We start from the raw sequence: 72,089 nt of genomic DNA, 5'->3' as shown, positions 1-72,089 counted from the left end.
TTCTTTTGTTTTTTCTTCTATCTCGTTGGTTGTTCTTTCTCAGTCCCCTTAACTGTTTCTTTCCTGACCTCTTTACTAATGTGTGCCTGGGGCCTGTTCTTGGATCACTTCTATTTATATCTTTTCTCTTTGGGTGCCGTAATCTAGCCTCAGGGCTTTAAATAGCAGTTATATGTTGACAACTCCTAAATTTATACATCCAGCTGGCTCCTTTCCTTTGAACTTGAGACTCATATGTAGCCATCTACCTGCCATCTCTCTCAGGTATTGCATCAGTTAGGATCCAGTCAGAAGTGACAAGCCACTGCCACTTATGGGGGACAAGAGATTTGTCATAGGGATGAGAGTGAATGCAGTTATGGGAAATATTGAAGAAGTTATGGAAAGCGATTGGCTTGGAATCTGGTGGTGCCCTAAGGTTTTTTTTAAAGGCCCCTCCCACTGGCAATTAGAAAAAGAACAAATCTGAAGTTGAAAACACCAGGACAAAGTGGAATGCTCAATGACAAACTGGAGCCACACCTGTCTTTCACTGTCTTTCACTGCTCCCAACTTCAAGAGCATGATGATCTCTTCGCAGTGGGCTGCCTTTATACCTGCCCATGGAGGTAGCAAAGCCAAAAGAGGGGACAGGCTGGCAGAGCTCCAGGCAGTAAAGTGGGCCAGTCAGTCACCAACAACATAGGCACACTTCAACAGGGCATTAAACTTTATCTTTAGGATGTAATAGCTGTTGCTTTACTGTCACCTTCCAAACATGCTATAAAGGACTTTTCATGGCCTACACAACCCGGAATCATATAGGGGAGAGAATTATGGGAAATGTGGTTCTATCTTAGCTACATGGATCCAAATCAATATCAACACAGATGCTTAATGGACATCTCTAACTTAACATGTCCAACAATCTTCCCTAAATTTACAATATTTCTGCATTTACAATATTGCTTCACCAATAGCATCCTTCCAGAAAATTCAGGGTCATCCTTGATTTGTCTTTTTCTCTTTTGCAAACATTCAGGTCTTCAGGATGTCATCTCTGTCTACTTGCTCGAAACCACCATTATTTCCCACCTGGACTACTGCAGTTACTTCCCAGGTCCTCCCTCTGCTTCTCCACTTGCCTCCCTCCGTGTGTTCTCAGCCCAGCAGCCAGAATGACACCGAAGTGTCGGATCATATTCCTTTGCTGCCTAACATACTCCAGTGGCTCCTTCTTTCGTGTAGAGTAAAAATCAAAGTCCTGGAAATGAATGGCCTATCGGTCCCCATATCGTCTTACCTTCTTTGCCATTATCTCTCTGGCTGCATCTCTTCCTAATTGTGTTCCTTGCTGTTCCTCAAACTCACCAGGCACCTTCCTACCTTCAGATTTCCTACTAGCGGCATTATCTGCCTGGAACACATTTCATTCCCTGTTGATTGTCTTTCTTGTGGACTTCAAGTCTTGGCTTAAATGATATTTCAGTACAACCTATCTTGACCACTGTTATGGTTTATGTCTGTGTGTCCCCCCAAAACCTCTTGCGGCCATGGGGCAGGCTTTTAGAGTTTGAATATGGGTGTGAGAGCTGCACCCGCCCTGGAATGGATAGTTTGCATATGTAAAGGAGAGGAAAAGGGTGCTTGAGGCCATTCCTCCTCCATTCCGCCCTGGTGTGTGGTTGTTGCTTAGCTGTGTTCTGCGGCCCTGAGCTGTAGCTCTCTGCCATGTGCCAGTCTGCCTTGTAATCTGCCAAGTATGGACTGAAACCTCCATGACCTGTAAGCGAAATAAACCTTTCCTTCCTTAATTTTGGGCATCAGGTGTTTTGTCCCAGCAACGAGAGAAAAGTAACCAAGACAACCACTATGATTAATAATATTTTCCCCAACCCTATTACTGCCTGCTAGGGCTATTCCTAACAGGTTAGTATTATGTTGATGTCTTCCACCTCTAAATAAGAATGTTAGCCCAAGAAAGAAAGAATTTTGATGGTATCATTTTACTGATGTATCTGGAGTACCAGCCCCTGTTACAGGTGCTCCATAAATGTTTGCTTTGTGAACTGAATGTTACCTGTCTATGGTTCCCCACTGCATTTGTGGAAGAGGACTTTGAAAAAGTTCTGTTGTACATTCTCTGTGATAGGAAGCAGTCTTTCTATATTGTTCCAAGGAATGTCTACAAGAAAAACAACCCTCTCCGTTATTTACAGCCTTCACTCATAGCGTCTCTTCTTTTTACCTGACTAAATTTTAGTTGTGAAAGTTTACATCCCTTTCAGTCACCCTGAGAGCACAAATGTACCATGAACATGAAAAGATTTATTGAGCTGCACTGTCTCAGCATTCTAAGTGCTGCATTTTACCTTCCTTTAACTGAATCTGTAGTTTCTCTAGATTCCAACACTTGAGAGTGGTTTTAAAGCACGGAAAGGAAGTTGCCTGCAGGAGGAAGGTGTCTCGTTCTCTACATCTGCCAGCAGAGAGGTCTGAGGAAAGAGAAAACCAGTGTTTGCTGGTAGAGAAGCTTCCTAGAAAGTGAATCAGGTGCTAGAGATCCATAAATCCCAGAGACAGTATTCTTTGATGGTAGAATGAGAAATTTATTCAGGAAGCATTTGCAGTTGAATGTAAATGTTACTAAGCCTGCTAACAACATCATACATCTAGCACATGAGGTGTTGTACCTCACTCTAGTCTAGTGACTTGCTTGTGTGCCTGCCCCTTTACGTAGGCTAAGGGTTATTCCAGAGCTGGGGTGAGGTACTTCTCCTGCTTCCTTTTCCAGATGGTGACCCAGTACCAGGACCTGAAGGCAACTCAGTAAGTGTCTGTTGGGCCATCAGCAAATGCATAAAATATCTCCTTGGGTAGCATGAGGAAAGAATTGCCCATTACTGATGTGCTGTGGGAAAATGAAGGCATGTGGAGGGGACAGCAGCATCGTTTGGGGGCTTGCTAAGTTGTTTGTGTGAAGTAGCTTGCAGGGTGTTTCGTGTATGCCTGACACTCATTGTGTGATACCTGTTGTTCTTTCTCATTCAGTTCTTACCAGCTTCATAAGGTGAATGTTATGACTCCTCTTTTGACAAGTCAGGAAACTTTCACTCAGAAAGATGGTGCACGCTGAGTGGCATTTAACTAGTTAGTGTCAGAGCCAGGATTCAACACCAAGGGCGTGTACTTTGCCCAAACCAGCCACTCCACTGTGGGCTCCAGAAAGGCCAGCACATGGCAAATGTGCATATGAAACACACCAGGCAACATTCACTGTCAACATGGATAGAACATGCAAAACATCTCTGGTGCCTTTTAGCTTCTACTTAGAACTTAACTATTGGTTTGTTGGCCTTACTCCAGGACAACTATCCAGTGTCTCATGTTTCTAAATGTCATCAGCCTTGGCAATCATCATTCCATTACTCAGTCATTCTAAGATTTATTCCTGTTACCTGGAAAATGGAAATATTATTTTCTTCCTTCATGGAGTCATGGTGAAGATTATGAATAAAAGCTAATACTTCTTCATTTACCAAACACTGTTCTAAGCAAGGGATTAATCTATTTAATCCTCAAAGCAACCCTATGAGTAGGCAATCTGGTTTCATGGGTCATTATATTGTCTCATTGATGCTGTACTAAACTATTCTGTCTCTTAAAGATAGTCTCCAAAGGAAGACAGTAAGAAAAATAGATACCATTTACTAAGTGTCAACTTGTGCAAAACACTGTGCTGATTTCTCTGCACTGGTCTCACCAAGAGCTCTCAGCATCTCACAGAGTTCTAATAAAGGTGAAATGACATGAAAACTGCCCATATGTATTATAAGATTAATAAATACTATGTCTGGTTTCTACTCAGAGATATAAGTGTTAATACCTGTATATAGAAACTTCTGTAAGATGTTATATCTATCTACAAATAGGGAAATATGGGCTATATTCTATATCTTTTTTTTTTAACTTTCCAAAATACCACAAACATGTTTCCTTGTGAATACTCAGCAACAACCTGCATTCTCAGTGGGTTTGATATCATCCTCAAGCTTGCAAAAATTGATTCCTTAGGCTGATAAAACTTAGATAGTACACTGGTTTGTGGTCTTCCAAAGGGTCACAGTTAATAAACAGAAATGTATTTGCAGGCTTAAAATTTCATGAGAAGAAGCGAATAGTTGGGGGAAAGGGAAAAAAAGTCTAAGAACTCTCTTTAAAGGAGCAATAATGAAATAAAGTTTGGGAAACACTAATCTACATCAGTTCACATAAACAAGACAGTATTCCTTTGTAGGTACATACCGTGATTTATTTAACTATCTTCTGTTATGGAAAATTGAGGAAGTTTCCAATATTTGGCATTACAAGTGATATTACAATGTTTTTATGCTTTCAATTATTTCTTTAAAACAATTGCCAAGAGAGGAGAGAAAAGTCAAAGGATCTTTCAAGGGTTCTGATATATAGTTTCTACTTCAGTCAGTTTCTGGAGAAATATCCAATTACAATAATACATAAAACTAGAGGAGACAGAAGACATTTCTCAGACAACTAAGACTAATATATTCTTCATTACTCTGAGGCTGTATTTTTCAGAAGTCACTACAAATAGCTACCACTCAATATATCTTTTCTCTGGAATGTTCTAGAACATATGTTCACTTGAAACATTGCTAACTAAAGTCTATGTTAGACTCTTTCTACAAAAGTCCTTAGAGAAAAATCTCTTTTTGTAGCTAATATTTTGCAAACTGTCCAACTCCCATCTGTGGTTTCTCCCACCGACCAAAAAGAAAAAAATATGTGCCTGTGTCCAAGCACAGGTGCAAGGGAGCGTGTTCTCAACACAGTCTTGTCTTTTCCACTCTGCTTCACTCTGCCAGGCTGCCAAGTTACGCCTATGACCAGCTCTCACTGTGCTCCAACTAAAGCTCCACCTCTCCCAGGGCAGGTTGAAGTGGTGGAGGGGAAGCCCTATACACAGGAACTGGTTTCAAACAAATCCCCTCTCTTCCTGTTCCCCTTCAATCCTTTCACAGCTCCAGTTGACTGATGGGTTCAGCTTTACACAAAGAACATTTCCAGCTCTCACACCCCTTGCCTAGGTGGCCTGTGGAATTTGACAATATCTGGAGTTGATCATTTCTCAGTCTTTCAGGCAAACTAAAAACAAGTCACAGTCTAATACCTTGTTAAAATTAAAAATAAAAAACCACTAAAGAGAAAGAGAAAACATCTACTAAATTAAAAAAAGAATATGCTGAGACTCCAAAAGCTTTCAATAAAATCCACATAGCTGGACGTGGTGGCACATGCCTGCAATTCCAGCTTTTGGGAAGCTGAGGTAGGAGGATCACTGTGAGTACGAGGCCAGCCAGGGCTACATAATGAGCTCAAGGCAGCCTGAACTGCATAGTAAGACCCTACCTCAAACAAGCAAACAAGCAAACAAAAAAAAAAGAAGATGGAAACCACGTTAATCTTCTAAAAGGTGAGTCAGATCCTAAATTTTTTAATCAAATTAGAGCAGTAGTTATACCTTATTTGCTCAGTAATTTATACTGTATTTATGCCCACAAGTCAGCTAAGATATACCTTCTCTGTCAAGAATATATGACCCAGTATTTTCATAACTCATTACTACTTCAAGGCAAGAGTTTGGTGCTATTTTTAATATGATAAAGCAGTTGGTGATTATATCCATGGCTATGCTGTGGTACCTCACTATATAAAATAATAGAAATTAGGGTTTTAAAAACTTTTCTTCAAACCCCAACTTTCTTTAATGAATTTAATTGGTCTGTGAAGCTTAAGGAGGATTTTGTTTTGATTCACAAAATAACTTCTATCCAATGGTTCCTTCACCTTTTCTATTTAGAGCAAGGCTAACAACTGACAAAGATCTGAGAACAGTAGCTCCGATTTTATTCCTAGAGTGTTTGCTGGATTTCTTAATCCTTTTCCTGGTGCTGTAACTGAATACCTGAGACTGTAACTTAGAAAGGAAAGAAATTGTTTCTTGTCATTGTAAGGCTAGGAAGTCCAAGAGCCAGGTGCTGCTGGGTGACCAGGGACTTCGGGGCTTCCCAGTACAGCAGAATGCACACAATGGTGAAACAGAAAGTGTGAAAGCAAGAGCTCACTTTTATAACAAGGCCACTGACACAATTAATCCATAAAAGGATCCCCAAGTGTCGCACTTCTCAGCACTGCTGTGTTAGGAACACATTAAAATCTTAGTAGTGATATTATTTTCTTCTTATTAATTATTTTCAATTTGTAGTGTCTAGATGTTTTAAACCTAGTTTAAATTAATGAAATTATGAAAACCACATGAATAAAGGAAATGTTAGCTAGTAAACTCAGGCACTAGGTCTCACTGTAGCAAAATAGTACATAAAACAGCCAGATGCTTCTAAATTACAGATAACATTTATTAAATGAACTGTTAATAGTTAGAATAAGGAAGTAATAAAAACTTGACAGGTGAGGCAATGAGCTTTCTGGTCAAGCCAGATTATGTATATAGTTATACTTTAGTTCATGAACTTCATTCTTTCCACGGTTCTGGTGGCAATCCAAATTTGTCATGAACAGGATCAAATTAAATGGTTAGGTTTAATGTTGACCTTATGTGGAAATTTGATTCAGTTCATGACCAATTTGGTTTGTGACCAGAATCTTGGAAAAAACTAAATTCATGAACCGAGGTGCACGTGTGTAGTGAACTATAAAATCAGAAATACTAAACTTGAATTCTGGTTCATTCAGTATCAAAACATACCTGGGTGTTTGAATTTCTTCATCGCTTGCTTTGTATCAGCTTATGTTGGTTATGCAAGCATTAATATTTTCCTTTCTTAATACATTTTTAGAAAAGTATGATGGTCTGAATTATGACTAGGTGTACTACTTCTTACAGGGCAAGTGTTCACAGTTCATGTGTGTGTCTAAACTTTGAAACATCACCTTTAACTGGTGGCATCTTCCCTTGGGAATAGTGTTTTCGGCTTTTTTGCATATTCAAACTTTTTATGATAGCACACTTTCGAGGCTTACTATTTTATAAAGAATTATTATACTTGGTATCTACAAGGTAAACTGTTTTCCCATTTCTGCGAGAACTATGGTTTCTTAGAGCTTACTGTATTCTGGACCTCACAGGGAGTGGCCAGGAAATAGTGTGTATTACCTGCTATTCTCCCAAGGCTTGTTTATTTCCTTGAGCTCTTAGTATACTTCAATATTCTTTTCCTCTGTGTTGGCAGAAGCCAGAGTCTAGGAAGGTGGACATGCAGCACCTGAAGTGACACTCTGTTTTCCTCTTTTGAGCTAAGTATGCAGCTCAGGGACACCTAAGGTGAGGTCAGGATTGGGTTTCTCAACAATTCCAGGGAAGAGTCCAGGACTGAATGTCATTGCTACCTTCACTTGGGCTGATGTGGTTCGTGTCCCCTATGAGAAAACTATATCCCATGCTCTGATTTAAGGTCCCACTGTGGTTTCTCTTTCAGTGGTGTCATTGAATGTCACTTCTGCCTGAGCACCCCGCCCTTCTGGTTTTACTGCCACATGCCACCAGGACACATAGCAATTAGAGAATGATGTTTTAAATCATTATAAGTTATTATCTTTTTCTAAGCTTTCCCTAGAGAGCATCCTCGTCTCGAATTACTTCTATTCCATCTCCATTAGGTACCTGTACTGTGGGCAAATAATGTAGCTGCTGTGAGATATTTCTATGCCACAATTTCCTTCTTTTCTACTTCTAGAGTTATTCCTTTATCCTTTTCCTCCCACATCTTAGGAAAAATGAGCTTCTAATTTCTTTATAAATCATTTTTTCCTCTTCACCCATGATTTCTCCCTTTGCCTACTTTCCTACTTTCTGTGGGGATTTATTTTATTAACTTTTCTACTCTATTTCTCTTGCCTATTTATTCCTTCTCCCTGCCTATAATTGTATACAAATGTGACCCTTGCACACATATTTCCTCTAATGTCACCAGGTTCCTTTCCTTTCCTTTTCCTGGCTTTCCATGCCAAACTTTCTGGAGAGGGGACTATTCTCATTTATTTTTCAATCTCGTGAAACCTGATTTGAGTCCTCACTGCTTAAATGAAATCAGTAGCACCAAAGACATTCATGACCTCCTAAATGCCTAATCCAGTGTCCTTCTGAGTGGGCATCTCACCGGATTTCCCACTCGCTCTAGTTTTTCCCTCACCCTTAAATGTCACCAAATGCTCTCTCGGGGTTGTGGCTGAGGAGAGAGACTTGGCTGTGGCTTCTACCATATTTCCTTGGTGACACTGCTAAGCATAAGTCATCCTTTGGCTTCCAATTCTCCCTTTACCGTAGGTTATTAAAAAAATAAGTGTGATTCAAAATATCTGACACTCAAGGGCAGAAATCATCATTTTTGTTTCCCTTTATGCATTGCCCCAGCAAAAGAAGGAAGTGACTTTTGGTGATGAGTGCTTTGCTTACTCCCTTTGTCATGAGCCAGCTATTGGAATAGATCAGAACACAAGAGAATTTTAAGAGGACCTCTAAGAACCCGGGGCACTTCTTGCTCCTGGATCCTTAAACTCAAAATGAAAATTGGAGCGGGTGTTATGCTACACAGTGTCTATATGTCTCCATGGGCCCAGTTTCTCGCTGGAGGACAGGGTGACACATTCCACTCCAGTGAAGAGTCACTGAGGAAAATATTTTGAGGCACAAATACCATGTTTTCCTTTAATAAATTTGTGACACTGTTCACAAGGTACACAACAGTTTCTACTTGCCATGTCCTTGAGATGCATGTCTGGGAAATCACCCAAAGAAGATTTCCTGAGGTCTCTGTGTCCCCATTCAGCTCCTGTATGTCAGATGACTCCTTTATTCTGCAGATTTTGTGTGCACACTCTAATTACTGGCCTAGTTCTCATTTCAGAAAATGTTTTCTTCTTCTTCCTCTTCCTTTTCTTCCTCTTCTTATTGTGTGTTGTTTCATTTCAGGGTTTTTTTCCTTGCTTCTTGCTTATGGCACTATTTTCCTGGAAACTATTAATAGCCCTTGGAAAACTGCACTGTCAGTGCTCTTCCAAAGAACAAAAGATGGTTGAATAAATACTGAACTGAAAGGGACAAACTTATTGAAAAGCAGCAAGGCAGCCTGAAGTTACATGTAAGACCACGTATATCTCAGATGCCCAAGGGAGAAGGAAAACAGAAGACTTACCCAGGAAGCTCTAGTAACTCCAAAGGCATTGCAGCCCCATGACATCTGTAAATAAAGAAACCTAATGACCCCAGATAGGTAGCTGAGGGTTTTTAAACTCACTTCATTTTGCACTGGCTATATGTCTTGCTAAAGTTTATTTCAAGCATTCATTAAAGCCCAGTATCTTACTGTTATGGTTTATGTCTGTGTGTCCCCTCCAAAGCCTCATGCAAATATAGGGCAGGCTATTAGAGTTGAATGATTGTGGGTGTGAGAGCTACATGCCCCCCCTGGGGTGGATAGTTTGCATATGTAAGGGAGAGGAAAAGAGTGCTTGAGGACATTCCTCCCCCATTCCGCCCTGGTGTGTAGTTGTTGCTTAGCTGTGTTCTGCCATCCTGAGCTGCAGCTCTTTGCCATGTGCCACTGTGCCTTATAATCTGCCAAGTACGGATTGAAACTTCCACGAACTGTAAGTGAAATAAACCTTTCCTTCCTTAATTTTGGGCATCAGGTATTTTGTCCCAGCAGCGAGAAAAAAGTAACCAAGACACTTACTATCAGAGAAAGTAAATGGGCTGAAATGGTTCTTTGCCATTCTTTTTTATAGATTTGATTTTTAGAGAAACCTGAAGACTCTTGACAATTTTCTAAGTGGCACTTATTTCAGTCATGCTTTTAGGCTAGAGAAGAATTATTTGAAGAGTCTTCTCTTTTACCTTTATGTTTCTAGATTGTTTCAAAGATTTACACTGGCATAAAACACAACTCTAACTTAAAAAGGAGGTGCCTTGCATGGGAAGGGATTGGTCATGCTAATGTTGTTGTATACTGTTTATTCTTTCCTTCAGTCTCCTAAATATTTCCATCCTTTTATATACAAACAAAAATATGCTGTTTATCCCTCTGTGTTTAGCTTTGCTTCACATCTATATTTCAAGTCAGAGTACTAGCTAATTAATGTGGGAGTTTGAGTTACCCAGTCCAATCACCTGCCATCCGCCTGAAACTACAGAACACACATCCTTTAGAATAATCTACAATGTCAACAGCGCAGATGCAACATCCATTTCCTAGAAGCTATTGTTTAGTCAGATCTGGCAAACACTAGTGAATCTGTCCTTTCAGAGTTCTGTTTTAATGTGGTGACCTAGAATTTATGTTTTAGATGCCTGGGGCCACAGCAATTACAAAATCATCTGACTTGCTAGATAGCAGACAGAAGAGCACACAAAAGTATGAAATATGGTGGTTTCCTTTCACTTAATTTATAACGATGCTACTGGAATCAGTACTAAATAATGAGTGTTTTTCTCAAACTTTGCCTTTTACCAGAATCATCAGGAGGGCTTGTTAACATACAGGTTGCTGGACTTCACCTCAGGAGTGTCTGATTAGCTTGCTCCAGGAAACTCCAATGATTTGCATTTTAACAAGTTTCCAGGTGACACTGCTCCTACACACAGATTGTACTCTGAAAATCACTGTTCTAATTATAGAATTACAGTGTGATAATTACACAAGGTAATTTAAATCAGCTTCTATTTTTAGTCTGAGTTATGCAAAAGAAACTAGACAAATGTGGGAACTTATAATTTTGATGAACACATACTGAGGAATACTTTATTTTTAAAAATATAATAATATCTCCTGTGACTTCAAACATATAAAGCAACACATTTAAAATACCTGAGCCTAGGAAGCCACATTATCTTTTGTTTGGTGATAGGGTACTAGAAGATATCTCTCTGGTTTTGCCTTTGCAAATGGACTATCAGATTTGGTGTCAGGTGGCATTGTTGAGGCTGGAACCATTCATATACAAAGCCTGCCTAATCAGCAGCCCAGCTGCATCTTTCATTTGGATGTTCCTTTTAATATTGCAGTGGGTAATTAACTGTCACCCACCCAGGTGAAAGGATTGAATCAATACATTCCTCTACCGCCAAGACACAGGACATGAAATATCTTTCTCTAAAAAGGTTACCTTTGCAATTCAAAGCCAGCTGAGGTTCCCTGAATCTCTATTCGAAGAAATGCTACAAGTCATCTGGAATGTGTTTTTCTTGATTTGCCTCTACATTTTTCTTAAGTGTGAAGTATGTATGGTTTTTGAAGCATCCTTAAGGTACTAGCTTTTTCTTTTAGTAGTTTCCACACAGTGTTTCAGCTTTTTGTAAAGCTTTGAAAGATATGAGTGATCAAAGAGTGTTTCAAGCACAAGCTTGGACACTATAAAAAACAGACTTCACTGAAATTGAACCAGTGGGTGTGACTGTGGACATGGGCAGGTACAGACTCAAGAACTAGGTAAAAGAAGGCAGATGAGCCATGCAATACATATGTACTAAAGAAATTTGGGAACTGTTTTCTCTGGCACTTGCTCTACAAGGTTGACGAGGAACAATGAGATTGCTTTGAATATTAAATGCACACAGCAATAGGAGCACCTAAATGTTTTTCTCTCCCAAACGTTTTCCTGTCATAGCAGAGGTAGTGAAAGTCCTGGAGGACCTGGAATCCCTGCTATTTAGACCTGGCTCTATGTTAGCTGAGTAACCCAAGAGGAAACTTGGGAACACTAATCAACAATGTGACAGTACATTTGGTGGTGATCGTCAAGCCCTTGCCAGCCTCTATTGGATTATCTGTCCTGGATTTTCAAGAGAGAATTGAATGCAAAGGTAGCAACTGCCATCAGCAAGAGGCAAACGCTACCAGAGTCCTTTTAACTAACACGAACTTCTTTTCTTTTCACTTTTTTTGGGGGGGTCTATTTTATCCTATCTTCTAGTGCTCCACCTTACTCTTTCCTTCCTTTTTTAATATATAAAATGTCTGTAAAGTCTAAGCTACTCAAACCTCACATGAAGAACAATCCTATTTTACAGATTGGCTAGAAAAGATCTACTCTCAGTTATATTCTCCAGGTTATTTGGCTCTCTGTCTGTGTGTCTGTCTGTCTCTCTCTCTTTCTCTCTCTCTTTCAGCAACTGTGAAACTGGAGTCTTACTCAGTTGCCCAACAAATATCTATGTTACTTTCTTTTGGATCCAATTGTGTGTGCTCAGATAATGGAACTCCTATACTAGCCTCTCTCAAATATAGCAAAAGATAAATGATCTACAAACATCACTTGTAAAAGCCATTAAATGGATCTGATTTTTAAGATTATCTGTTGTTTTGGATTATGAGTGAATATTCTACATGATAATAGATGTTAGACTATACTGCCTCAAATTTTTAGTCAATGGTAAATTATTGATCAGCTGTCCCTTTCTCCTATTAGTTTCAAAATGCAAAACTTGAAAGCGTATATTTTTGTACTTGTTCCCAACCTAATAGCTTGTTTAGTATACCACATTATAGCAGAATTTCTTGAACTTGGCAAGGAATAAATGAGTTTTCCTTGTAGGCCCCCAAAGCTACAGTTTCATGGTAATTTAAATGAATGTCATTCATGGGTGCTAAAACTAAATACTAGGAGGCTGAAAACAGAATGATTCAATATGTTAATAAGTACTAATGAATAAGTAATTGCCACCAGCACACATGTATGTGTTTGAAGTAAAAAAAAAAAAGACCAGGAACTGTTTTTCTAAAGCATTTACTGTACTTTTGGAACCGCATAAACATCCTCTAACCAATTCAGTTTGTCTCAGCAAGGTTACAGCCCCTTTCTCACTTGACATCATGCCTACACGTGGTTCTGCAGAAACACTTATCAGTAAGGAAAGCATCACACACCTCCATCCAGTTCTGAAAATGAACCTGAGCAAACACTAACCTGCATATTTCACTCACATGCCAGCAAATGTCTGACTAATATCTTCTATAGTTAATAAAAAGTATGTATTTCTAGTCCAGCGCTCCACCAGGATGACACATTGCATTTAGTAGTTGTTTAATCTCTTTATTGTTCTAAATCTGCAACAGTTAAGTCAGTCCCTGTCTTTTCTTACCTCACTTAAAAATTTGTAGAACATTCATTTTTTTCTCAATGTCACTTCATTTAGGATTGCTGATGTTTACTTTTAATTAGATTCAGAATATGCGTTTTTAGCAGGACCATGCAAATAATATCATATCATCTCCAAAGTCATATTATTGTCTCTGTCACATTATTGGTGATAAACGTAATTGTACTATGGTTGTTAATGCTTGTTGGGTTAATTTGTCTTCAAGCAATAAACATCTCTTGGAGAAAATCTACTTCCACTTTCTTTTTACATTTTTAAGATAAATGGAGATGATGGAGATTAACATTTTAATTTTAGATAAATTCTTAAATTTGAAACTCAAATAGGCAATCATATTTATCAATATAAAACCCCAAGAAGTGCCCTAAAGGTGGTATACCATGCACAATAGAGGAGTGGGTTGAAGAGAAACCAGTGGGTGAGGAAAACAAAACAAGTTTTGCAGAAATCTTTTATAAATTCTGGTTGTGATAAACAGCAAAGTAATGGAATTAGGGCTGACTGAAAGTAGAAAATCAATAAAGAATTTTTTAATCTTGGGAAGTACATGGACATTACCATGTGCCGAGAGGAACGTTTCAGCTGAAAGGGGGAGGTGGACAAGGAAGAGGGGGGGACATATGTAGTGACATCTCTGAGGGCAGTTGCCCAGGAGTCTTCTGGGATCAGTCACCTGGCTTCCAACCCAAGCCCTGGCTCTGACAAGCAGTGTGACTTTTGGGAATGAATCAAACTCTTTGAAACACAGGATTGCTAAGGGGATCAATTTAGATGGTATTTAGAAAGAGGACAGCCCAGTCCCTGCCCACTGTAAATGCGCTCTGTGTATATGGAAAGTTAAATATGGTCTCTTGACACCATATTTAACTCAGGTCATGTGATACCATAGAATCAGTTTATCTCATTGAGTTGCATTCTGTGGAATTTCTAGGGCTTTCTTCTCTTTCGTTGATCTCGGATCTATTATAAACATAACCTATTTTTCTAATTTTGAATTGCAATAACTCCAGATTTCACTTTTCTTTCTGTTTCTCTCATATCCCAATCTTTTGTATGGTTTCTATTCCCTCTTCTTTAATTCTATAAAAGCAGTAATCATATAGGCCCCTTCTGCTCTTTCAGATGAGTGAGGGGCACACATTTTCCTGTATATTTACATCTGCTGACTTTTGCTTAGGGTGTGTGTGTGTGTGTGTGTGTGTGTGTGTGCTGTAAATTTTACTGTGAGCTCATCTTCACTGATGCTGTTTCTGTGAGTGTCCCATGAGCCTTGGTTGCTACAGATTTGTTTTCCATTTGAAAATGTCCCTACAGATTTGGTTTGCATTTTCTTTTGGAAAATGTTCCATGGATTTTATGGATCTGGGAACCACTGTTATGTTAATTTTAGTTATGATTCAATAAATTAAGACTCTACCCTTACAAGTGGCTCATTTGGAATTTCATTTCTTATAGGAAGACTTTTTGTTTATTTGATTTTTGATTTTAAGTCAGAGTCCTAACCAAAAACATGCTGGGATATAGGTTGTTTTCCACTTTAGTCCAGGAATTTTAGCTATTTCTCAGTTTTAGCTTCTTACTTTGCAGAGGCTTACAAACGTGGAAAGATCTGTGTCCTTTTCAAAGCATTAAAATCTTACCCTTTTGATCGTATATTAAGATTCGGGGTCCTCTTGGACCATCAGAGGCAGTTTATCAACTTACCACTTTCCCAAGTCTTGTCTCACTATTTCTGATATACAGAGACAGTCCACTTGTCCTTCCCAATTGGACTATGCTTTTACAATTTTCTGTTACATATGTTTGTAGAAGGTTTGGAGTCTGTTTTAATTCAAATGTCCATGTTACTGAAACTGAAGCTCTGCCACTTTATATAAGTAGATATGGATTCTGTATTCATTTTTTGTTTGTTTGTTTTTGTTTTCTTCCGGTACCGGGAATTGAACTGACGACCTTGCGCTTGCCAGGCAGGCACTGTGCCGCTGAGCTAAATCCCCAACCCAGATGTGGATTCCGTAAAGAGACCCAGTGTGGAGATTTTCCTGAAGAATATACTAACCAGCCTTCCTTTCTTCCTTTCCTTCCTCTCCCTCTCCTCCTCCTCCTCATCTTCTTTTCCTTCTCCTCCTCCCCTCCTTTTTCCCTCCCCTTTCCCCCTCTTACTCCCTTTCTTCTTGCCTCTCCTCCTTGTTGTTGCTTTTGTTTTTTGAGACATGGTCATGCTATGAAGTTTAGGCTGGCCTTGAGCTTGCTATGTAGTACAGGCTGTCCTCAAACTCATGGCAATCCTACTGCATCACCACCCCAAGTGCTAGGATTACAGGCATGGGCCACCATGCCCGACCATCCTCTTCTGTAGATTCCTCACTCTCCTCTCTTTGGCTAAGCTACATCAAGAATACATCTCATCAGGACCATGAAGGAATTGCTTTCCTGGGTTCCAGTTTGGCAGTTTGGCACAATATCTTTAGTTGATGTAGACAGATTTTCTATGAAATAGTCCTGTGAATCCTCTCGATATCTGTAAGAATGTTTTGGAAGATTGTATTACACTTTTCTATCAGGACTGCTTTGAGAAACTGGGTCATTCTTATTTTATGGAATCTCTAATTTTTTTGTGTGTGTGTACCGGGAATCGAATTCAGGACCTTGCAGCTGCCAGGCAGGTGCTGTGCCACTGAGCTATAACCCTGGCCCTGGAATCTGTAATTAAGTAATTACTAAAGTCCTCCTCCTTGAACGAACTGTCAGAAAGCTTAGGCCCCAGTTGTGGCCCACTTTGAGTAAGCATGTAGGATTCTCAGCATCTGTTATTGCAGTCTACCCTCACTTGTGATACTGTCTTATTTTACTATGCTTATGCTTTTTTTCCTTTAGTCACACATATTTTAAACGTGTGCTCTTTTTGTCATATTTTAATTATCTCTGTAAACTATTTAACATAGACAGTATGAGGTAGAAAATGTAGCTATGAATGAATAATATTAATGTACAAAGTCCTGAGCTCCTTGAATGGCATAGTAAATTGGCATACTCTTTTCATAAGGACAGAATATTTATAATACCAGTGCCACAGAATGATAAATACTACAGCATAGTAGGCAGCCACCAAAAAGTACATTCTCAAAGCATGTTTAAAGAAATGGAATACGTACAACAGCAGCAAACTACTTATATAATGCCCCTCTCTTCACATACACGGAGAGAGGATTTATAGCAAATCAACACTATTCATCTCCTTTTGGTAAGATTCTGGTTGTTGGGCCAGGGATATAGCTCAGTGGCACAAGCACCTGCCTAGCAAGTGCAAGGTCATGCGTTTGATTGCTGGTTTAAAAAAAAAGACTTTTTTTTTTCTGATGTGATTTTTATTTTCTGAAGTTTTCATCATAAATATACACAGATTGAGCATGCCTGATCTAAAAATGTGAAATACTCCAAAATCAGAAACAGTTTCAAACACAAAAATGACGTCACTAGTGTAAAATTCCATACCCAATCTCATCAGTGGGTCATGATCAAAATGCAGGTGTCTTATTAAAAGTATTGCCCCAGGGGCTGGGGATTTAGCTCAGCGGCAAAAGTGCCTGCCTGGCAAGCACAAGGTCGTGAGTTCAGTTCCCAGTACCAGAGAAAAACCAAAAAAAAAAAAAAAAAAAAATACTGCCCCAAATTAATTGCCTCCAGACTATGTGTATGAGGTACATAAAACCCAAATTGCATTTGTGTTTAAGCTTAAGTCCTATATCCAAAAACCAGCATTGTTTATATATAAATATTCAAAAAATATTTCAATATCTGAAATCTGAAATTTCTGATCCCTTGTACTTTAGATAAACCTATATTTATTTCTATTGTAAGTATACAATGAAGCAAAGAGTGAATATGGTATCTTTCAGAGTCCCAGGAGAAAAAATATATACACAGAATATTTCAGAGGAAGAGACCTGAACCCAGAAGTTGCTGGGTTAAAGGAATCCAGGTTGTTCAAGCTCCTACAGACTAAAACCCCAAGGAGCCATTAACACCCCTTGTTGCACTGACCAATCAGGAGAGAGGATAAGAGTAGGAGGCTGGAGTGGAAGTTGTGCTGCTGGAGCTATAGTCATAGATGAACACAGCCACATTCAGAGACACTGTGCTGAAGAAGGGAGACAGTGGGAAAGAACTTCTCAGGCATTTTCTCCTTCATCCTCTATGACACCTGATTTTTTCTGACAACTTGATGAGGCCCAGGTATTTGGTCAAATATTATTCTGTTTCACTGGGGGTATTTTTGGATGCAATCAACGTTTATAATGGTAACCAAATAAAGCAGAGAACCTACTCTATTACGTGGGTGGCCTCATCCAGTCAACTGAAGGTAGAAGAGAACAAAAGATTTGACCCTCCCACAAGAGAAAGTATATTCTTCCTGTCTGATGGCCGTGAACTGGATCATCCTTTTTTTTTTTTTTTTTTTCCCTCGTCCATTGACAAAATCTCAGTTCTCCTGGGTCTCCATCTCAGTGATTCACTCTGCAGTTCTTGGGACTTGTCAGCATCCGTAGTCACAGGAACCAATTCCTTATAATAAGTCTCTATCTGTTAGTTCTTTACTTCTTTGGAGAACCCTGACTCCGCACTCTCTGGTCCCTGCTGGTGCCTTCTAGCTAAACTCAGCCAGTGAGGTGACCTGATGATATCTACCTCTTGGGGTCAGGGGAAGAAGAAGAAGACAATGTTTTCAGGGCTGTCCGTATGGAAGGGAAGGGAAGGAAGTGCTACCGTGGTTCTGAGAAAGGAGATAGAGATACTGGAAACAATGCAGAAAATTTTATGTAAAGGCAGAGTTTAAGCTATTTTTCTTACAATCAAATAAGATTATAGTCTAAAGTTATTTAATACCTATATAGTTTTATAATGTCAGCTTGCATTCACAAATATAGGATGGAACTACTTGAAAAATAAAGTTATAATAATTGACAATTGTACTGAGCACTTAACCATCCACTAGGCATCATGATAAACACTGCATACAAGAAATGGGATATTTCCTTTTAAATAGCAGATAATGAGGCAGTAGAGTAGAACCCCTCACAAAGACCTAGGTGAATATGTGTAAGTACAGAAGCAGTTGGAGGTGTTGTTGCTCTTTGCTGATAAGTGTCTCCAGGATTGAGGAGACTGTGCCTCTGCACTGAAGTCCACGTTCATTTGATAAAAATTCCAGTTATTACTAGAGCAACACTGGCCTTGTGCTCAAGCCAAAGCCCCAGGCCCCCATATATAAAGAAAATAAATGCCTGTTCCCCTGCACCAGAAATGGTTCTGTCCTTGCGGAGGAGAGAAGCCTGGTGTTGTCAGTCTCATCCAACAGCCTACACATGATCTTCCTGCCTGCACCCATGAAAAGCGAGTAAAACAAAGAAGGAAGCTCAGAAGGGCATATGCTGGGAAGGAGATAGAGGCATTCAGCTTTCTGCTGATAGGAAATTCTGCTTCTCTGTGGTCTGTGCCTTGCTGAGACTTTGGGAGCCCAAACATGATTGCATCACACTGTTAGATTCCTTTGCATGACTTAATAGGAAGAGAGAAAAGTACAAGTGAAGAGCAGCCAGTGTAAAGAGGATTAGATTGTCCTCTGCAGTGACAGTGCCCACAGCAGGGTAGGGAAATTTCTTGCCATGCTCTGCTCTTTAATGGGAGGACCGTGTTCAAATTCAATGTGGGTATAGCCTGACTCTGGAACTTGAATTATATCTGCCTCTTAGCTGGCTCTCACCATGAGCAGACTAGCAAGGAATATTAGGACTGGGTCAGGATTCTCTAGACACAGTGGAGAAATCCAGTTTCATGGCTTACACGGTGAAGGACACCATGTTCCAGACTGAGCTTTGCAGAGGCACTTTAGGAGCCACCATTATTGCTGTCTCCTAGTTTATTCTTTTTTTTTTTCTTGTTTTTGGTTTTTCTCCGGTACTGGGAACTGAACTCATGACCTTGTGCTTGCCAGGCAGGCGCTTTGCCACTGAGCTAAATCCACAGCTCCGCTGTCTCCTAGTTTAAAGTCTCCAGTGAGCTAGTGGATCCTGAGGAATGAGAGAAGGCTGATCCCATTACACCAGAAAGAAACAAAAACAGAACCTGTTAATTCAGATGGACAACAGGTGAGAAACCAACAAATTCCTTATTCCAACATAGCTTTAAGACTAATCTCTCATGACTACTGGGAACAGGCGGTGCAGAGTGCAGACCCGGGAGGGGACAAGAACTTCTGCTCACAGGTCTGGGAGCCAGGAGTCTGGGACCTATCCTGACCCTGTCTTTAGATTGCCTTATGGTCACAGGTGGATAAAATTGCTTTTCTCATAGTTAGCATGGTATAGTTGTACAAAATAGTCTCTAAACGTGTTCCTTGAAGCCTGAGTAGTACAGTTCTGATTTATGAGCCTAATGGTTCATAGTCTCTATTGCCACAGGCATCTTTTAAATGAAGAGCAGAGGACCTCAACTCTGGGATTCCAGAGCAGTGTCTCTACTATCTGGGGGCAGTGGGTTCTGGTGAGACTTTAGTTTGTTGACCTCTTGCTGTGATCTAAGGGAGTTTTTCAAATGGTAGACAAGTCATCGCTGGTTTATACCATACTAGAGCAGACATCACTAATTATCATGATATTATTGTCTTTAAAACCTGTTATGGCTTGTGTTTATATGTCTCCCCCCAAAAAAGCATCATGTGGTCATAGGTGGGGCTTTTTAGAGGTGGCTGTATCTAGGGTGTGTGATGGTGAGATCAAGAGCGTGTGGTTACTACACTAGTCCACTGATTATTTTGGCATAGTTCTGGGTGTGAATAATGGGAAGGCCCACTCTGGATCTAAGTGTTACTTGCCCTAAGGTTGTGTAGCCTTGGTAGAATATAAGGGACAGAAAGAGGGCTGCTGCTATGTTTTGCTGGTTCTTCACTACTTTGCTGCCTTCTGCCCACCATGAACTGTTTCTCCTCTGTGATGCCCCTCTGCCATGCCACACTTCCTTGGAGCCATCTGACTATGTACTGAAACCCCTACAAACTGTAAGATGAAATAAACCTTTCTTCTTTTAACTTTGGGGATTTGGAATTTTGTCTTAGCAAAGAGAAAAGTAGCTAGGACAAAACACATCCCAAACTATAGGTCCAGGAAGACAGTACTAATAAATCAGACTAAACTTACTAGATGAAGTTTATCATTCCTTCTCCCACATCTTTCTTTACAGTTTAACATTCTTCATTGTATAGCATCAGAATTAATTGCTTTTGTGAGAAATTCTGCTATTATATGGGATAGCTATGTTTTAATTAGGACTTTAAGTAATTGAATTCATTAGGCAATGGTCTTTGTATTATTACATTAATGAAGAGGTTTGTAATCCTAATTTAGCCCTGGGTAAACAAAGCCCTCATTTACCACAGAGTCATGGCACTTGGGGGAGAGATAGTCCAAATGTAACTGGCCCTCCTTTCATGGCCTGGAAGAAACAGGGCAGTTACTCACGACACACTCAGTGATGATATTGTTTTCTCAGGGCTGAGTAATGGTGCTACTTGCATCTCCTTTGGGAGATTGCCATAACCTAATAGTGTTTCACAACAGTTGGCCCTAATTATCTTCTGCTTAATTTAATTCATTTAGCTTAATTTAGATTGCTTTACACCAGGCTAAATTATTCACCCTGTTCCTTACAAATGCACACAACATTTATTGAAAGATAGCTATAGCATCCCTTCTCAAACTGGGCTAAAAGTTTTTTTCTGGGTTTCTAAATCACAACTGGGTAAAAAATTCTTCACTGTTTGTATTACATCATTTACTCTGATATTTTGATGCTTTTTCCAGAATGCATTCCAAGTTAGCTATGTGATAAATACACCGTGATAACCATAATAACATTATAGATTGGCAGACTTTTTCTGTCATGGTTAACAGAGAAAGTTTGAGAACTCTTTGAGTGCATATCAGTTATACAGAATAATAATTTGTACTTGTATATATGATACTTTATTTCCACACCCCTGTTTTCTCCATTTGGTCTTCCCTCCCCATCCACATTCCTTTCGTCTTCTTTAATAGTCTCTCTTCTATTTTCATTGTCCAACTCCTCTTATTCAAATATTATAGAAAATGTGTGACATTACCTTTCTGACTCTGGCTTATTCTACCTAACATGATTTGCAGTTCCATACATTTTCCTGTAAATGGCATAGTTTTATTCTTTTTTATATAGCTGAATAATTATGTCTTAGTTAAATTTTTCTCATTGCTGCGACAAAATACCCAACACTCAAAGTTAAAGAGGGAAAGGTTTATTTAGTTCACAGTTTGTGGAGGTTTTAGTCCATAATCTTCTGGCTCCAAGGCAGGGTGGCATGGCACAGGGGCAACAGTTTCAGGTGGCAGAAGATGCCAAAAGCAACAACAGCAAAAGGTGGGGGACAAGATTCTTTTCCTCCCTTATATTGCTTACAATATAAGGAAGGAGGGTGTAGCTCTCACATCTGTGGAGGGTGTAGCTCTCACATCATCTCCCTGCCCTCCTCTTGCACAGGCTCAGCATGTTTACAAAGTGAGGATCTTGGCCCACTGCTGAGTTACTTAGTTAAGCTTCTAAACTTTTCAAGTTGACACAATGCTTCAACCAAGACCAATAATCCACATTTTCTCTCTCCCACTCATCAGTTTGCAGGCAGCTGTGTTGTTTTCATAGGTTTGCCATTGTCGGCTGAAAGACAGTACTATAGGTGTGCCAGTAGCAAGTACTTCTATAGCATGCTGACTCTGATTCTTTGGGATTATGATGAAGAATGGTATACCTGGATCAAATGGTAGTTTTGCTTTTAGTTTTGGAAAGGAATTTCTATACTGATTTCTGGGTTGCTATATGTACATTCCCATCAGCAGTGTTTAAGAATTCCTTCCCTCACCTCTCCTTCCCAGTATTTACTGGTGTTTTATTCTTGATGATAGCTATTCTTTCCAGAGTGAGAGTGAATGTCTAAGAAGTTTTAATATGCTTTTCCCTGATTCTAGATGTTGAATTTTTTTTCATATATTTATTGTCTACTTATGTATCTTCTTTGAGACATCTGTTCCATTTATTTGTCTATTTATTTGACTGGATTTTTTGTTTGGTGTCAAGCTTTTTGAGCTCTTTATATATTCTAAATATTAATCCTCTGCTGGAACAATGGCTAGCAAAGTTTTTTCTCAATCTATAGGCTTTCTTTTTCACTCCATTGATTGTTTTCTTTGCTGTGCAGAAGCTTTTTTTATTAGATGTAATCTCATTTGTCAAGCTTTGCTATTTTTTCCTGTGCTATTGGAGTCCTATTCAGGAAGTTGTTGCCTTTTCCTGCATATTGGAGTGTTTCTTGTATGTTTCTTTCCAGCAACCTTCAATGTTTCAAGTCTTACACTAAAGTTATTGATCTATTTTGAGTTGATTTTTTTACTGGGTGTAGTGTAGGTCTTTAATTTCAATCTATTACATATGGATATCCAGATTTCCCCACTCCATTTCTTGAAGAGGCTCTCTTTTCTCCAAAGCACATTTTTGGCATCTTTGCTCAGAGCCAATGACTACGATTTTGTGGATTTGTTTCTGTGTCTTTTACCCTATTTCACTTGTCTACATGTCTGCTTTTATAACAATGCTATGCTGTCCTTCATACTATGGCTCTGTAGTATATTTGAAATTGGGGATTATAATTCCATCACTATTTTTTGCTCAAAACTGCTTTGGCTGTTTTGGGTCATGTTTGTTTTGGTATGAATTTAAGGATTTTTCTTTAGCTCTTTGAAGAATGTCATTGGTATTTTGATGAAAATTACATTAAGTCTGCTGATCATTTTCAGTAATATGGCCATTTTAACAGTATTAATTATGCCAATCCAAAGACATTGTAAGTCTTTCTGTCTTCTAGGGTCTTCAGTTTCTTTCTGCCTATGATGAACATCATACTGATTGACTACATTCTTGATTTCCAATCTTTGCCACATTGAATTTTGCTTAATAAAAATGTGTTCACTTTTTCATGTTCTTTTCCCACTCAAGGATGGATTTTTCCATACTAATGTAACCAGCTCCCCCGTGCTGTGATCGCAGTCCTTGTTTGGGGAGCAGTGAAGATTAAAGCCAAGAAAATAGCAGACAGCAAGCAGTGGGAAATGACTGAGTGTAAATTTAATAGAATGGATAAAAGGAAAAGCTCCCGGCCTATCATGGAGAGATTCTGTAAGGTGGATACCACAGATGTTTAAGCCCGTTGGCTTTTTACACAGTTTTTGATAAAAGTGAATGTGACAGAAATCAGGGATGCTCCTGGTGCGGGCTTTGATATTAGGAAAGCAAGCTGCTTCATTTGCTTTTCTCTTCTTCCAGGGCTTCTGCCATTTATTTAGACAATGTTCTTTGTCCCTTGCATTCTATTAGGCCCTGATAGTTTATTTAAGTTAATTATTTGGGCCCTTTGTTTGCCAACTTGCTTAAACCCAGACTTATAGTTTACTTCAGGTTAGCTATTCAGGACAAGTGCCCTAACTACCCAATGTCTTCTATCTCCTGGCTTCACCCAGGGCAGGGATCAGAGAAGGTCAGAATAGGGAGACACTTGAGGCAGTCTGGCCTATCAGAGCAAGCCAGGAGGAAGGTTGGCATCACAAGGCAGAAGTCCACCTGGGAGGAAGTGAGAAGGACAAAGAATTTTATTACAGTGCTGCTCAACTCTGATGACTACTGAGAAAAGGGAAGGCAGAAGGAGCCCACAGCTGCCTAGGGAGTCTGGTGGGTGGGTATGGGGCAGACCTTGGCATAGGAGACAACAGAGAAATGTGGGTCGTATCCAGGAATGCGGGCTAAGGGTTGACCCAGTGGAGGTTGACTGTGGAACAAACGAAGCTGATTCTTCCAAGGACAGGCCTTAGCGATGGATTTATGTGGCTAGATGTTCTTGTGAAACACGCTAAAGAATCTTATAAAGAAAGATATTTTGAGCACTATTGGTAAAGACCTCTGTCTCTGTTCTCAGACCCCTTCCCTCATGTTGGGTGTATTCAGAATGCTCATGGAAAGGCTCTGTTACAGGGAAAGTGGAACTGGGAGGGGGACCCATTTACCTGGGTTCAGTGGGGTATATTTATGCGGTACACAGTCATTTTCGTGTAGGATTAAGTTACTGCTGGTTGTTTCAGTGTGACAGGAAGCCTCCCAAACCCACCCCAAGATCCTGTGATGCGATGTGCAGAACCAGATGCCAATATTGTGAATAGGACACATCTCACAGACCAGCACAGGGTGCAGTGGATAGTGGAGACAGAATTTGGGTTGTGGAAGATGGTTACTATTACCAAACATACAACCCAAATGGATATGCTCTCCTGTCAGGAACAGACCAAAAAGAAAAACAAAAACAAACCCAGTGTGTAAAAAGGATCCCCCACGATCTCTTTGTTAATGAAATCTGGTGGAATGAATTGACCAGACTTCCTGTGTATGTAGGACACAGTCTAACCCAGCACTACAATAAAGGAGTATGCCTGCATACAAAGTTATACGCCTTACACATCCATCATATTGCATTGTCTCAGAATATCTTATATATGTTGTCCAGAAAATATGGTAGTTCCAGGGGAAACAATGGAAAACTGTCACTGATATAAATGATCTAGTGATGAAAGCCCTGATTTCAGTCATTATTAATTAGTCAGCATGTGTAGCAGAAATGTGATTTTATTATCCAGTAACACAGCTTAGTGCAACAAAGTAAGTAGCATAACCACATGAAGAATGCGTTTGAATTGCTCTTGTGCATACCTGAATTTCAAATTAGGCTAGCGTGCTTCTTCAGATTTATTATTCATACTAAAATTCAAATACAGTAAGAAAGAAGCCCAGGAAGCCCAGTGGAAGCCCAAACTATAAACTGAAGGAAGATTGATAGAGATTAAGGTGTCAAAAACTCCTATATATCACTATAAATGTACCATCAAGGTACATATAGAGTGGTTCCTCATTCACACACTTAATTTTTTCTACAAATCTGGTTGCAAACCAAAGTGGATGAGAAGCCAATCAAACTCAACGGTTAGGTTCAATACTGACCTTAAGGGGAAATTTGATCCAGTTCTTATCCAGTTTAGACTGTTACCAGAATCATGGAGATAGTTAGGTTTGTAAACCCAGGTACCACTGTAATGAACATGATACAGAAGAGTTGAAAAACAATTGTGACGATAAGGATACTCTTAAATGGGAAGTGGAGAAAAGTAGAAGAGTGAACTAAAACACAACTTATACAAACAAAGAGTACATGAAGCCAATAGCTAATGCATGTTGCAGTCTCTTTTATGACTTATTACACCATTTAATGACAACAGTGGTTTTTTCCCCCAAATTATCACCCCATGAAAATATAAAGAAAATCAACCATAACATGCAGGCATATAAAAAAAGTATTTTAAAAATAGGTATCCTGAAAAAGTTTTGTGTAGTCAAATTGATATGAGATTCTGGCTGGCCTATTCCAAGTTTGCTGCTATCTTGTTTATAAGTTGTTTTCAATGAGACAGACATTCCTTTTAGGTTGGATGATTATATTAAGAACCTTAACCAGACAGAAGGTTATTTACTTGGAGGACACACTGATCACATAAAAATGTACTAGTCAATGTTTTGAAGAATAAAGAAATACAGTATTATTTTGATGTATAAAAAGAGTCATGTTTATATTAATTTCTTTTAGTGGAAGGTTTATCTTTCAACATCACAATAAAATAATGGCAGTTTCAAGGGAGTCGTTGGGTTAATTACTGAATTTGATTCATTCTTGAGAAGTTAGAAATTTTATAACAAAATGAATTATCCAAACACTTATAAAATAGTACCCAAAATAATGAAAAATTTATACAAAAAGAATTGGACAGTCAGATGTGTAAACCATATACAACTCCATTATAGAAAGCTGTGAATTAGATATGAAAAATACCCACCAGTTAGTGATTACTGTGTAATACTCTCTTAAAAGAAAATGCTACACATGATTTTTAGGTTTTTTTTGCCAGTTGGAATCCATCTATCTGTGACTTTATTCCATAAAGAAAAAGCAAGGGCTCAATCATGCTAAAACAGTCACTCTGAAAGAGAAATAAAAACACTACAGAGCTCATCCAAGACATAAATAATCACATTCCCTGGTCATCTCCAAGAAAAGCTTCCTCCATACAACCTAAGCTGTTGGTTTCTATAGTATTTGTGCAACCATGAATGTTTGCTTTTTAGGTTTTTCTAGTACAATAGAAATACAATGCAAGCTGCATTAGATGTTCTGAGTAGTTATATTGACACAAGGAAAAAGAAAAAGTGTAAATTAATTTTAATGATTTGTTTTATGTAAACCAGCAAAAACACATTTAAGTTTTTAAATTGCTTTATTATATATGAAGTCTGAAATCCAGTGTGCATTTTACTCTACAACGCATCAGCTCCCAGCAGCCAGTTTAAGCGCTGGATAACCTCAAGCTATTAAGAAGTCACCACTGTGGACAGGACAGGTACCGTCATTAGGTGTTTTAAACCAGTCTGCCCACTGGGATTTTTGTTCAGTGAATGTAAATGCAATGAAACAGTTTGTCCATTATACACCCGTGCACCTGCAGTGTAAGTAAATGATGAGCGAACGTCATTAGAAGACCAGATTGTGCGAGGCTCGCTTTGGAACACGATCATCTCCCATGTTGCCTGGGTAGCTGCAAATGATGGAAATAAAATTTTGTGTGTCGCAGTGACCCCTAAGATTGGCGAGGCAGGAGCAGCAACAGCGGGGAAACCAGCAGGGCCTGAGGACTGCAGAGCTAAGCTGAAGGGTCTGAAAGCGGCTTCTTGGACACAGCGTGCCAGTCTACTAAACCCTTCAGAGCTGAAGACAGTGAGATGCTGGAGAGCTAATTAACTTCCTTGAATGGCAACAAGGGTGCACCGGGGCCCAATTGATGCCTTATAATCACTGAGCCTCAGAACCAGCTGCAGGTCAGGCATGATTCTCATGAATTTGCAGATAACACCAACAAACTCAGCTAGTTGAGCAGTTGATATGACATCACACGGTAGGGAGTAGAATCAGAATTTGGCTATAGGCCTGCATTGCTTTAAAGCCTCCACATTCCACAGGTTCCACACAAATTCCATAGCACCCCTTACAGGGAAAGTGGAATCCCTAAGAGTGTGCTGGGATCGCGGGGATCAATAACACAAAAAACTCTCCCACACCGAAATTAGTACACCTGCAATCTGGTACTGCCTAAAAACCTAGGGCTCTGCTATTACCACCATGCCTTTGATGAAAAGTGGCCTGGGAAAATAAGGTTTACCCGCTAGTCAGTTGCAAACAAATTCAACAGCAGCTGCTTGCAGGGCTTTATGGAGATTTCTTTCATTTGATTTCTAGAAATATATTGCATCATATGAACACCTACACTGTTCAGTATTTCTAAATCCTACCTGAACCAGTACAACTCTTACCTCCTTCAGACTTAAAATAGATGGTGTTTATTCCTTCATCTTACCTTTTTCTCTAAGTAAGGAGACTAAAAACAGGAAATTAATTCAGTCTGAATCACAAGCCTCCACGTAATTAAAAGCTGATTATATCGTAAGCCCTTTAGTTTCTGAACATCCTAAATTTTCTTATGTAAATACTGATTAAATATTATATCAATTATCATCAAAATGCTTAATCCATTTTATACAGCAGGCTACTTTTCTGTTTTGTTTTTACTCACAGATGGCACAGAACCAAATTACTTGCATTTTCTTTATACGCGTGATTTAATAATAGAGTCTGAAATTGCCAGCGTGGCCAATAACCTACTGCTGACTGGAACATCATTATCTGTGGCCCTGAAAGGTCACACTATTTTGCTCAAGGCATCTCGAAATTAATAGTATAGCCCAGAATGGGCCTGACCCTAATGCGCCTGACCTCCATTGAGCCCCACTAGGTCCCCAGAAGACAGCTGAGACTGCTAATGACCTTCCTTCTGTCCTAATGATGTCACGTGATCAGTATCTCTAACATTCCCTGAGCGATAAGCACCAGGTCCCTGATTGGGTGTCTGATGTGCATAACCACAAGCACATACAGTCTTCACAACCACACTGCAAAGCACACCTAGGGAATCCCCCAACTGTCTCTTGAGAAAGTGGGAGAGGAGAGAGATTCACTCGTTAGTGTGTAGCAGAGCTGGGGCTCGGTCCAGCTCTGTAGGTGACAGAATTGAGCGCTGTGCCATAACACAGACAGTTGTAGGCTGAAATACAGGATGCTGTCACCATGTGGGCCACTTTAAAATGGCAAACATGTCTGCTACAGAAAATTACCTATTTTAGCAGATCTTACTTTTTCAGAGAACTCACTGTCAAGTAGATTTTTCGCGGGAAGTGATATTCATACTAGAGTGTTATCGTTAGGATAATTAGGATCAACCTGGAGCATTTCTTAATTAATCAATATGAAGGCCCTGCTGTTGGAGAGCCTCAGTTAAAATCTTACTGAGTATAAGAGCTTGGTTTACAAATGCTTCTATTCGCAAACAATTCTGTTCTTAAAGTGTTCGGCAAAATTTTGCTTCTGTGAGCAAACTCCCTGCTGGGTAACAAACACGATCACAGCCATTTTTCCCAAAACCCTAAAACAAATTAAGTTGGTAAACCAAAATACCACTGTACCTATCAACGATAACAATCTGGACATTCCTAACTGTTCTGGACCCTGGTTTCTTCAGCTGTTATGTGAGGATTTTAATAATGTCCACCTTGAGGGTTCTGATAAGGAATGAGTAAAATAATGGATATAAATATGAATGTTTAGGTTATTGCCTAGCATATAGCAAAAGTGTTCTGTAACGACTGTTAGTCTTTTGTCAACCCATTTTTGAAGAGCATCTATGATGTCAGGCATTTTTAGTGGTGCTGAGTGTTAGCTCTAAAACTTTTCTGTGGGAATGATTCCTGAGTAGCATTCTGATTATGGAGAATAGAGAGGGCAGATTTGTCTTCCAGCTGCCTTACCTAACATTTTGCTTGAGAAACATCAGCTGTACATCCCCAAACTGGTAAGCCCAAAGGGACAGAAGACACAGAAAGGCTAGTGCCACTCCTAAAGCCCTGTGGTCTCCACTGTAGGCTCTTCAGCGTGTACATGTACCTATCCAGGCATCTGGCTAGAGAAGACTATGGTATGATGAGTCCTTTAAGTACCTAACCAGCCACCTGGAAAAGAAGCGTAAATAGATCCCATGGTGAGAGACTTTCAAAAGGAGAGCTCCCACCAGACACAGAGGCACATGGAAGAGGACGCCAATGAAGTTTTGTGGAACTGGACCCAGCTTCACAAATAGTGTTTGAGCTGAGGCCTGGGGGATAGGGAAGAAGATGTGGAGCAGAGAAATGCACCCAGGGCCATGAAGGAGGGAGAACAGGCTGAGCAAGGACCTCATCGCAGGGCAAGGGCTGGTACTCAGGAGGTATTGTTTGGGGGACAGCCCAGGCGTCAATACAACTGCAGTTCAGGATGTAGGCTGTAGACAGAACACCAAGGAATTTGTCTGTATTTGTAGATTGGACGAGTGTCCACACAGGTCAGGCTTTTAAAGCTCATCGTTTAGATAACGGCTCACCCTTGATGACTTTTAAATAAGGAAATAATGTGATCCAGTCTTTATTCCAGGAGAATAAAAACATCAGAGCATAGAGTTAGCTGAGAGAACCTCTGTCTTAGTTACTTTCCTGGGACACAATATCCAACACCCACGGCTTAAAGGAGGAGAGGCTTTGGTTTGCAGCTTTTAGAAGATTCAGTCCACAGCTGTCTGGCTCCAAGGCAGGAAGGACGCAGTGGAGGAGTCTGGCGCAGGAAAATTACTCATCCCGTGGCAGACTGACTTTTGGCAGCAGATGAGCTGTTTGATGAGGCTTGCTGTCCCCGCCACACCAGTAGAAGGATTTAAACTGGTCTACATGGGAGGGTGTCAGAGACTCTGGCAAGAGTGACTGGGGTTAATGCAGCACCTAGAACTTTTGGAGTCTGCCCATGGAAAACTGGGAAAGGTTTGTAAAATAAGTCCTTCCATGTGCCTCTTCCCTTTATCCCACTGTGGCTCACAGGTGATTGTATGAAATCATTGCTGCGAATAAAAAAGAAGGCAACTGCTAAGGATTCTAGAGCTGGTGTGTGGTGATCCCCAGCCACGGTGAGGTATCAACCTCACCATCTTTTCAAAAGTGGGTGTCCCTGTATGCACACCAGCTTCACTTCTGGGTCCTATCCAGGATGGGGTGGGGATTCATTACGTGACTTTCTCTGGTTGAGAAAGAGCATGAAAGGCACAAAAATAAAGGAGACAGAGACAAACACAGTATGCTACTGTGCTTTCCACCCTGAGAAACCATGGCAATTTGGTGATGGTAGACACTGAGAAGTAGTGGGACTGTAGAGCTCTTTTTCCTTCTTTCTTCCCTTTCTTCTGTATTTTTACTTTGAAAATTAAGCATTATTAGTGTTTTTTTATCATTGACAAGCAACTTGTTTTATTTGAAGCACATGTCAGAAGTTGTACTGTTTACACTGACAATACACTTAAAGGTTTAATTGCTTTAATTATTTACACTATGCAAATAAAAAACAAAGCTGGGCATAGTGGTGCACGCCTGTAATCCCAGCACTTGGGAGGCTGAGGCAGGAGGATTGCTGCGAGTTCAAGACCAGCCTGGGCTACAAAGTGAGCTCAAGGCCAGCCTGAACTGCATAGTGAGATCTTGTCTCAAATAGAAACAAATAAACAAACAAAAATAAAAAATAAAAAACAGAAAAGTTTAGCAAAGAGTTCCTTCAATTTCTCTGTGCTAATACTAGAAATAGTCAAGGAGATGAGGCCGGCGAGCAACAACTTCCTGTGCATGGCTTGGAGCAGGGCCTCCTGGGCACAGCTTGGGTGGCCAGTAGTCACTGCTTCCATGATGGAGGCTGAAACAGTGCACAGCAGAACAGGCAGTGATCGCACTCTCAGGCACACATTTCTTCTCATATCCACGGGGTTCATCTGACGTCTGACTCCTCCAGTTCTCTAAAAAAACTTCTCTCCCATTTGTCTGTGACTGAATAATGACAAGAATTATTTTTGTTGTTAAGAATTTTGTCTCAATATGCATATGAGTTAAGTATCCCTTATCTGAAATGATTGAGTCTGGAAGTGTTTCAAATTTCAGATTATTTCTTTTTTGAATTTCAAAACACCTGCACATACATAATGACATATTTTAGAACTGGGACCAACCCAAACATGAAATTATGATGCCTACACATCTTACACACATATAAGATAATTTTACACAATATTTTTAGTTTATCTGTGTTTTGACTACAACCTATCACATGAGGTCAGATCAGTGAAGTCAATATCACTTGTGATGCTGATAGGCTCTCAAAAAATTTTGAATTTTGGGTCATTTTTGGAACTTTTGGTTTTTGGATTAGGAATGCTTCATATGTACTTTTAAGAAACCTTTTGTAAAGACAAGAAAGACATTAATTGTGTGATATTGTCACAGTAGTTAACAGCAGGGGGCAATATTATCTGGAAAGACATAAAGAACACTACTGAAAGAACCAGAAGTTTGGAGCTTTAGTGAAAACCATTTTCCAGTCTGAAGCAAGCCAAGGTGGTAACTTGGGGTTATGTCACCACGAACATTCTTTCCCTCTGTTTCATTGGAAAGGTGACTCAAGCGTTCTGACTTTCCAGCTGTTTCTAATCAAGTTAAATGAAAACTAAAAAACATGCTCTGAACTGAATCCAAGCCATCTCCCAGCAGTCATTGGTCTTGTTCAAACAGCCTGGCTGGTGTGTGTGTGTGTGTGTGTGTGTGAGATCTTGTTATCCTTATATCATTAACAGTGCCCATATTTCATTTCTGACAGACAAGGAAACTGTTAGGTGCTGTTCTTGATGCTGATCTGCTCTGCTCTTCTCTACACCCAGCCCCCTTTCCTGTGTAGTCTTGCTACAGGGAGCGTGTGCCAGCCTCTGGCATTTGGTCCAGTCTGGTCTTTGAAATGGTCCAGATATGATAACCAAGGCTTCAGATGACATCAGAGGCTAGAGTCAGCCAGATGTGGGGGTATTTCAAACACTAAAGTTAGAGCACATTTCTGGAAGGGAAACTGCACTGCACTCTTTGTTTTCACTTTAATGCAAATGTCCCTGGTAAAGTACTGGAAGAACATATTCTACAATACTGTAAAGAAACGAGGGCATCATGCACATCAGAGTCAGTAGGATATACATGTAGTTGGTAAGAGTGCAGCCTCTAAAAACAAGCAAATTGTGATCCCCTTCCAGCCCCCACCTCCTGGGCACCTCGGCAAAAGTCATTTCACCTCTTCTTTAAATATCAGTTTTCCCATCTGTGTAGTGGGGAGAGTGCTGCTATCCCTGGGTTGTTGAATGCCTGGCTTACAATGAAGGAGGAAACAGAAAGCAGGGAGTGAGAGCAGAACCAGGATCCAGCTTCAGGGTCTGGCCTCAACCTGGAAGTTGCTACAGAACCAGGAGGCAAATACAAGGAAACATAGGTTACTTTTCTGCATTGGATGAGAGGGAACATTTTACTATAATGATAGAAGCAAACAAAGAAACTACAGGGAAACATAATAAGAAAATATATAGGTGTAATCAAAGATCTTTTAAACTTTTCAAATTAGACTTTAAATGTAAGAAATATAATAAATTGAGCAAAAACATCAGAACATTTTTGGTTAGTATTTTAATAATAAAAGTCTTTAGAAGTGTTTTAAAAGGTGAATGTTTACTGTAGCTTGGGTCTGTATGTCTCCACAAAGCTTCATGTACTCACAGGTGGGACTTCTTGGAGATGGCTGGATCTAGGGTGCATGAATATGGATTAAGGGTGTGTGATGGCTAAATTAGTTCACTGATTGGTTTAGCATAGCTCTGGGTGTGGACAATGGGAAGGTCTGCCCTGAGTATGGGTAGCATCAACCAATAGGCTTGTAGCCTGGATGAAATAAAAGGAAAAGGGAGGCTTGCTGCTTGCCTACCCTACCACGGACTGTTTCTCTTCTACCATGCCCCCAGGCTTGGAGGCAGCCAACTGAAATCTCTACAAAGTGTGAGCTCAACTAAACCTTTCCTCCTTTAACTTGTGAGTGTTGGGTAACTTGTCCCACAAATGAGAAAGTAACTAAGACAATATTCATTTTTAAAAAAGCAAAATATGGTCAAAATTCATAAAACTAGAATTATAAATGGCCAATAGATGTGTAAGAAAATATCTTAAGCAAGAAAAATTATCTGGAACAGTTCCTAGATTGAGGAAATGTCCATGTTCCAATGGCCCTTCCATGGCCTCCCTTTCCCTTTCCTTCTTTGAGCTCCCTGAGTCTGTGTGTGGGGCCTTTTGTAATATATGCTCTGACAACTTCCAGCATCCTCTCCTGCTACTTGCCTCATCAGATGGATCCTGCAACAGAGGAGGCACATAACGTCCTCAGAGTGAATTTTCCTGGTGCGGACTCTTCGTGAGTTACTCTGCTGAATGTGAGTCACAGTCCTGCAAGGACACTGACCTCTGAATCAGTTGTCTAGTGGGTGAGCCCCACTGATGCTAAGCATGTCTCACCAGCTGCACTTCATTGTTTCATAGTCACTGTGAAGTTGTTCTGATAAAGTGATAAAAGCTGTTTCTTTGAGCAAAATGGCCATCAAAAGGAAATGTGCACAACGGTAGAAATTAAGTCAAAGTGCAGAGACGTCTTAGGACAATTTGTTCTTGGTCATAAGAGAGGAATCTTGGCTATACTGTGTGCCTTTTAGCAGAGCAATAATGTCATTCCTAGCAGAATATCCTAGCAGGCCTTCAACCTTACCTTTCCTGAGTGTTACGAAGTGTGTTGCCCTGCTCTTCTGTGCACATGTGTTCCTTGAGACTGTGGTGCCTTTGCTTGTCTTTAACCCCCTTGTTTTCCTTCTCCAAATGCATATGGCCCTTTCGCTAATAAGCCTGCTCTGCAAACAGGCAGAAGGGCCGCATTATCTTTGTGGTTTCACAATTACTGTATGCAAAGTGTACCATGGAGGTTGAAAGCTTCGACTCCAGAGCCAGCCTGGGATCCATCCCGGCCCTGCCACTTACCCATGGGTGACCTTGAGCCAGTGACCCAGCCTCTCTGTATCCTAATTTCCTCACCTGCACAGTGCTGGCAGTACCACCTCATAGGAATGTGATAAGTCTTCAATGAGTTACTAGATGTAGAGTGCTCAGGAAGCAACAGTTTATTATTCTAACAAGGAAAGATTGCTTAGTTGTGCGAGAGCTTTTGTGTGGTTGTTCTGAGCTTCCTCGTGAATTGACAGTCGCCACTTTCATTCTCCTTGCTCTGGGAGAGGAAGCTGCCAAATTCATGCAAGCTTTCTAACATGGGTTTGATCTAGTACTTAAACCTCTATTGATTAAGCCCAGCCTTTGGAATAATTGCCAATTTGGGTGCCTTAGCCCCACCTTCTGGGGTTTATGAGGAAAGGGATGATGGCCCCCTCTGATGGGGGAGTGCAGGTCCTCAGAGCCATGCCCACACTCTCTGTCTGATCTTTCCTCAGCTCCGAGGGGCTGCTCAACTCAGAAAAACTATTAGAGGTCTCTTCCTGCTGACCGAGTCACCCCAGTCTGGCTTTCTCCCAATCCCTGTATTTCTTCCGTCCTGGCTCCCATCCAGACGGTTACCCCATCTCTGCTTCCTCTCAGCTTAGCATCCAGGCCCCCACGGGATGTATAGAAAGCTCAAAAGCAATGACGAAAGCCTTTCTCTGAACATGCTGTTCTGCCTTTGATTTATGCTGGGACATCCAGGTTATCAAGGAACCCTGTGCCAGACTCCTAAATTTCCCAGCCCCCAAGATTTCTGAAGTCTATCAGACATAAAACTTCCTCTGTCAGCAAGCTTCTCCCACAATCCCTTGGAGTAGAAAGAGGGTTTGGCTCCCCTACTTCCTGCTTCCTGTGTCCCTTTCCCTATGTGAAATTCCTTGGGCTGGTCAGCCAACCTGCTGATTTATACAGCTTTCTTCCTTTGCCCTCAGATCTCAGTAGTACCTGGATTTTGAGCAGACCTATTTTGTAACTAAAAAATCCTAATTTGCATTTCAGAATCTGACCATTAATGCTTTCTTCTTCTTAGCATTCATAGTGCAACAATTTAAGTCCCCTCAAGGCACATGAAAAAAGAGGGTTAAATGCAGCAAACTCCCCATATATTCCCACACAAAATACAAAATATCAGTCTGATTGTCTGAGACCTTGAGTTCCGGGGGGTGTGGGGTTTTGTGCTATTCACAGAGCTAGGTTTGACTTCTGACCCTACTGGTTATCCAGTGACCTGAGAGAAGTTCCTTAGCCTGTTTTTGTTATTGTTGTTTTTATAGCAAAAAAAATTTTTTTCCCTACTTTAATTTTTTTATTTTAAATTTTTCTTTTATGTGTACCATGCAGATAAGAATATTACTTGGAATTTTATTGAGGGTTAAATGGCTTAATACATAGGAAGTTTTCTGAACCATGCCTCCCCTATATTAAGTGCTCAGCTGATGAGAAACATTATCATTAGCTCAACACTTTGTCCAGAGTAGTTTGCTCAATAAATGCTAGATGAAAGATCCCACAGTGAGACAGTAATAAGCCTTCAGATGTAGATCAGGAAGTCTGATTATCAGCATAGATATATAGCTTTGCATTGTCCATCCTCCCCTCTCCCTCCAAAAGAGGCCTGTTGTAAGGTAGAAGATCTTCTTACCTATTTCAACTTCATGGCCATCCCTTAGGCCTGGAAAGGAAGATTTGCCTTTCAACTAATGCTGCCCATTTAAACCATTCAACTATTCTTCCCAGAGCTACTTCTTAAAACAGTGGACTCAAAGAAAGTGAAACTGTAATACTGATAGTGTAGGGAAGTGTTGTGTGAATTTCCTGGAGAGACTTGAAAGACTCTGGCCATACTGAGAGAGAACCCAGTCCAAACAAAAACTTGGACAAGACCAGCTTAGTGAGCTTAGTGAAGTCTCTCACCCCTCATGCTAGGGTAAAGGTTTTCTGGAGCACTAACAGAAACAGCAGAGGCAGGACCCAAAGCAAGCAGGGTCCCTGGGCAAAGATGTGTGCACCCCGCTCCCATCCCACCCTTACGAGGAAACCCCACTGTCTCAGCAAGTGCTGCCTGAGGGGTGACCTTGTTGTGCTGTAGTCTGGCTACACAGTCTTGGCACCTGGCAGGGGCCCACAGAACAACTAAATGGGAGCCCACTACAAGACAGACTTACCTTGACTAGGGCTTGGAAGACGATTCACACTACGGAAGGCAACAAGAGCATAGCCCTGAGTCAAAAGATGCACAACCTTCTTGGAGCTTGTACTGGTTGGTACACTGTGTCAATTTGAGAAGTTTCGAAGCTCATCAGGGGGCCAGGGTCCTCACTTTGTAAATATCCTGAGCTTGTGCAAGAGGAGGGCATGGAGACGCTGTAGGTGTAAAGGACCCAGGCTAGGGTGGAGAGCCAGCTTACAATATAAGGGAGGAAAAGAGGCTTGCTCCCTCTCCCCTTTTGTGCTTGTTGCTTTTGGCATCTTCTGCCACGTTGAAGTGTTGCCCCTGTGCCATGCCACTCTGCCTTGGAGCCAGCTGATTATGGACTGAAGCCTCCACAAACTGTGAGCTAAATAAACCTTTCCTTCCTTAATTTTGGGTGTTGGGTATTTTGTCTTAGCAAAGAGAGAAAAACAACTAAGTCAGAGCCCTGGTGCGCATGAGCTGCATGGCTCTGCGAAAGCCTGGTCAGCTGTTTGGTCCTCTTGTAACCTGAATGAGATGTCTAAATTGCTTCCAGTAAACAATCATATTCTTTATTTATCTGAAGCATTATGACCTAGGTTTTCAATGCTGCACTTACTTATGTAGCCTTGATTTGGTAAGCATCCCATTAAAACCTTCTTGGAAAGGAAGGCACTGAGTTACTTCCACCCCAAATCCTTGGAATTACAGTAATCTTACTTTTAATGGGCTTCTTGTACAGAAAAAAAAAAAAAACAGTCTAACTACTTACACTTTGAACTCCTTGTCACAAACCTGTTTAAAGACACTAATATATTTCAATGTGAAATTCTTTGTGAATATATCAATAGCAGGAAAATTTAAGTTATTCCTTAGAAATACTCCCTCATCTTTAAATATTAAATTCATTTCTGTTTTTCTGCTTACTCATCATAATGAGATGTATCTAGTGATACTTCACAAATTTTCTTCAAAACATTCAGTGGCCTGAATTTTATTGCTGTAAGAATCTTGGCTTAAGTACTTGTCATCTTAAAAGTATTTTATAAGTGCTGATAGATAATCTTTAATATTATATTCATAAAAGTTTGTGTTTTATATACTCTATACAGATTTAAGAAAAATAATGTTTTGGGGGACAATCCAAGTATTGTCTCTAACTCCATCACATTACATCCCCCAAGTAACTTCTCTTACTTTACATATGTGCTATAGTTCAATATCCCTGTCAAAACTCAAGTTGAATTTTATTTCCTATTGTTATGTGTTAAGAGGTGGAACCACCTGGAAACTGTTAAATGGTGATAAGAGCTCTGGCTTCATGAATGGATTAATCCATTCTTGGATTAATGAATTGATGGATTACTGGGTCATCTCAACAGTAGCATTGTTAAAAAGACAAGCTCTCCCTGGCCAGCTTGTTCTGCCACCATTTGATGCAGAGCTGCCTCAGGGCTCTGACTCTGCAGTGTCCCCACCAATCAAAAGAAACTCATGAGGCAACTGTCATTCAAGAATAAACTAATATTATTGGTCAGTTTTACATTGCTGAGACAAAATCCCCAACATACAAAACTTAAAAGAGGATTTATTTTGGGTCATGGTTTCAGAGGATTCAGTCCATTGTCATCTAACTCCAAGGCAGAAACATCACGACAGAAGGGTATGGCAGAAGAAAACTGCTCAGCTCAGTGCATCCAAGAAGCAGACATGGGGAGGGACCAGAAGGAAGGGGCCAAAGACCAGATAAATGTCCCCGAGGTCATGCTCCCATTGCCCAGCCAGACATACCCAGAGGGGTGCTTTTTAACCTCTAAAGCATTTCTTAAGCCGATCAAATTGACAAGGAAGAGTAACCATTACAATTAATAAATTATTTAAATACTATAACAGCGTAGCCAAGACAAGAGTAAATACAGTGATACAGGCTTCAATCAAACTATGAAAATGAAAAGGATATTCAGTTATGGCTTTCACTTATGAATTTTTTCACTTTAGTTTTCTTGAATTCAAAGTCTTCATTTAGTGTAGTAATTTCTCACTTTCCACAGTATTTCCAGTTGTCCAAAGTCATTCCTGTGTTCTATTTTTAATTTTTATATCATATTCTATTGCTAACTTATCCATACAGACTTTAAATGCTATTCAATTTCCTTTATGGGATCTTTTGAAATTGTCTTATTTTTCTTTCTGATTACCACTTTCTTGTCTGTAATGTTGTGGCTTCCTCAGATGTCACACTTTTTACAGACAATCACTAATTATACTTATTTTCTGAGCTCTATATTTAGCAACATTGTGTTTGAAAGCAAACAGTACTATAATCTTTCCCCAAAGGCAATCCTACATTAATGAACCTGCCAATAAAGCTTCAAGGAACAAAGAAATCAGGAAATAGTTTGTACTGAGACATGCTGAAGTACGCCTTGTTCTCTTCCAAATGGAAAATTACACTACCTTCTTGCCCGGTGATCCGCAGTCCCTTGCAATCAATAACTGATAGGCACTTGATCTGAGCTGAAAGACTTCATAAAATGATACCGTTTCTCCACCACTAGATACTTTTTTGTGTATAAATGCACAGATAAATCAACTTTTATGAAGCTAAGTAAATTCTCTCTAAGGGACTTTGGACAAAACACAATTAGGAAGAAAAACACAAAACACAAAATACAATAAGGGGGGAAAATGTAAAACTATTGAAAAACTAAATTGTCAGACTAGAAGTTTTATGAAAAAGTAAAATCAAAGAGTGTGACATCAAAAGGGCTTGGAGATGATCAAAGGGCCCCATTACGTTAAAAATCAGCAAATGAAGTACACTGGCCAGAGGGCACTTATCTAAGCCTCACTGTGAATTATTGGTAAAGCGGGGATAAGCCGAGGGCCTATTCCAGTGCTCCTACTGGGGTCTTTCAAAGATGGCAAAATCAGTCTCATTGAACCCACTGCCATAATACAACATACTGTACCATTCTGGAAATACAGTGGTATCTTGGTTACATTTCTCTCTTTGCTGAGACAAAATACCCAACACCCAAAATGAAGGAAGGAAAAACTTACTTTGCTCACATTTTGCGGAGGTTTCAGGCCATACTTGGCTGACTCCAAGGCAGAGTGGCACATGGCACAGGGCAACCATTCGTGGTGGCAGAAAACAGCACAGCAGCAAGAGCAAAAGGGAGGAGTGGTGGAAAGCAGCCTCTTCCTCTCCCTTCCGTATGCAAACTATCTGCCCCAGGGTGGGTGTAGCACTCACAACCATGATCAATCAAACTCTAAAAGCCTACCCCATGACTGTATGAGGATTTGGGGGGACATGCAGACACAAACCATAACATGTGGCTACCCTGAAATTGGACAGCAAGTAATTGGAGGACATATTGTCCTGTTGTTTGGATTTAAAAAAAAAACATACTTTTGTATTTAAGTAAAAGTTCAATTAGGACTGTCGAAGTTGCCTGAATAATTTCCCTGTAGTTCTCAGTTCTTTTAGTGTATTTGTGGTCTGTTTTCAGCATGCTGTGGTAAAGGTACATCCATATTTCCTGTAGTATAAGTATGTTTTTTAAACAAGAAGACATTTGTGAATAGGAAGGTTTTAATCAAAACATTTGGTAGGAAATTCCACATTTCCTCGGCCAACCTTCAACAGAGAAGAGACGAGTATGTTGATTTTTCTTTTGGGTTTAATGTGTCTTCTTAGGTCTTAGTCATAGCACCAGTGCATGAAAATTTCACAGCACTGTATTTTAGCAAATGGAATGAAATAGAACAGCTATCTAAAGAAACAAGACAGCTTGGAAGAAGCCAAGCACCTGGCTTTCTAAGATATATAGCTTCATTTGGGATAGCCTCTCCCTTCCTGTGTGGAGTACGACTTATATAGGCACCCACTGCCTATAAACTGTCCACGTTTTTCTATAATTAAACTTAAAGTCTATCCTACAGCTCCTCTCTTCCTGAAGATTGAAAAGTCAAGTCAGTTCTGAGGATGTCTGTCAGTGCATTTTAGGATGGGCCTTTCCTCTTCTTCCACTCTCTGAAGGGTGATGTAAATTCCAGTGCCTGATCCAGCATTTCAGCCAGGGCAGGGGTTGATGAGTGGGGAAACCCTGTGTTTTCCAGTTGTTATGCAGCTGCAGGGGCATCTAAGAACAACAGTCCTACCTGCTCCTTGGATGTGGACCTTTCTGGTATCTGCCAGGGCGAATTCCTCTCCCCATCTCCCCATGGGCAGCAGGATGCCCACCCTTGTCTGCATATGTCTCCAATTCAGACCGCTGGCTTTTCTCTAAGTAAGGGTATACATTCTGGCATCTCTGTCTTTGTTCACATGGCTCCTTCTGTCTGCAGTGGTCTTTCCCACACTACTCAATGATCTTCTCTTAAAATCCTTGAGATAATTCTGGTCACTGTTGGCCCTCCTGCCTGTACATCACCTAAAGAAAGTCACTACTGCCCACTTTGGCCCAGGGTCTTTAACTGTTCAGATCCTCTGGACATTTGTGTCTTAGACACCAAACCATTGAACTTTACCACCAGTTTTTAAATTGAACTCACTACAAGACAAGGCAGAAGAAATATGGCAAGGCTTTTAATTATTAGAAATAAAGAAAAATAACAGCAAAATGGAGAATTGAGAGGCCCGTGCTTAAGCCCAGGCTACCCCTCACAGGCTGCACGACTGGTAAATAATTCAGCTTCCCTGTGCATCTGTGCCTCACCCGCACGAGGATGGAGCAGGGTATGAGAAGGCCTTTGCAGTGCTGAAATGTGGTGAGGCAGCTTTCTGATGGGCCGGCCTCACCTTAGAGCTTGTCCCTCCAACAGGACTGTCTTCTTCTTCAAGTGGACTTAGCTCATCTACTCATAAAGGAACACTGCTTCTCTGCATCAAGTAATTTCCTCCCACTGCTGGTGTGAGCCTGCTAGGAAAAAAAAACAACACACAAAACAAAATCTGTCATCCACAATTAAGAAAAGGTTTGAAAGCACTGCAGATCTATGATATCAAATAATTTTGTCTTAGAGTTCAGACTCTGAAATTAAAACAGTTTATATGTTACCTTTCCTCCTTCTCCCCCTACACTTCTTCTTCTTTTCTCCTTCTCCTTCTCCTTCTCCTTCTCCTTCTCCTTCTCCTTCTCCTTCTTCTTTTTCTTCTCCTCTTCCTCCTCCTCCTCCTCTTCCTCTTCATCCTCTTCCTCTTTTCCTCTTCCTCCTTCTCTTCTCCTCCTCCTCTTCCTCTTCCTCTTCTTCTTGCTCCTCCCTTTCCCCCTTCCCCCTCCCCGTTTCTCCTCTTCCTCTTCTTTTTAGTACTGTGGACTGAATGAATCCAAGGCTTTTACACTGAGCTACATCCCCCAGCCTTTTTATTTATTTATTTTTTTTTTCATTTTGAGACCGAATTTCACTAAGCCACTAAGATGCCCAGGATGGGTTTGAATTTATATTCCTCCTGCATCAGCCTCTTAGTGTGCTGGTGTCTTAGTTACTTTTCTCATTACTAAAATAAAATATTTTTAACACCCAAAGTTAAAGGAGGAAAGGTTTATTTTAGCTCATAATTTGTAGAACTCGCAGTTTATATTTGGCTGGCTCCAACGCAGGGTAGCAGAGTAGAGGAGAAACAGCTCATGGTGGGAAGAAGGCAGGAAGGCAGCAAAAGAGCAAAGTAGTGAAGCAGCAAGCAAACAGACAGCAGCACTTGACAAACAATGCCCCTCTTTCTATCTCTTATACTTTGTCAATGCTAAACACCCTTAGGGTGGGTAGCAATCACACCCAGAACTACACCAAACCAATTAGTGAACTAATTTACTAATCATACTCCCTTGACCCCAGTATCACATCCTTAATCCCTGCATCACACACTCTAGATTCAGCAATCTCTAAAAAGTCCCAGCTCTGACTGCATGACGCTTTGGGGGTACATCTAGGTGAAAGTCAGAACAGCTTGGATTACCTTCATGTTATTCTACATTGTATTATACCTGTATAGCTACCTATGGTGATATATTGAGTTAAACTGTATATATATTTCAAAACTCAAGCTCTTCTAAGAAGTTCTGTGGGGTCCCTGAGTCAGAAACAACCTCTTTCTGCTCTAAACCTCTTCTTGCAGTTTATATATCTTGTATCACTCACCACATAATTTGTGTTTTAGTAATATGTACCTTTCTCTGTCTTACTTTCTACACTATAAGGCACCTGAGAACAGAGTACATTGACTCTTGTTTACTAAAGAGTAGCCACAGAATTTCAATATGTTAAAATTCAAAACATGTTTTCTGGGAAAGCAAAATGACATATGATCAGATTTCACTATGATAATGCTGTGTTCACTAAAAACATTCAGTGGTCTATGACACGAGTATACCTTTCTTCTTTAGAGGTCATAGGGTTGAAGCTGAAGGAGACACCTCTGTCTGGAGCTCACACTTCTCATCATGGATGGAAACAAAAATTCTGTGGAAAAATCTCAAAGCTTCTTTAAACATAACTTTACCCATTCCATGACTCAAAGCAAGTTACTCAGGCAAACACAATCTCACTTGGAGCTATATTCCTCCTGGGTTGGAGGTAGGGCAGGCTCACAGGGGAGAAGGGATATTAGCTGAAAAGCAATACACTGACTCCAGAAATAATGAAGAATAAAGACAGGAAGAAGACAGATCCATAAGGAGGATTCAGGGCCATCGCAAATGTAACCCCAAGCTAGTAAATGCCCTCAAAGAGCTTTCCCATTAACTTCCCATCCTTATATCTTTCCTCTTGAGAAACCATCATACATATAGCTCTAGGCTGCTGATACAACATGCACAGGTGAATAAACATCACAAGCAAAGTCACATCAGAGGTGACAGTGAGGTATGAGGTCCAGGCTGTGCACTGGGAGATTCAGAATGAGTAGTTCTGTTCCATGTCAGATAAAAAAAAAAATAGAGTAATCTTAATGTATTGAGGTGATTTCTTTTTAAAAAGTGTTTAACACTTTCATTGAGGTATAATTTATACATCATAAAATTCACTCATCTAAATCCTACAATTCAGTGGCTTTAATATAGTCCCAGAATTGTGTAGCCATTCCCACATTCTAATTTTAGAACATTTTTATCACCTCAAGAAGAAAACCCTAAACCCATCAGATGCCCCTCTCTATTAACTATTTCTTAATCGTGGGAAACTACAAGTCTGTTTTCTGTCTCTATAGGTATGCCTATTCTGAGATTTGCACAGAAATAAAGTTATACAATGTATGGTCTTTTATAACTTCTTTCTTTTACCTTGCCTCTGTTTTCAAGACTCATCCATATTGCAGCATGCGGCACTTTATAAATCTTCATAGCTGAGGAATATCCCATCAAGTAGATATACCACATTTTGTTTGTCCATTCGTCAGTTAATGGACATTTCGGCTGTTTTCAGTTCTTGGTTTTTATGCATTGTGCTGCTAATGAACACTTAGGTACAAGATTTTATATGGACACATGTTTTCATCTCTCTTGGGTTCCAACCTAGGGGTGGAATTGCTGGATCATATGCTGACTCTGTCTGTAACCTTTTGGAGAAATGCCAATTTGCTTTCCAAAGCAGCTGAACAAAATTGGTTTTCCAACTTCTTCACATCCTTACCAACATTTAGTCTAATCTGTCTTCCTGAATCTAGCCTTTCTGGATTTCATTTGCATTTCCTTAAGGGCTGATGATGTTGAATGTCTCTTCATGGGCTTATGGACCATTTGTGTAGCTTCCTTGGAGAAAGTTCTTTGCTCATTTTTAATTTCTTTGTTTTTTATTATCGTGTTGTAGAAGTTCTTTATGTGTTCTGGATACCAGTCCTTCATCAGATGAATGACTTGGAAACATTTTTTCCTGTTTTGTGGATGTCTTTCTTGACATCAAAGAATGAAGTTCTCTTGTCTGAGCCGTTAAGCTTTACTTCTTCCGGGCCACACTGTCTAGCTTTAGCTGTAGTAAGATACTGGGATAGGGTACTGAAAGCTACCCCTTCCCTTACCTTTGTCCCCAGATCTTAACTTCTCTATTCAGTTCATCAGCATGAAGGGAGTTAAGTTGACCCTGAGTGTGACTGCATCTCCATCAAAGGCCACAACAACCACACGTTCTATGTGCACACCAGCAACACTGGACAAGTCACTAAACAATGGCCCAACTCAGCTGTGGTCTGAGCGGCACCTTTGCATCAGTATCTGCTATCACCTACCTGGAACCCTTTCCACCATGGCTGGAGTCAGGTTGCCTGCCGGGGCCTTTCAGATTACAGTAGCACAACCGCTACATCTCAGGCTCACATCACCATGAGAATTCCTTTTGTGTTGTGTTAAGAAATCACTTCACTCTTCACTTTTGCTCCCAGATTATCTGTTTAGAGGACGCTGGCAGGCACAGTGCACACTGCGTGGACTGTGGATCAAGCTTCTCCCTTGGCTTGGTTTCAGAGCTTCTCCAGAAAGCTTCATTATTTCCAGTTAATGTCCCACGACCTGTGCGTTCTTGGTTCTCTGATCTAAAACCTAAAGATACGAAGTGACCTCACTAAAAATACTAAATCCATCAAATTCCAAGCATGATTGTGTCTTTGTAAACCTGGACTCTCCTGAGAGTTCTTTGTTTCTTGATATGTAGGAGGGCTTTGTTGGGTAAAGCCTGATTTCAGTTTCATGAGTCTTTCATTTAACAAATGCAAATGGGTGTGGAGCCATTAAAGGTAGGATGCTCTAAAATCATTATCAAAAGTGAACAAGCCAGGCACAGAGTACACACTTGGCATCCCAGCTACGCAGGAGATTGAGGAAGGAGAGTTGTAAGTTCTAGGCCACTCTGTATAATTTAACAAGGCCCTGACTCAAAATAATAAGGGCTGGGGATACAGCTCAGTGGTAGAGCACTTGACTAACATGTGTGAGGTCTTGTGTTCAATCCCTTGGTAACAGCAAAAATAAAAAATAAAACTAAATGACCTAGAGAAATTAGAAGCAGTTTTATGGAGTGCCCAGCTGTTGGGTCTTTAGCAAACAGAGTTATAAATACTGGTTTCACCACTCTTGCTATTTTATGCAATAGCCAGAGTCCATGGGATGATGGCAACATTCCCGTCTCAGGTAGAATTCCAGGAACAGGTCCCCAGGCCAAGATGCACCCCAGGAGGTTTCCTGAAGGAGGAAGCGTTGAGAACTGGACACAAGGAGGCCGAACTCTGACGCAACTACGCAGAGGCCACAGCCAACCCTACAGGGAGTGTTGAACTGGGAAGACCCCTCAAGGCCATCCAGAAGTGGCCAGGAGACCCTGTCTCTGCAGCCAGGATTGACTAGCCGCTGATATGGGCTGTCCCTGGGGTTGGGGCTTGACCTTGCTAGGTGATTCCCGGAAGTGGCTCGGTAATGGACTATGAGGTATGCTGGCAGTTGCAGGAATGAGTGCCTTCCTCACCTGCCTGCAGACCCGGGGACAGCGCACCTTGCCTTTGCCTCATGCTGCAGGTGCGCTGCTGTAAATGGCATGACTCTTACCCACTCCACCCTGCCTGCTTGCCCCACCCTTTTAATTCCTTCCTTTACTATCTGCTACCAGGGATTTAGGCATTTCAAGATGTGGGTAGGGGAGTGCTGAAACCAACTGGAAGTTTCCTTCTTTCTACTCCCAGAGCAATGTCCTTTCAGGTCAGTGATTCAACACCAGGTCCTGATGTTGGCATAGCAGCCATGCCCTGGGTGGGAGTTGAGCCTTTTCTGGGTCTGTGGCTCTGACAAAGGTCCTGGGCCCTGTAGGAGACAGAGGCCTCTTAAACCGTAGGCAGGCCCTCTGGCTCCCCTGTATGACCCTCAGTGGGCTGTTAATTGTTGCGGGAGTTTTTGTTTTCTAGGTATCCGTCCACCTTAAGGTGAGAGCTCTCTCTTTCTACTGTCATTGTTATCACAGCTTTCTCCAAACTTTGCAAAGACCTGGTACTTCAGAACAGCACTGCATTTCCTCCAGCTAATACACAATCTCAGTGTGCCTCTAGTAAAAGTTCTAACAACTGGGCTGTGTATTAATTTCCTAACACTGTCCCTAAGAAACTGTCACAGACAAGGGCTTAAACAAGAGAAGTTTGTTCTCCCACAGCTCTGGCTGCCGCAAGTCTGAAATCAAGGTGAGAACAGACCTTAGCTCCCTCTGAAGGCCCTAGGGAAGAATCCTTTCTTTCCTCTGCTAGCTTTTGTGCTACAAGATTCCTGGAATGGTGACTGCATAATTCAGTCATCTGTTTTCGTCTTCAGGTGACCTTCTTCCCTGTTTCCGTCTGTGTTCCTTTGTCTCTCCTCATAGGGACACCAGTCAGCAAACTTGCGGCCCACCGTGAATTCAGGATGGTTTTATCTCAAGACCCTTACCTAGTTACATTAACCCACTTCCTAATAAGGCCATAATCCAAGGCTCAGGTGGATACGTATTTTGAGAGTGCTCTATTAAACAGCAACTGCATGCTGGCCTATTTGTGCTCACCTTACTCATAGTGAAGGGCTCCTCTTTGCCAGAGAGATAGCAAATGATACAATTCCAGAACCCCACGTTAGTTTGCCACATCGTTCCCCAAATCACCCAGCCTTACAGGCTCGGTTCTCCAGAGCACAAACCCTGAAACAGAGTTCATCCTGCAGAATGTTTATACCTGTTGGTGCATGGGTAAAATTGTGAGAGTACACACACACACACACACACACACACACACATACAAGAGTGCATGTACACAGGATTATTGATTTTTAAGCTCTGTGCAACAGTAGCAGGACTAGGGTAAGACAAGCAAAGAACATGGAGTGAAATATTTAAAGAAGATCACATTGTGAGATACCAATCCTACACGTATAGGACCCCAGAAGTGAGGTCCTCCTTAAATATCCTCTAGGCACTCCCCTGACTCACCAGGGTCCTGATCCTGATAAGCATACATTGTTAACTTTACGGTTGTTTGACCCACCAACGCTTCTCAGCAAGTTTGAACAAATTCACATTCTTGCTAGCAGTGTCTGAAAATCTCAGATATGCCACATCCTTCTTAAATTTGATGTTAGACTTTCAAGCTTTTACCAATCTGATCGACTGGAACCAGGTTGTTGAACTATAGTTCAGTTTATTACGAGTAATCTTAGAAGTATAAGAGCCATTCAGGCTTCCTTTTTTTGTGAATTGTGTTTTGTATTCTCTGCCTATTCTTCTGTTGTATTATCTTTTTTACTGATTTATACGTTCTTATATTCTAGAGTTTAACTCTCTTGGGTTATATAGTTGTAGATATTTTCTGCCAGTCTGTGTTCTATCTTCTATCATGTCTTTTTAAATAGTGTATATGAAAAACTGTACATTTTAACATTCTTAAATTATTGTTATATTTGTTCACTGTGTTTCTCTTTCTTCCTTAAGCTGATATCATAACAGATATTTTTATATATAAATTTTATTCTAAATCTCCAAAATTTTTACGCTTTTTACGTTTAAGTCTTTAATATGCATGAAATATGTGTTTTGTGTAGTATAAAGTTTTCCACATGAATAGCCAGTTCCCATAAATGTAATCAGTAAAGAAGTTTGAAGAATATTCATATATTTTGATTCGTGTGTTCTATACATATTAAAATCTATTCCAAAGAAAGGACAGAGATATACACAAAGACTTACTGGAATAATGATCATGTCATCCTACTTAATACAGATGAATTGAAGATAATTAAATATTTAACAAGGGGAAGATGAGGGAAATAAACTTAGTTGTAATTATATGAAATAATGCTAAAAAGTAAAAAATACATTTAAACAAAAGGTAATGATATGAAATGAGCTAATGATAGTTTCTAGTGGAAAGAATCAAAATAGTGTATATAGTTTAATATTACTGTGGAAAAAATATAGCCACACCACAGCTGAAAAATTGCTGACTTGTTTATGCCAGATATAATCATGCAAAATTATATAAAATAGAATTTTGAAATTTTTTACATTTTGAAAAGTATAATAATCATTTAAATGTACCAAGATAAATTATATAGATATTTTATCATATCCAATAGCTTGCTGATCTGTATCAAGCAGAACAAATAAACTTCTGCTTTGTGAATCTTGCTTATTTCTGTGATGTAAATACTTCCACCACAGCTGATTTTAAGTTCCCACCCATGAAATTGTTGGTGTTGGGAAATAACATGAAATAAGGAGTTGTATGATGTACACAATCACACTTCTCCTGTGTAATCCAGCTCTAGCACATTTATGATTGTACCTAATACCCATCATTGATAAATATTAACAATTCAGCATTTTGAATCTTTTTTTGTAAAGAAATAAAATATTATGAATAGTGTTGAAGTCTTCTGTGTTTCTCTCCACAGATGCATTTCCTCACTTTTCTTCCCAAGAAATCACCATCATGAGTTTGGTATGTATTCTTGCAGATCATGTCTTGCATATGTACTGTTTATGTATGTATTTGAAACCATACATAGTTATGGTTTGCATAGTTCAAATTTTATGTAATACTGTTAGATTGTTCATATTCTTCAAATTCCTTTCCTCCTCAATATTGTTTTGAGGTACACTCTTGTTGACATATAGTGCAAATACAGTTTACTCAAACTATTAATTGTGCTCAATCACATGAAAACATCACTACTAATTCATTTTCTACTAATGGACATTTGGTTGTTTCCAGTTTTTCATGAATAAGGTTGTGAGGACCCTACAGATGTGTCTCAGTATGTAAAGTTACCAAATCTAGGAATAAAATGAATGGGTTGTAGGAAATATTATTTTATATTTTGATACTGTAAGACCCCAATTTAATGAATGTTTGAATTGTGAACTTTCACAGGTATGAGCAGACTTTGAATTATGAATATTTGTAGATACAAACAAGTCCCAGAAGTAGCTCATGTGTCTGCCGGACACTATCACAGCTGTGCTGCTGTGAGCTTACTGTACGGTGTGATAATGTACAGTAGTACAGTGCTCAATCAGAGTCTAAGATGTCCAGAAGCAAGAGGAACAACAGTGGCGATATGCAGGGCACAAAAAAACACAAAATGTAAAGCAATACACATTATATACTCATGCCAAAGGTGTATAAGACTTACTTATTGTGACTTATGAATGAATCCAACTTAAGAATGTTCTCCCAGAATAGAACACTTTTCTAAGTTGAGGACTGTCGTATTGACAAATTATTCTACAGGTAGTTATAACAATTTACACTCATATCAGAACTACACGAGAGTTTCTCATTTCCCTGTCCTTATCATCATCAGACCTTTTAAATGTGACTGATCTTAGAGTATGAAATAGTATTTTATTTCAGCTTTCATCTTCTAGACATCCAGTTAGAGTAAGTATGTGTTAGTCAGGGTAAAATCTAAGTTACAGTAATAAAAAGATCCCCTGACCCAAGAGTTTAAGTAAAAAAGATACTTCTCTTATGTAATAATTGTACAGTGGGCGGTTAGGCTGGTGAGGTGAATGTGCTCCATACAGTTACGCAGGGGCCCTTCCATTTGTTCCACCATTTTAAGTCATTAACCTTGACTTCATGATTGAAATCAGGTTATTGTCACATACGAGCTTTTGGATTAAGATAGAGAAGTTTAGGATGGGGGTAGGGTTCCCTCATAAGTAATTTTTGGTCAGACCCTTGCCTTTCTTCTTCTGTGGTTCAACTGGTAATACAGCTTGCCCTTTTTATTTTGTCTCTTTCTCATTGGCATACAGTGATAAATCAATAGTTGGTAAAAGTCAGCTGACTGAAATAAAATATATATTCTAGATCTGCTTATTTAATTTATGTAATGTATTTGATCATCTAAAATATGCAGTTTCATACCTCAATGCTGCTTAAAAATATTCTAAAGGACATGTTTATTTAAATGAATCATATTATATTCTCCTCCTAATAATTTCAATTTTATAAAGTGAATAATTGCCACTCATCCCAATTTTATTTTTATTGGAAATATGAAATCTTATATACATAGTGTATTTAAAATGATAGACCTATATATATACCATACTGACCTCTTAAAAATCACAGTATTATGCAATTCTTTAGGTTAAAACATGAAAAATAGAAGAATATGTTGCTCAGATACAGCTGAACCTCCAAGAAAGTCTGACAAAATTTGTATGACATTGTGGTAATTTTCTCGATCATTCTGAGTTTTACTGTTCTCAACTCTATGGATGAGATTTTTTGTTTTGTCTACTATATGAGATTGCTGTAAGGATCAAGGTAGAGAAAACATATATAAGATCAAGCTTATGTATGGTTAGGAATTTTATTTATAAATAGTATTTCAGCAGTGTGGAGTAGATCTAATTTAAAATGTCCTAAATCTCATTTTCAGCTCCACTGACATAGTTTATGTATCATTTACATAGATATTCTGCATTCCATGTCAGGGACTTTGGTAATCACCACCAGCTCTGTGTGTGTGTGTGTTTGTGTGTGTGTGTGTGTGTACTTGTCCATGTGTGTCAGGATGGGTGTGGTTGGAATAGCAGCCATGTGCTGACCTCATGTATGTGAGTCACAACTTTCTGAGAGTTGCCTGTATTTTAAGCTGTTCCATTCCTAATGCCACTGGAAGAGCTGGTTTCCAAGGAGTTCCCAGAGAAACCACATCAGTTCCAGTTGTGTGACAGTTTCTTTCTGTCACTGCCTCAGGCCAAACCAGCTATCATTCATCATTGCCATTACTGGGTAATTCTCAGTCTTCTGCAGTTCTGTGTCCTGTCTGTCACACACAGTAAAAGCCTGGGACAGTTAGGAGTGGCCCTCACAGTTGTTCTCTCCCCCAGCCCAGTGCATCAGTGTCTCTCTGGGCATCTCTGCTCCTCTGCCTTTCATGGGGAATCTTCAGGCTTAGCCAAGGAAAAAGAGGGCTAGAGGCAGAGAGCAAGCCAGAGTCAGAGACCAAGACCAAGGATGCCTTGGGTGTGGCTCTTGCTTTATTGATGATAAACTAACTTTTAAAAGATAGGAAGGAAAAAATTGTGAATATGTTCAACAAGTTGTCTAAAGAGAATATAGGAAAAGTCTCATTGTTTTATTGAATTTTAGCTTTAACTAATAACTATTGTAACAAAATGCAGGATGATTATTTTACTGCATCTAGCTTGAACTTGTATGTTAGGAGTGCCCAGTGGGAAGAGGAAGTGAGCTGGGGTGACCAGAGTGGGAAAGTAAGAGGGTGAAGGTCTTTGTCTTCCCTCCTACCCAGCCTGGAGCTGACATTCCTTTAATAAGCATCCATTAAGCAACTCCTATGTGCCAAGATATATGCCTGGGCTGAGATGGAGTAGAAGCTGAGACAGGTGACTCCACACTTTCATGGAGTTTAAATCTGGGTGCCGAGGTGTGGAGGAGGTTATGGAACATGAGACAAAGAGACACATGAAAATTAAAATAAGCAAATAGGACTGTGTCAGGTAGTGGTAAATGCTATATAAAAATCTGAGTGGGTATGACATGAAAGCCCCTGGGGTCATCAGAGAAGATCTTTCTGTAAATATGAGACATAAACTGCTATATACTGTGTGTTTGTGTCTCTCCAAGGATCAGACGTTGAAATACTAACTCCTAAGAAGATTGGTCCTTTAAGAGGTAATTAGGTGGTAAAGATAGAGCTCTCAGGGATAGAATTAGTCTCCTTATAAGAGAGAGCTAAAACTGGGTGTGGTGGCCCAGGCCTCTCATTCTAGCACTTTGGGAAGCTAATGCAGGAGGACTATGAGTAATTTAGCAACTTAGAGAGATTCTTTCTCAAAATAAAAGATGAAAAAGAGCTAGAGCTCAGTGCAAAGGTCCTAGGTTCAATTCCCAGTTCAGCAAAATAGATAGATAGATAGATAGATAGATAGATAGATAGATAGATACACTGACAGATAGACAGGACCTCAGACAGTTCCCACCCACTTACCATGTGCTCACTCAGCAAGAAAACGGCTGTCTTTGAACCAGGAAGCAAATCCTCATCACGCACTGAATTGGTGCCTCGATCTTGAATTTCTGGACTCCAGAACTGTGAGATATGAATTCCTATTGTTTCTAAGCCACCAGGTCTGTGGTATCTCATTACAGCAGCTGAAACAAAGGCATCTGCTGAGATCTAAAAAGCAACACACCCTACAAGTTAAGGGGCAAGAGCACGTTGGTTAGAAGGCTGAGCTAGTGCAATGGACCAGAGTGGGGCTAAGGTTAGCAGGTCCTGTTGAGCCAGGAAGAAGGCTCGTGGACCTGGAGTGGGGTGTGGGAGGGCGGAGTATAGGAAGGTGTCCTGGTGGCTGGAGCCAGACCACGTAGACCTCTGTCAGGCAGCATCAGGGGCCTAAAGGACAAGTCCAGAGATTTAGTCCAGGAAGTGGTTCCTCTTGAGGAGCCTCTGGGGCACTGAGAAAGCCAATGAAGACATTCAAGGATTATGTCTGGGTTGGCTCAAGGACCTGTCGTTGAGGAAAGAGGGCAGACACTGTATCCAGCCCTGCAATGGACTTGCAGGGGCTGGGTGAGCTGGTGAGGGTTTCACTGAGGGCAGTGAACCTTGTCACAAGGTAAAAGGCCCAGACGGACTCGTAGTGAAACGGAGAAGGAAGGGTTACCACAGAGGTGCCCATGGGGCATCTGGGATTCAGTCCCTAGCGTCCTGAACTACAGACCTCGGGCTCCTGTGTGGAATTCAAATGTGCTGCAAGATCCGGCTGTCATTGGCTTAAATCCTCACCAGGGCAGGCCTAAGTTGGCAGTCATTCTGGAAGACAGGACCGCTAGCGGTACTGGAACAGCTAAGATGGAGGGAAACTGCATTTGATGATTCATGATCAGAGTCAGAGCTCTGTGCCTTTGGGCTTGGGCACCACTCAAACCAAGCCTATATTTTGACATTTTAAAACAACTACCTGGTAGAGGGAAATAAAAAGGGTGAAAGGTGCAAACAAGATTCAGTTGTACATCTCATGAGCAGATATGCCCCGGATTAGGTCAGCGACACAATGATGCTGTGTGTGCCAAGCATCATCTCAGAGGAGCAGAAAGCGCCTCTGCTTCAGAGGCAACACCATGTCAGACTACACTGTCTCCCACTTCTCCCACAGGGAAAATCTCTATGCAACCCCAAGGCCATATGCTTCACACTAGATCACCCTGTCCCTGCATAAACATGTCCCTCAAAGTTTGTATTTGTTGTAGTAAAATTAGACAATAATGATAAGTTGGAAAGTTGATCTACTATATAATATTGAATGAAAAGGTGTGAACCTCGTTTAAAACTGAATAGATCTGTAATGTTCCTGGCTATATAAGGCATCTGGAGTCCTTTCTGTAACAAGGTAACAGCAGAGCAATCATGTTTATTAGAAGGCCTCACGTCTTATTGCCTTCCTGTGTTCAGGGCTGCGCTGAGCACATTTTGCATGTTCTCATTTGCCTCGACTATACCATTGCTCCTAAGTAAAAGGAACACATGTGAGGAAATCCAGGCTCTGGAGGGTCCTCTGGTCTGATTTGCATCATTGGACATGCAGCAACTTTTCCACAGTGTATCTTCTTACTCTTTTGGGATATGGGTATTTGCTTACTTGAATGTCAGTTTTTTTCTTGGCAGAATGAGGGAAATAGCAAATTAACTAGGCAAACTGCTTGGTCCAGACATTCTAGAGAAAGAAAAGGCTTTAAAGGCCTGTGCCCATCTTCTGCCTTTAGACAATCATGCAGAGAAGGGTGAGCGAGGTTAAGTTGTCTGACCTTGGCCTCACAGGCAGAAAATGGCCCAGTGAAGCCAAAGTCCAGGTCTCTGGTCTCCTGTGAGGATCTCCTTTCCCTAAAGTGAGCTTCATTCCAGAAAGAGCCAGCACTGCTGCAGCGTACAAAGATGCAGCACATCTGTGCCACTGGTCCTCCCTCGCCAGCTATGCTTTCAGATCACTGACAGAAGGGAGAAAGTAGAATTTTAAAAAATGGTTTCTGCAAATGGTACCTGACCAATCTGGGGGAAATTCGGAAAAGGCAGCCAAAACCAAAATCTATGGCTTAGCACGAATGTGCACCACCTCAGGAAATGGATCATAACATTTTTATCTGACCCCATCTGTAACAGCGCTTCACCTAGATGATGAAATGGACACAGCCATCCGGCCTCAGTGGATGTACTCGGGTGCATTCACTCCTTTCCTCCCGTCTGTTCCCATCTGAAGCCTCAGCTCCAGACAGTGTTGGTCCACTGGGCAGAGAGAGGGTAGGTGTGAAGGAGACACTTGTGCCTTTCTGAGATGGTTTTTAAATGTAGGAACACTAGCAAGCCCGGGAAAGAGAGAGAGGGGATGTGTGCACACATGCTGGTCTTTACACATGTACACACATATGTGTGTTGACAGGGACCACTCTTCTCTGGGTGGCTGAACCTGACCTACTGATGAGGTTTCCTGAATGGCAGAGAAGTAACCTGTCTCATGAAAGAAGCTAATTACAGAAAAAATCTCTGCTTAGCAGAAAGGCCCAAACAAACAAAATGGATATTAATTTAATATAGATGTTGGCAGCATACAAGAAATTAGGAGAAAAGGGAATGTCTGGGCAGAAGCAATAGAGTCTCTTGAAAGGAAGGAAAAAGCAAAAGAATAAATTAGACCAAAAAAAGAAGGGCAAGAATTGGCAACAAGGAAGCATCACGGTGTCAACCTGAACATGTAGAGAAATCACCCTGGAAGCAATACAGAAAATATCAGACTCTAATGGAAGATAAAGAACCCCACAGAAGCTAAGTATGATGAATTATGCCTGTATCCCAGCTACTTGGAAGGCTGAGGCAAGAGGATCACTTGAGCTCAGGAGTTTGAGGCCAGCCTGGACAAAATAGCAAGCCCTCATCTCCAACAAAACAAACCAGAAAAGAACTCCACCAAACATGAAACCTCCTTCTCCAAACTACAAAAGTATCATGTCCCAGTGAGGAGGGAGTGGGTCCAAACTGTGCTCTCTCTAACAGAGTTTAGTTACAGATGAATTCTATATCCCTGATTAAGGACGTAGATTCAACTGAAATCTTTAGTCATAACCTTAGCCATAGCATGCTTGTTGAGTTATTCTTAAATGACTGCTTTGCATTTAAGATACCATTAGATTGCTGAGCAACCAACAAGGCTAAATTTCGATGGTGCTGGAGTTGGGAGCAGGACAAGAGGAGGAACACAAAGAATTAGCTGAATTCCACATTGGGCTCACACAGCAAAAGACCACGGTAGATGGAGCTGTCTGTTCCTTTAAGTACTTAGTAGAGAGGAGGGTAGGCTTGAGTTGACACCCCTGTGCAGATGTCCTCCAGCGGGCCGAGGGTGTGTTGGTGGACAGACTCAAGGAGTGAGTCAAACCCCACTCCACCCAGGAGGGAAACCACAGAGGAGTTTTTCAGAGCATAGTTGTGAGTCATGCTAGAGAGCCTCAACTTGGGCAATGCCGCTGTGTGACATCACTTCTTCAGGGGATGATGTGGCCCTCGGGGCAGCGGTGAAGGCAGCGGCTGCACCTGCATGCAATTCATCTCTCATAAGACAACCTTTACAAGCTCCACACCTGCCATTTGCTTTTTGGCCAGGCTGTAATCTCGAAAATGAGGTCAAATGGCTCTTAATGAGACTTCAGTAATAGAACTCTGGACCCCGATTATACTTTATGCACTGTGCATGTGGATACCAGTGGATACCAGTGTATCTTGCTGTGTTTCTCACAATTATCAAGTATATGTCAAAAAGCGTAACAGCAAATGCCTTGGAAAAATTATCATATGGATTTTTAGCATTAAGCATCTACCTAATAAGTACCTAGTAAGATGATAATATATCAATATGTGTACATCATGTGTGTATTTACAAAATTATTCATTACAATGTTTTTGAGGCAATAATAAATTTCCAGAAATAAGTGTCCAACAGTGGGATATTGTTTAATTACAGTTTACCTGTATATTGGGGTATTATGGAGCTGCTGACAAGGAAAAGTTATTTCAATATGTTATGTATATACTACTACTGTATTTTATTATTTTTAATCATGTTTAAGATGCATTAAATGGAAGAAAACTATATGGTAAATAAGACTATATAGTAGGGGCCCAGTTATGTAAAAAGAAGATAAATATAAATTTATATTAAACCTTAGATAGTCTCCCAGAGAACTGGGGAAATAGCTATAATGGTTGGACTCAGAAGACAGATTGATGGCCTGATAGAGGCAGAGAGATGTAAGAGAGAATTAGTTTGTTAAAATTAGGTTTTCTTTCTTAACATATCCTTTGAAAGATGTCAAACACTAAAGAAAGACACAATAAATGCATTCTATATTCAGAGGCGAAGCTATCGCTAAGTCACTAGCTGCTGAAAATATACTTTTTAAATGGCTCCAAGTTTCCATAAATAAAAAGGATTCAAGTCCCCCAAAGCAATTTCATTGTTAATGTTTTTATGTTGCCATGTTTTCTCTTCAGCACCATTTTCAAGGAATTTGGGGGCCTTCTCTTCCTGGATATTTCCTTTCTCAGATCAGGCAGTCATTGATCTAATAATAGAAGGAAGCTATTGCAGACTCTGTATGCCAGATATTACTCATGCGTGATAAACTGCATGCCCAAGGGTTTATGAAAAAAAGCGCAGCCACAGAAATAGAACTTAATTCCCATTGATTAAAACAATATGTGCGGAATGGCTTTTTGTGGAAGAGGAGAAATAGCAACCAACATCGAGAAATCTAACAATTGGACATAGGAGATCATCATCCCCATAGGCTTCAATTAGTCAATACCCTTTCCACGATTAGTTATTTTGTGTCTGGTAGTCTACTGAGGATTAGTACCAGGATAATATGGTAAAAGAAAAAATAAGGTAATAATTGCAATGCAATGCAGTGAATGGTAAAATGGAAGCCAAGAAGAAAATACATTTAAACAAGTGAAGAGCGGAAAGAGGCCTTAACATGCACTCGTGCAAAATGACCAATAGCCATGAAGGAATGAGGTGTTTGAGAAAGTGGAGAGTGCCTATCTCTAGCTGCCTACTCAGCATCTCTACTTGGATATCTAATAAGAATCTCAATCTGCATGCCCCAGCTGAGCATCTCACTTCTCCCACCAGTCCCCATTGGCTCTGCGCATGGCCTTCCTCTTCAGTTCATGGCAGCTGCAGCCCTCCAGTTGTTCAGGCCAAATGCCTAGGAGGCAATCATGATGCCCGACTATACCTGTGTCTCAATGGTAGCAAATCCTCTCGCTCTACTGAACGAATCCAGAACCTAACACATCTCACTAGCTCTTCTGCTCCTACCTGGTCCAAGCTCCCATCATCTTGGAGGACACCCCTCTTCTATCTGTTTGCCACAGAGCAGACAGAGGGGTCATTGCTACTGTGAGACAGAGCATGTAGTTCTCCAGCCCTGATCCCCTAAGGACCTCCTATTTTACTCTTGAGAAGAGGCTGCAACACATGATGCTTCCCCTCCCTCATCCTGCTTGCTCCCCTTGTTTGGGCCGCTTTTGCATCTATACTGGCCTCAGTGTCCCTCCAGCCTCACTAAACATGCTTGCTTCATCCTCTTCAGTTTTGCTTCAGTTTTGGTTCAGTTTGGTTTTCCTGAACCAAAAAGTTTAGGAAAGTTTTTCCTAAGCTTTCCCCATGAAATGGCTGGCTATTTCTAGTCTTAGACCCTTGTCTCTTCTTATTTCCTCCTATCATTATCAAATATATCCTCTATTCTACATATTTGTTCTGTTTATTTTCTACCACTTCCACCTGTCCCAAGACACTAAGATCTAGATAGGTAAGGATTTTTTCTGTTTTGTTCACTGCTTTGTTCCCCCAAATCTACAAAACACTCAGAATACTGTAAGTGGTCAATAATTACTTATGAAGTTCATGAATGAATTGTAGGGGGTGTGAATGGGTTCTAAAGGGTGAAAGTTAAAGAAATACATAGGGCCCAGCTCCAGAGGTGTCATGATTAAGGGATTTGGAGACAGGCTTGGTGGCACACACCTGCAATCCAAGCTGGAAACCTAAGGCGGGAAGATCACATGCTTGAGCCCAGACCAAGGAATTTAGCTACCTAATGAGACCCTGTCTGAAAAATAAAAGACAGAAAAAGGGCTGGGGATGTAGCACAGTGTGAAGGTTCTAGGTTCAATCGCAACTACAAAAAAAAAAAAAAAAACAAAAACAAAACTATGGACTTCTTTGGACAAATATATATAGAAGGGTTGCAGGGAAGTCAGGCAAAGTAAAAAAAAACAAAACCCTATTTCAATGATATTTGGCTGTGAGGGTGGGGAAAATGATAGACTTCAGAGACATTTTAGAATAGCATTTACAAAACGTAGTAGCTAAATTAATGAAAAAGATGAAGCAGAAGGAAGACTTAGCAGTAACTTGAGTTTTAATTTAGCCTGCAAATTGCTTATGTGTTGATGTCATTGAATCAAATTAGAGTGTATTACCTCAGAGGAAGCTAATAAAAGCCAGTGGTGGTGCCTCCCAGGAGGAAATCCAAATGGGCTGGATTCCAGAATCTACAGTCCATCTTATGCTATGAGCCCATTTTAAGATCCTGGGTGAGAGATTTCCTGCAGCAGAGAGTGGACATACTAGCTGCGGTCTGTCACTCAGGTCCTTAACAAAATCTGTCTTGCAGGATGCTAAAACACCTGGATGAAGATGAAACATCCTTTTATGTGTTTACATGACACTACACATCTGTAGCTCTATGCCATATTTTGTTTCCTGTCGGGGTGTTTGATACTTTGGAAATGTTGACTTGTGCTCCTTGATGATTTTCCACTGAAGAAATGTAATTGCCAGGTGTGGTGGTGCATGCCTGTAATCCCAGGACCTGGGAGGCTGAAGCAGGAGGACTGATGCAAGTTCAAGTTTAGCTTGGGCTAAACAGTGGGTTCAAAGCCAGCCAAAACTACACAGCAAGACCCTCAAAAGCCAAAAAACAAAGAAATTTAAAACTCACTACAAATGTTAAGCATTTTAATATGTATTAGAATCTAAGGCTAGAAATATGAGGAGATAAAAATAAGCAATTCATACTCAGATTGGATGTACTTAGATAATACTATAAAATTTTATGATACAGTACTTCAAGATCACTAAAGATCATCTTCAAGAGGAATTGGATGAATGTATAAGCAATAATACTGCTAAGTAAAAACGAGAAAGAGAAATCAACATTAGCTAAGTAGATGATGGCATAATACTTCCTAACATTATAAAGCATGTTAGAATAAGGATCACAAATAGTCAAACTGGATTTGGGCTAGAAAAATATCTTGGGAAATAGGTTTTGAGCACAGACATATTTTATTTGAATATAAAACATATAAGAATATTCTTGTTTTTATAGAGAAATCCCTTTTCCCCTGTCCATCCTGAACCATGGGATACTTTTATTTTTACTTGAGATAGAGATATGAATCTAAGAAATGCTGTATCTTCCTTCTTACTCTCTGAAGGCCAGGGATATAGCTCGGTGGCACAAGTGCCTGCCGGGCAAACACAAGGTCCTGCATTTGATTCCTGATACCGAAAAGAAAGTTTCCTTCTTACTCTCTGAAAACAGAAATTCTAGCATAATAAAAACAAGGAATGGGCCCAAGGGGAAATTGCAGCCACTGCCTACTCTCCATTTTAGGTGTGAGGTCTGACGGTTGTGCTCCTGGGAATGTCTCTCCAGGTCTGCTGATAGGAGCAGAAACTTAGGTTTTTGCATGAAATCTCCTGCCTAATAAAGGTTAGCAAGCAAGTAAAGATGTTAAAATGCTGTGTGGGCCAACAGTATACACAACACTATACATATCTGTTAGCTTAAGTGTAAGCTGGAACTCAGCTTGAGGGTTTATAAGAAATTTCTAAATCCTTTTGTTCACTTGACTTCATAAGGACCCAGTGAAACTGGCTTTGCTGTAATTTTCCTTTCTGACATGGTAGAGCCCACAGAGAGGATAAAAATCTCACTGAAATGTTATACATTTAAGTCTTCTCAAATCTAACATCTCTGAATCCATATCTGCATCTGATGTGGAATTTGAATTCAGATCTGTCTGGTCACAAATACTACACACACCTCTACTCTAGTATCCACATTTGAAACACACTGTCAGCAGACAGTGTTATGAATCGGAACAATAATTCTGTAAACACAGAGTGTGGTAGACTGAACAAATTGGGTTCCAGCCTCACAGCCAAAAACTCCAGCCTGAACATCAGTGGAACTAAAGGTGAAGACTTGCTGAGATTATCCACTACCATGCCATAAATCCACAACTGACTTGCTAGGATTAATCAATACCAATCTGTGTACAAGTGACAGCAAAGACATGTCCTAAAGTGGACATTTTTTCTTTTTCTTCTTTTCTTTTTTGTTTTGTTTTCTCTTTTTTTCTTGATTTTTTCTTCTTGTTTTCATATGAGTGTGAACATTGTTTCTACTTTGTTTGATATTCTGTTCTGTTGCTGTTTTTATTTCGTCCTTCTCTCTTTCCCTTCTATTTTCTTCACCAGTTTTCCAAATTTGTGTAATCTTCCTTTGTTCTCCAGTGTTAGCTCTAATCTCTTCCTTTTCTTCTTCTTTCCTATTTTTTCCTCTAACCCTTTTTAAATTTTCTTCCCTGAGGGTAAAATCACCACAGTGAGAGCATATTTACTATATACAGTTTTCTGGTTTGTTTTAGATTTTGTTATATAACCACAAATCTGGTTTATATGGTTAAAGATGGCAAATTAATAGTTACCCTAGTGTGTAATTTTCTAGGCTGTCTTTCATGCTATTGTTATTACTGATTGTACTACATTAGGCAAGGTGACATAATTTTTCTAATCAGTTGTTCTTCCTGGTATGCCAAAACTGAGATTGCCTGAGGTCATAAACAATACTATAGACCAGTGCCAAAGAACAAGGGGCTAGGCAAAACAGGCAGCAACTTCTCATCCCCAATAAATTGAAGAGGTAGATCATAACAGACTCTAAACCTTCAAGCCAGCTACAGCTGGAAAACATCTCTAAGAAGTAGTCGTTTCATAAGTGTTCTCAATACTAGCAGTAAATCAACCTGCCATAGGCAACTTATAAGCACTAGCCAAGGAATTAAATGAGAAAGAGAGAGAGAGAGAGAGAGAGAGAGAGAGAGAGAGAGAGAGAGAGAGCGCAAGAAAGCACAAAAGAAAGAAAGAAAGAAAGAAAGAAAGAAAGAAAGAAAGAAAGAAAGAAAGAAAGAAAGAAAGAAAATGAGAAGGCACAGAGGCAAGATGCAACCCAGACTTCCAAGTACTAACAAAGGCAAACCCAAGGGGCAATGAGAAAGAAAAATTTGAAAGCCACCCATCTGGACTCTCTGAAGTGCTGGCAGTGGGAACAAGAAAGCAGATGAATGAGGCTCTAGAAAAACTCAACTCAGAAATAATTACTCAGATAACTACAGAGATATTGACCACAATGAAAACCATGCATAATAACTCTAGAGTAGATACAGATAAAGCAATATAGTACCCTAGGAAAATAATGGAAACCATGAATGCCCAACATAAGAAAGAAATGGAATCCATGAGACAGATACAAACAGATATCCAGGAGATTAAAATGTCCATTGAAAATGTACAGAGAAGAATGAGACAATGTGAAGACAAAATATCAGGTTCGGAAGATAGGCTTCTTGCAATTAATGATCATGAAAAAAAAGATTTCTTAAAAATAGCCAGGGACCACAGAAATTAATCCAGTGATGCAAAGCAGAATAACAGAAGTTGATTTGAGTCAGGGAAAAAGAAGGAGATATCATAAATGACATAAAAATGTCTGTTCACAGAAGTAATGGCAGAAAAATTCTGAAGCATGAAAAAAGAATTTGGCATACAGAAAAGTGAAAGATATAGAATTCCAATTATCCATGATCAAAAACGTAATTTACCCCAAGACATAATCAGCAAGATTCCAGAAATTAAACACAAGAACAGAATATTAAAAGTCATTAGAGAAAATAAAATCACTCATAAAAAGAAGCCTATCAAAATCACAGCAGATTTCTCAAAATAAGCCTTCAAGTAAAGGAGAACTTAAAAGTTAAATAGGTCAAGCCCTAAAAGAAAACAACCTCCAGCCAAGATGGATGTACCACACAAAAGTATTTTTCAAAACTGATGGAGAAATAACATACTACTATGATTAAAAAAAAAAAACTGAAGAAATTAAGGACCACCAAACCAGCACTTCAAAATGTTCTGAAGGACACTCTAGAAAGAGATAATGAGAACTACAACTTTATGAGCCCCAACAGAATGAATCCACCAGGCAAGGCAAGTAATAAAACAGAGGGGAGGAACAGAACCAATAACAAGAAAATAACATGAGGAGGATAAATCAATACATATCAGTTATGACCATCAATGTTAATGGTCTTAATCCACAAATCAAAAGAAACAGACTGGAAGAATGGACCTACAAGCAATATCCAACAATATGTTGCATACAAGAAACACATTTAATTCTAGAAGAAAGTCATATACTGAAAGTCAAAGGATGCAAAACAGTACTCCATGTGACAGAAATTCTGAAAAAAGCAAGAGTAGCTATTCTATTTTGTAGACAAAGTGGATTTTAAGCCAAGACTGATTAAGAGAGACAAAGAAGGTCACTACAACCTTGTAAAGGGAACAATCCAAAAAGAAGAGATAACAGTCACAAATATATATGCACCAAACACCAGTGCACCCAACTGTATAAAACAAATATTAACAGACATGAAAAATCAAATAAGCACTAATGGAATTGTAATGAGAGACCTCAACACCCCACTGTCAAAAATAGACAGATCAACTTGACAAAAAATTAACAAAAAATATCAGAACTGAACCAAACTTTTGAACAAATGGAGTTAGTAGGTGTCTACGTAGTATTCCACACCACTACATCAGAATATACGTTCTTCTCAGCTGCACACAGGACATTTTCCAAAATAAACCACATACCAGCTCATAGAACATACTTAAGTAAATGCAAAGGAATTGAAATTATCTCATGAATATTATCAGACCATAGTGCAATGAAATTTGAAACCAATGACAAAAGAAACCACAAGAATTTTATAAACACAGGAAAATTAAATAACACCCTCCTGAACAGACAATGGGTCACAAAGAAATTAAAGAAGAAATCAGACATTTTCAACAATTAAACAATTATGCCAGTACAATGTACCAGAACTTATGGGACACAATGAAAGCAGTCTTATGAGGGAAATTTCTAGCAATGAATTCCCACATCTGAAAAATAGAGCTCAAATAAACAACTTAATGTTGAATTTCAAGTTTCTATAAAAAGAAAAGTAAAAAGCCCAAAGCTCATATGAAGGTGGAAATTATAAAGAGCACAGAAATTAATGCAATGGAGACTAAGAAAATAATACGGTGAATCAATTAATTAAAAAGTTTGTTTTTGAAAGGATAAGTAAAATTGACAAACCCTGCAGTGAGCCTCCAATCTCCTGCCAGGTGTTACGGTGCACAGAGATAGAAAGAAAGAAAGAAGGAAAGAAAGAAAGAGAGAGAAAGAAAGAAAGAAAGAAACTAAAGGAAGCAAAATGGCAGTACAGCAGAGATCCAGGATGACCAGTTGTTCATGAGGAACAAAAGGCTGCTAGGCAGCCAGAAGGAAGAGATTTGAGGAGGGGATTATCAGAACACTCAAAAGAGTGGAAGTGATCTTATGCTAAGAAGGATCTTTCCCTGTAGTGTCTTTTAATCTTAGTGGGTGAGAAAGGATGGCCCATCCCTAAGGAGATAATGGGAAATCTCAAAATAGTGATACTGATAATCCCAAGCCTCTGTTTATCACTTAGGGAAATATGCAAAATTAGCCATTGTGAATTTGCACTTCCCTACACAAATTCTTAGCCAACCTTATCTAAAAAGGAAAGAAAAGACTTAAATCCATGCAATTAGGAATGAAAAGGGCTAAATCACAATAGATTCTGCAGAAATCCAGCAGATCATCAGTATCTACTCACATCTACTTCAAGAACCCATATTCTAGTAAGATGGAAAACACAGAAGAAATGAACAGATTTTTAGATACATATGAATTGCCAAAGCTGAATCAAGAAGCTATAAAAATCCTAAATACATTAATATCAGTCAGTGAAATTGAAGATGTAGTTAAAAACCTACCAACAGAGAAAACCCCAGGTTCTGATAGATTCACTAGCACATTTTACAAGAAATTTGAGAGGGCCTAATGCCGCTATTACTTATACTCTTTAATGAAATTGAAAGGTAAACAATACTCCCAAATTCATTCCTGGGAGCAAGCATTATCCTGATACCAAGCCAGAGAATGATCCAAACAAAAAAGAGAACTACAGGCCAAACTCCCTAATGAACAGAGATGCAAAACTCCTCAATAAGATTCTGGCAAACAGAGTGCAGCAAATTATCGAGAAGATTATACACCACAAACAAGTACGATTCATCCCAGGGATGTAGGGATGGTTCAACATATGCAAATCAATAAATGTAATACACTATATCAACAGAGCCAAAGACAAAAACAACATGATCATCTCATTAGACAAAGCCCAACACACATTCATGATAAAACCTCTGCAGAAAATTGGAATAGATGGTCTTTATCACAATCTGATAAAAGCCATCTGTGACAAACCAACAGCTAACATCACACTAAACAGACAAAAACTAAAAGCTTTCACTCTAAAATCAGGAACAAGACAAGGATGTTCACTATCACCCCTCTTATTCAATATAGTCCTGAAAACATTAGTCAGAGCAATTAGACCAAAGAAAGAAACAAATGGAATAAGGATATGAAGGAAGAAATTAAATTATCATTATTTGCAGATGACCTGATACTCTACATAGAAGACCCCAAAAACTCCACCAAAAGACTTCTAGATTTAATAACCAAATTTAGTAGCATAGCTAGATAGAAAGTTAACATTCAAAAATCAATAGCATTACTGTATACAAATAACAACTCACTAAGAAAAAAATTTAAGGAGAAAACATCTTTCACAATAGCATCCAAAAAATGAAATGCCTACAAATCAATCTACTGAAAGAAGTAAAAGACCTTTACATGGAAAACTACAGTATTCTGAAAAAGGAGCTCAAGGAGGATATCAGAAATTTGAAGCTACCTCTTGTTCTTGGGTAGGAGGAACCAATATAGTGAAAATGGTCATACTTCCGAACTTATATGGATTTAATGCAATCTGATAAAAATACTAATAGTGTATTGCACAGAATTAGAGAAAACAATCCTACAATTCATTTGGAACCAGGAGAGACCTAAAATAGCAAAAGCATTTCTGGGCAACAAAGGCAAGACAGGGGACATCATAATCACAAACTTCACATTATATTACAAAGGTACTGTGATGAAAACATCATGGTACTTCTAAAAAACAGAGTCAATGATCAATGGAACACATTAGAAAATGCAGAAACAACTCCAAGCACACTCAGCCACCTTATCTTTAACATGGGAGCCAGACATGTTCACTGCAAGAAAGATAGCCTCTTTAATAAATGATGCTGGATAAACTGGTTTTCCACATGCTGAAGATTAAAACTAGATCCATATCTTTCAATACACACTAAACTAAAATATAAATGGTTCAGAGATCTAAATATTAAAACAGAAACACTAGTTCTGCTGGAAGATGTAATAAGTAGAACTCCTGAAGACACTGGTATTGGCAAAGACTATGAACAAAACCCCAATTGTCCAGGAAATATCACAAGAAATCAACAACTGGGGCATATCTTATTAAAAAACTGTTGCATTGCAAAAGAAATCATCAGCAAAGTGAAGAGACAACACAGTGTGGGAAAAAATTTTTGCCAGCTGCTCCACAGATAAAGGACTAATATCTAGAATATATAAAGAACTCAAAAACAATCAGTTCCCCCAGATTTAAAGATTCAGTCCAAAAATGAGCATCTGAAATGAATAGACACTTCTCAGATGAAAAAATAGATATCTCAGTAATACATGAAAAAATGTTCAGCATCACTGGTCGTTTGAGAGATGCAAATTAAAACCACATTGAGATTCCATCTCACTCCAGAAAGAATGGTTGTAATCAAGAAATCAACCAATAACAAAGGCTAGCAGGGTTCTGGGGGAAAATGAAGCCTTCTCCACTGTTGGTGGGCATGTAGACTGGTTCAACCACTGTGGAAATCAATGTGGGGATTCCTCAAAAACCAATACTAGAGGTCCCATTTGACCCAGCTAGTCTTCTTGGTATCCCCCCTCAAAAATTGAAAGCATCTTACTACAGCTATCTATACATATTCATGTTTATAGAAGAACAGTTTCTAATAGCTAAATTTTGGAAACAGCTCAAATGCCCATAAACTGAAGAATGACAAAGAAGTGCACTTTGTATATAATAGAGTACAACTCTGCCATGAAGAAAGATATACTTGAGACATTTCTACCTAAATTGGTGCATCTTGAGACCATACTCTTATGTGACATAAACTGGATAGACATGTTTAAATACCACATTGTTTCTCTGATGTAAGAGATTGAATGTGTAAATAAGGACCACAAATATAATAGATATTGGGAAATGGGAAGAAACTGTTCAAGTGGGAGAGAAAACAAAAGAGTGGGAGGGTGAAAGGAAGGAAGGGACAAGGAAGAAAAAGAGAATAGAAACAAAAAATGGAGACAAACCTTAGGTAAATAAAGATGGGTAGAAGCATTGAAGGGAGAGGGAGGAGAATGGAAAAAAAGAAGAAGCAAGATATATTGTGTACAGGTACAAATTCCCTGTGATGAATGCTATCAATATACATATCTAAAATGTATTGATAAAAAATAATTGTGCAAAGATTATAAAAATTTGTTGTTTGGAGAAAGGGAAAAAACAGGAAGAGAACAGAGTAGAAACATCTTGCCTAGATTTTTCTGTAACAAGTCAAAGAAACTTCATTTAGATCATATGGGGAATCTCACTAAATCTATTTTTCATTAGTCAGTGCATGGTTCTTATTTGTCTGCCCCCATCAAAAAAATGCTGTATTGAAGCCCTTTGTCTCAGTACATGTCCTTATTGAAAATAAGGTCATTGCCAAAGCAATTAGTTACAATTAAGTCATACTCTATTAGGATGGGCCTTATTCTAGTATAGGTAGTGTCCTTGTAAGAAGCAACCTCACTTACATAATGACACAGGTAAAAGACATCATGTGATTGCAAAGGTAGAGTCTGAAGATATGTAATTGCAAGCCAAGGAACAACAAGGCTTACTATGGTTCAGATCTAAAATATCCTCCAAAATTCTCATGTATTCAAAGATGTGGATGTGGGAAGATGATTACATCATGGAGGTGCTATGCTCCTCTATGGATGAGTCCATTGGTGAATCCACAGTGGAATGTGCTGTTAGGCGGTGAGGGCTGTGCTCACTTCAGCAACACATATTCTAGAAGGAGGAGATGAGGGCTGATCAGAAGAGGAGGGTCACTCTGGGCATTACCTGGAAGGCTGTTTCCTTTTATTCGCATTTTTATCTTTATGAGTACATCTTTGTAGTACAAAGTTATTACACTCATTGTGGGGAGTTGGTACATGTACATAACATACCTTAACTCTTTTTTCCATCAGCTTCCCCTTGTCTTCCTCCTGTGTTTACTAATCTGTTAGGTGTTTCTTACTCCAGTCAAGCTGACATTTCATGGCTAATGGTCACAGCATCAGTAATTTTTAGGAGTGTTAAGGGCACCTGAAACCAGTTCACTTGAGAAGGGTTTACCTGAGAGAACAGAGTTTGCTGAGAAACTCAGGATCTCAGAAATATCTATAGTGCTTTTGTCACAGACAGCATTACACTCCTTCCTAATTTTAAGTAGGATGCATTTTTTTGTTGAAATGGAATGGGGTTTTCATAAATGTTTATTATCACTATTCAAAAATAATAGCAGCTAACACTGAATATTGGTCATTGCAGTCTCTCTGCTAGACACAGAGATACAGCGGCAGTAAGCAGAGCCCCCACTGTGTGGAACTTACTCCAACAGAGAAGACAGACAATAGATGGGAATTAGTAAATATGGGTATGGGAGGCACCACTTGCCAAGAGGCTAGAGTGAGAAGCTCCTCCCTGGTGGAGCGCTGTCAGAAGACTGACTTTGCAATGAATTTTGAGCAGTGGAGACTGAGTTTGAGACATACTTGGTGAAACTGTGGGGCACAATTTTGGTATTTGATTATACATAAATATAAAGGAAAAGAGGAAGGATTAAAGGATGAGTCAGCTTTATGGCTTGAATACAATCATCAGTGTCATTAATCATCAATTCCATTCAATCATCAATTCAACATTATTTTTTAGGAACCTAGTATGTGCCAGACACCATTCTGAGGAAGATACTGAGGATATGGTGCTAAACAAGGAAAGACGTTTTTAGAGGGGTGGGTTGGTGGAGAGGGGCATCAAACAACTGGATAAATTGTGACGTGGTGACTGCTATGCCAAGCATTTAAATAGGCTAATGTGATAGAGAAAGGCAAGGAAACTATTTTGGATTGGGGTAGGGAGGCCTGTCTGAGGAGATGATATTTGAACTGAGCTTTAAAAAAATGAAAGGAAGCCAACCATGCAAAACAGGAGCAGCATTGCTGGAATAAGAACTAAATTAGTAAAATTTTTTTAGGCAGAAATGAGTTTGGTGAGGTGAGAAATGGATACAGTTGCCAAGTTTGGTAAATAAAAGTACAAAGCATTCAATTAAATTCGAATTTCAGAGAAGCAGTAATTGTTTATTAGAATTTTTGTGCAATATTTGGGCCATAGTATGCCAAGAAAAAGCTGCATCGTTTATCTAAAATTTAAATTTCACCGGGCATATGTAGAAAATTAAAACAATCAGCCAAAACTCTTAGAGTTAGTAAGCATTTATATCAATATTGCAAGATATTAGGTAAATATACAAACCAATTATTCTCTTACATACTAGCAATGAGCAGTTGGAATTCAAAATTTAAAATACAATGGTATATAGTAGCACCTAAAAAACCAAATATTTCAGTATAGATAAATAAGATATATATGTCTATGTGAGGAAAATCTGATGAAAGAAATCAAAGGTCTAAACAAATAGAGATTCCATGATCTTAGTAAAAAGTTAATATTGCTAAGATTCATTTCTTCCCAACATGTTCTATTTATTCAATACAATCCAATCAAAATCCTAACATGTTACTTTATGAATATTAACAAACTAATTCTAAGGTTTATGTGGAGAAGAAAAGACTCAGAATAACCAACATAATATAAAGAAGGATGACAAAATTGGACAGCTCACATGGTCTAACTTTAAGGCCATAAAGCTACAGTAATCAAGACTGTTTTTTTGTTTGTTTGGTTGGTTGGTTGGGTTTTTTTGCAAAACACTAGACAGATAGATCAGTAGAAGGGAACAGAACAGAGGATCCAGAAGTAGACCCACACAAGTATAACCAACTGATCTTTGACAAAGAGGTAAAGGCAATTCAAGGGAGAGAGTATCATCTTATCAACAAAAACATTCACATACCAAAGAAAACTCTAGACAGAGACCTTATGCACTTCAAGTCTAAATAGATTAACCTAAATATAAAACTTCTGTAAGATAACTTATGAGAAAATCTAAGTAACCTTGTTACTTAGAGATTAACACTGAAAACTTCTGCTCTGCAAAAGATGCTGTTAAGAGAATAAAAAAAGGAGCTACAAACTTGAAGAAAATGTTTGCTAAACATGTATCTGGTAAGGAACTTGAATCCAAGATAGAAAAAATCCCTTAAAACTCAATAGTAAAAGAAATTAAAATGTGGGTAAATGTTCTAAACAGATACTCACAAAAATGATATTCAGGTGACAAGAATATGAAAAGGTGCTCAGTATATGGCCATCAGAGAACTACAAATTAAAACAAACTATACTGTTAGAATGGTTAAAATCCCAAACACTAACCTTAAAGCTTTCAAAGAAGTGGAAGAATAAGAAAGCTCATTCACTTCTGGTGGGAATACAAAATGGTACACCACTTTGGAAGACGTTTATGGCTTCATACAAAACTAAACATAGTCTTACCATACTGTCAAGCTATCATGCTCTTTGTTACTTGCCCAAATAAGTTGAAACTCAAGTCCATACAAAACATGCTAATGAATGTTCATTGCTGCTTTATTCTGTGTGGTAAAAATGCAAGCTAAACGTGTCAGCAAACTGTAGAATATTTTTTACTGACTAGAAGAACTGAGCTATCAAACAGGTCACAAAAAGACATGGAGAACACTAAGTGGGCATTGGTAAGTATCATAAACCAATCTAGACAGACGACATACTGGGATTTCAACTAAATGATTCTCTCTAAATTATAGAGACAGTAAAATTATCAGGGATTGACAGAGAGTGAGGCAGAAACTGAGTGGGTAGAATAGTAGAGATTTTTAGGGCAGCAAATAATTCTTGTGCTCCTATCCAAAAAAAGTAAGCAAACAGGCCGCAGGCACATGTCATTATACATTTGTAAACCTCAGAACTGTACAGTATAAAGAGTGAACACTAACACAAACTATGGGACTTAAGTTAATCATGCCATGTCAGTATTGGTTCCTGAATTACAACATATACCACAATACCACATGAATATAAAATATTAATAATAGGGGAAGCTACAAAATGGGAGCATATATCAGAACTCTGTACTTTCTACTCAACTTTTCTGTAAACCTAAAACTATCCTAAAAATCAAATTTGATTAATTTTTAACATTTTATTTTATTTTTAGCATGTATTAATTGTACATGCTAGTGGGGTTCAGCACATGTACTAATCCAGTACAGCCTCCCTGAATACGTACTCTCTTCCCAACTTTCCCCACCAGTGTTCTCCATATAGTTTAACTTTCTGTTCCCACATAGGGGACAGAACATATGTCACTTGTCCTTCACGATTGCTTATTTTATTTAACTTGGTGTCCTCCAATGCTATTCATTTTGCTACGAATGGCAAGATTTGACAAATGCTGGCAACAGAGTGGGAAGAAAGGAACTGTTGTAACTGTCGGTGGGAATGTAAATTAGTATAACCATTATGGAAAACAGTATGGGGTTTCCTCAAAAAAACTAAAAATAGATCCACCATATGATCCAGAAATCACACTTTTGGGTATTTATATCCAAAGGAAATGAAATCATACCAAGGACATTCTTCCATGCCTGTGTCTATTACAGCACTATTGACAATGGCAAAGATGTGGACTCAACGTTGGTGTCAGTCAGCAGATAAATAGGAAGGGAAATGTAGGATATATACACAATGGATATTTTTCAGGATCAAAGTCTATTAATTTTTTCAAACTTTTAACTGGAGATGCTGTATAGTATTTGAAAACCCTAGAGAAGGC

Source organism: Chinchilla lanigera, unplaced genomic scaffold (assembly GCF_000276665.1).
Source record: "Chinchilla lanigera isolate Chin_1 unplaced genomic scaffold, ChiLan1.0 scaffold00002, whole genome shotgun sequence".
NCBI classification, from domain to species: Eukaryota; Metazoa; Chordata; class Mammalia; order Rodentia; family Chinchillidae; genus Chinchilla; species Chinchilla lanigera.
Note: the sequence above shows the minus strand (reverse complement) of the source record.